The 71,642-nt window shown below is 33.7% G+C and overlaps 8 protein-coding genes and 1 pseudogene across 11 annotated transcripts in view; 3 read left to right on the top strand and 6 right to left on the bottom strand.

Annotated features, from left to right (window-relative positions):
* LOC142629543 (chitinase-like protein 1) overlaps nt 1-2,119 on the bottom strand; it is a 2,691-nt gene extending 572 nt beyond the window's left edge. Inside the window, exons 1-3 of the mRNA XM_075803551.1 lie at nt 1,660-2,119; nt 372-531; nt 1-15 (exon numbers count right to left, since the gene is read on the bottom strand). The exon at nt 1-15 is cut by the window's left edge and continues 572 nt beyond it. Of these exons, the coding sequence (XP_075659666.1) occupies nt 1-15; nt 372-531; nt 1,660-2,071 (587 nt within the window). The 5' untranslated portion in view covers nt 2,072-2,119. The remainder of the gene's footprint in view (nt 16-371; nt 532-1,659) is intronic.
* Nucleotides 2,120-8,311: 6,192 nt separating this feature from the next.
* On the bottom strand, nt 8,312-11,391 carry LOC142629537 (chitinase-like protein 1). Its single transcript, XM_075803546.1, has 3 exons — nt 10,750-11,391; nt 9,005-9,164; nt 8,312-8,720 (listed from the first exon to the last, which is right to left on the bottom strand). Exons 1-3 carry the CDS (start codon nt 11,258-11,260, stop codon nt 8,312-8,314), a joined length of 1,080 nt encoding a protein of 359 aa, XP_075659661.1. The 5' UTR covers nt 11,261-11,391.
* Nucleotides 11,392-20,794: 9,403 nt separating this feature from the next.
* Nucleotides 20,795-22,709, top strand: LOC142628587 (uncharacterized). The gene is made up of 4 exons (XM_075802653.1): nt 20,795-21,215; nt 21,582-22,173; nt 22,265-22,522; nt 22,610-22,709. Exons 1-4 carry the CDS (start codon nt 20,795-20,797, stop codon nt 22,707-22,709), a joined length of 1,371 nt encoding a protein of 456 aa, XP_075658768.1.
* Nucleotides 22,710-34,231: 11,522 nt separating this feature from the next.
* Nucleotides 34,232-37,881, bottom strand: LOC142629414 (chitinase-like protein 1). The gene is made up of 3 exons (XM_075803399.1): nt 37,269-37,881; nt 35,115-35,274; nt 34,232-34,824 (listed from the first exon to the last, which is right to left on the bottom strand). The coding sequence occupies exons 1-3, from the start codon at nt 37,735-37,737 to the stop codon at nt 34,416-34,418; spliced, it is 1,038 nt and encodes a 345-aa protein (XP_075659514.1). The 5' UTR covers nt 37,738-37,881; the 3' UTR covers nt 34,232-34,415.
* Nucleotides 37,882-44,449: 6,568 nt separating this feature from the next.
* LOC142628586 (uncharacterized) lies at nt 44,450-45,295 on the bottom strand. The gene has a single exon (XM_075802652.1). The coding sequence runs from the start codon at nt 45,293-45,295 to the stop codon at nt 44,450-44,452; it is 846 nt and encodes a 281-aa protein (XP_075658767.1).
* A 9-nt stretch (nt 45,296-45,304) lies between these two features.
* LOC142628585 (uncharacterized) lies at nt 45,305-51,627 on the bottom strand. Its single transcript, XM_075802651.1, has 7 exons — nt 51,481-51,627; nt 51,119-51,197; nt 50,042-50,251; nt 49,150-49,218; nt 48,894-48,962; nt 47,998-48,487; nt 45,305-47,138 (listed from the first exon to the last, which is right to left on the bottom strand). The coding sequence occupies exons 1-7, from the start codon at nt 51,625-51,627 to the stop codon at nt 45,305-45,307; spliced, it is 2,898 nt and encodes a 965-aa protein (XP_075658766.1).
* A 6,428-nt stretch (nt 51,628-58,055) lies between these two features.
* On the bottom strand, nt 58,056-60,214 carry LOC142628584 (chitinase-like protein 1; annotated as a pseudogene).
* Nucleotides 60,215-63,834: 3,620 nt separating this feature from the next.
* Nucleotides 63,835-71,642, top strand: part of LOC142627042 (myosin-15-like) — a 19,411-nt gene continuing 11,603 nt past the window's right edge. For 2 of the 4 annotated variants that reach the window (XM_075800823.1, XM_075800824.1), the window contains exons 1-11: nt 63,835-64,062; nt 64,267-64,468; nt 66,048-66,161; nt 66,271-66,303; nt 66,421-66,533; nt 66,629-66,720; nt 67,536-68,077; nt 68,251-68,310; nt 68,597-68,653; nt 68,735-68,813; nt 69,496-69,603. In XM_075800823.1, coding sequence (XP_075656938.1) covers nt 64,292-64,468; nt 66,048-66,161; nt 66,271-66,303; nt 66,421-66,513 — 417 coding nt within the window. In that variant the 5' untranslated portion in view covers nt 63,835-64,062; nt 64,267-64,291 and the 3' untranslated portion in view covers nt 66,514-66,533; nt 66,629-66,720; nt 67,536-68,077; ... (2 more) ...; nt 68,735-68,813; nt 69,496-69,603. Of the gene's footprint in view, nt 64,063-64,266; nt 64,469-66,047; nt 66,162-66,270; nt 66,304-66,420; nt 66,534-66,628; nt 66,721-67,272; nt 67,287-67,535; nt 68,078-68,250; nt 68,311-68,596; nt 68,654-68,734; nt 68,814-69,495; nt 69,604-71,642 lie in introns of those variants that run through there. The other 2 variants (XM_075800826.1, XM_075800825.1) reach the window with 2 other exon arrangements.
* Nucleotides 70,683-71,084, top strand: LOC142628583 (14-3-3-like protein). The gene has a single exon (XM_075802649.1). The coding sequence runs from the start codon at nt 70,683-70,685 to the stop codon at nt 71,082-71,084; it is 402 nt and encodes a 133-aa protein (XP_075658764.1).

Below are 71,642 nucleotides of genomic sequence, written 5' to 3'. Positions count from 1 at the left end.
CCGTAATTGTAGTTCCTATTGAAAGTATTAGAAAATATAATTTTTTTAGATTGCAGCATGCAACTATGAATTGATCTACAATAAATTCTTCTGGGTAGGGAACAAAAGACATATACACGTTTTACTGCAGTAGAAATTTTTTTTTCCTGAAAATTAGTTACCTAGAGTTCGATTGAAAATGCTTTAGGTGCTCTTACTTGAATTATGTTAGAAAAAGGATCTCATTTTAATGTTTTCTTTAACATATATACATTTAACTCCATCGAAGTTTCAATTTGGGATAAAATTGAACAATACTATATAAGAAAATAATTCAAATGCAAATTTGTAAAGGATGTATGATATGCCAAAGTGATTGAAAAAGTAGATACCAATAGATTGGTAGAGCACCCCGACTGTAATATGCAATTCCAGAAGTGCATGGATAAGTATTTTTGTACTGCTCATCACAATAATATGAGTTGGAATTCGTTTTCTTGTAATGGCATAAACTTGAAGCTGATGGTTCCTTAGTGGTCACGTTATATACACCTGAAATATATCATCCACTTTTACTTTGCATAGAGATTGAGTGAGTATAGGATCATTGTCTGTAGCTCAGATACAAATTTAATTACACACAACTCATGGATATATAGTGCTCCAGATTAAATCATATAGTTCCAACTTACAACCCAGTCGATTTTTAAAAGAAAAGGATCTACGTAAATCACTTTGTAAATTCAAATACAACCCGAAGCTTCATTCATTTGCTCGAAAAATGTAGGTTTCAAAAAATAAATTAAGGTTTTATTCATAAATATCATCCCAAAAAGACCCTAAACAATATAAAATGCGAAAATTTTCATTTGTTAATGTGTAAAATTTGTTTTCAGTTGAAATCATTTTAATCAAATACATGTTAAGAAAAGCCCAAATTATGCCCTGCAATATCAATTCTCTTAACGCATTAATCAACTAAACTCAAGAAAAGAAATTTTAAAATTAAAATTATGATTCTATATATTGATGATATTTCAGTTGATTAAAAATCATAGTCTTTATTACATATCCTATCTTTTGCTAACCAAATATTATATTGGGATAAAATAAAATTAGTAAAAATTGATTATTAATTAAACAAATCTAATCATATTTTAAGATTTTTTTTCACCTTGGAAAAGGAACCAAATCAAATAGACAACAATTAAGGAGGTGTTTCATAAAGTAATTTGAGATGAAATTTTTGTAGTTTTTTAAAATTTATATAAGTGAAAAATTATATAAAAATACATGTAAAGTTGTTTAAAATATAAAAATGTGAATTTAAAATTGTTTACCAAACAAACGGTAAGTATTCAAAGTTCAAATACAATAAGTTCATCAAAAAAAGAGTTCAAATACAATACAATACACATGGGTCCCACACAATATGTTCGGAGGGACCCATGTGGGTCCCACTCAGCATGTTGTAAGAGAGTTTAGTGTACACAACCGAAATATAATATTATTTTTCATATTGATCTAGTTTACTTAAACCCAAATTTGTACCCTCAAATCCATTTAGAACCTATGAAATCAAAGCCAGACAGAAAGAAGTCCTCAAACACATATATTCAACCAAACCAACAACATAAAATTCCAAATTAAAATTTAACAAAAGCGAAACTTTGAACTCACAGGAGGTTTTGGTGGCAACATGGGCAAGAAAAGCTGCAACTTCTTTGGTTCCCGTGAACTTCCGGTTGATGTACGTAGTACCAAAGCCATAGGGCTGGAAGTAAGCAGAGGCAGTAATAAAAGACTGGTAGTCCCAGAATGCCATATTTGCATGGCTCTCAACCTCAAGGGAGTCATGGTTTGAGAACATCTTCTCAAACTGGTTGATCTGGAAGCAGTCAGTAATGGCCCCCTCGACACAGCATCTTTTTGCTTTAAGCACGTGGCACTTGGGACATTCTATTGATACCCTCGGCACAGCATCCCCCTCGGCACAGCATGTTGAACCCCTTGCACATTGTAAGGCGTTACAATTCACAAGCATCACTAATATCAATGCCGTTGTCAAGAGTGCACAGCACTTATACTCCATTTTTTTAATGTAAAAATTAACAAGGGTGGAGTTGGAATAGAGGTCTGTACCTTCCCTGTATTATATATATACTGGGGATGGACTTGGGTGATGTAAGGTTTAGGAAAGAAAAGATGGTCAATTGCAAGTCATCAAAATTTCGAAGACTTGGGCGGGTCTTCGGTCAGAAAGTCTGCAGAATCTTTCGCTTTTTTAGCTGCCTCTTTACCATATTTTATTTTTTTCGCTAAAGAGGTTTTTGATTCCTTTACTTCAAAAGAAATAAAGGTAAGTGGGGATGGCAGTTGTTACATAAAGTGTGTTACACACTCCTTTTCTTCTTCTTTCTTAATATATATTTTTTATCCAAAAAAAGAAAAAAGAAAAAAAGAAAAAAAAAACTGAAAATGTGACACACAGTGTGTAACTCTGCATTCTAAACTTTTTTTAAAATTTCTATTTAAAAAGAATAAGTTAACTAATTAATTTTCAGAGAGTTTTTTGAAAAAAGATTTATAAAATCATTCACATGTATTAAATTGCACAATTTATTAAATTATTTAAATAAATTATGTTACCATTAAGTATCACATTACCAAAAATAAACATGAATAATTTTTTAAGTTACTAGTTTGTAGCAAAATTCTATGGTAATTATGACAAAAGGGAAAAATCCTCAAAAGATCTAAGGTATATATTTGGTATGATGGACAAAAAAAAAAGAGGGAAGTGCATCTATTTGTGGGCCTAGAAAATAATGAAGAGGGCCTAAGTCTTTAAGATCAAATTTGGAGCTCAATTGGATAATCAGATGAGTTATAAAAGAGGGATGGTTTCCTCTAATGATAATATCATCAGCATACAGGAACAAGTATAGCAGATTGGAAGAATGGTTGTAGATAAAGAGTTTATCATTTTCACTTGAAGCTACAAAGCCAAGATGTGGTAATTGAAAGTTGAACCTTTCAATCTAGGAGGCTCTAGGAGCATGCTTAAGTCCATAAATGGTCTTTGTGCAAAAGATAAACATAATTAGAAAAATAAGGATGTAAATAGACTCGAGGTTGTGGGCCAAAATGATAAATTAGCAATAATTTATAAACAATATAATTAGTAGGCACTGTTACTAAACTATATTTTTTACTAACATCTCGAGTCTTTTAGACTTGATTTTGGGCCTAAAAATCGAGTCTTTGAGGGTCAATTTTTATGGTCTGATCACGTCTAATGTGGCATTTTTTCCACGTGGCGTCCACCTGGAAATCGAGTCTCTTAGACTCGATTTATAAGCCAAAAAAATTTTAAGTCTAAGTCAGTAGAATCCATTCCCAGAAATACCAAAAAATATTTTAACAAAATCCCAGAAACACAACCACCAAAACCCACATTTTGCCTATCCCACCTCAAAATCCACCCATGGTAGAAGATCATGACTGAGCAAAACCCACCACAAAAAAAAAAAAAAAAAAAAAAACCCAAGGCGAGCAACCATCAAAATCCACCCAGCCACCCAGCCACCAAAACCACCGATCAGCAACCCCACCGATTAGCAACCATCAAAACCCACACAGCCACCGTCGACACCACAGCCCAAACCCACCGCCGCGGCCGATCTGAGCACGCCACTGAACTTCACAGTCGACCCACAACCCGATTTTGTCCTCTGAACTTCATCGTCAACCCTCCATTTCCCCACCTCTCCATATCACCCACTCCCTCTCTCTTCCATCGTCGACCCACAACCCGATTTTGTCCTCTGAACTTCATCATCAACCCTCCATTTCCCCACCTCTCCATATCACCCACTCCCTCTCTCCTCCATCGTCGACCCATCTCGCCGTCGACCCTTTGCCTCCCAAACCCAACTGTCTCTTCGCCTCCCAAACCCATGTCGACCCTTTGCCTCCCTTCCCCTCACTGATCAGCAACCACTATTGCCTAGATCCATCACCACCACCACCTACATGTAGTCCGCAAACCCAGATTTAAAAAAAAAAAAAGGGATTGCAGATCAAGTGAGAGTGGACCTGATTTGTAAAAGATTTTACTTGATATGTAAAGAGTGTAAATCAAGTCTCTAAGACTCGATTTCCAAGTGGTCGCCACGTGGAAAAAATGCCACATCAGATGTGATCAGACCATGAAAATCGAGTCTCAAAGACTCGATTTATAGGCCCAAAATTGAGTCTTTCAAACTCGAGATATTAATAAAAAATATAGTTTGAAAACAGTGCCTACTAATTATATTGTTTAAAAAATGGTGTTAATTTCCCGTTTTGGCCGAGATTGTGTCATGTAGACTTCTTCCTTCAAGACCCCGTGAAGGAAAGGATTACTAACATCATGCGCTCCAAAGACCAACTGCAAGAGCAGGAATCAATCTCATCGTTATTGGTTTAGCAACTGGACTGAATATTTTATCATAATCAAGTCCATGTTGCTGTAAATTATCCCTTGCAACTAGTCTGGCCTTGTAACGGGCAATGGAGCGATCATCGTACTATTTGAGCTTATATACCCATTTTTAAGTGAAAATATTCTTATCTAAAGGAATTGGAATGAGAGACCAAGTCTACTACTTATGTAAAGACTGGAATTCGGAGTCCATTGCAGCTGACCATTGGGGATATTAGCAGGCAATGGCATAAGAGGGAGGTTTCTTATACGTATAGTCAGTGATGGCTTTATAAATTTTCGATTTATAAATGCCAAGTTAGTAACGATTAAACATTGGTTGAGAATTAATACGAGTTGCAAGAGGAATAGTAGAAGGGGAATATTGAGATGACAATGAGTCAAGAGGAATGGAAGAACTGGTCAGAGAATTTCAAAAAGTAATGACTTAGCTATTGCAAAAGACAGGAGAATTAGATTAAGTTGTTGGAGTGTCAAGAGAAGGAAATGAATGAGAAGCTGTACTAGGTAATGAAAGTAGTAGCCAGTGATCAAAATCATATGTATGGCTTGAATGAGAAGACGCTAGCGATAATTAACCAAAATTTAGGACAGGACAGTCCAATTGAATAAAGCATATACGTATATGTAACATAAACTTTGTTGGTAGAGGGATCGAGACACAAATAACATTTGGACAAAGTAGGGTAGCCTAGAAAGATAAACTCAAAGGATCTTGGCTGAAATTTATGTTTATTATAATGCATGATTGAACAAAGGATAACAGGCACAACCAAAGGTCGTAAGGGCGTTGAGAGGTGGAGGATATGAGTGCAATTGTTCCCATGGAAATTTGAAGCCAAAAAGAGATGAGGTTAACATGTTTATGAGATAAAGGGGAGTGATGATAGACCAATAATTGAGAGGTAATTGGACTAACGGAGTATATCTACGCTTTCTCAATAATATGCCTATGTTTTCTTCAAAAATTATACTTTGTCGAGGAACATAAAGATAAGATAAAGGATGTAAAATAGCATGAGTGGAGCAAATTATTGAATTTCTGATTTTTATATTCTCCTCTACCATCAATCCCAATTGTACGAAGAGATTTTAGGAAAGGCGAAAAATTGAGAAGAGAAAGCATTTTTAGTGGGTTTTTGGTTGGGAGAGGAAAAAAAAGTGGTAAGACCTAGTGTTTTTTCCTCGGGTCTATCAAAAAATTTTCTCCCAAATTGTGGGTGTGTTTTGGACACAATTGCCCCCTCACAAACGTTACTTTTTTACTACACCTTCTTTGCTTTTTGGTTTTTCTCTGCTTATCCCTTCTTCGTTTTATTTTATTTTTTCCTTCTTATTTGCTTTTTCTTTTGCGTTGACCCTTTATTTGTTTTCTTTCTTCTCTTTTTTTTTGGGGCATGCTAAGTGCTTTTTTTTTTTTGGGTTTGGTTGGTCATTTTCCTATCTCTCTTTTTTTTTTTTTAATAACTTTTTTCTTTTGTATCGGGCATGACTTTTTTTGTTAATGCATTTTTTTTTAATTGGAAATCATTTTTTTTAATAAGGTCATATAAGTACATATATACCAAATCTATTTTCTATCATTCTATTTTTCTTCTTAACCAAAAATAATAATTTTTACCCCTCTATTTTTCCACCCTTCCAACCAAACATAAGCGAGGGAGACTAAAATTTCCTATATCTTCCAACTTTTTCACATTTTCTTCATTTTCTATTATCTTATTTTTCTATCCTTCCAACCACATGGAGCCTAGGATGATGAAAGAGTGAGAGGATAGAAAATAGAGAAGTAATGAAAATGTAAGAGGATAGAAGATATTTTATTTTCTCTATTTTGTATTTGGTTGGAGGTGGAAAAGTGAAGGGATGAGAAAAAATGAGTTTGTATAAATTTACTCATATGCCTTTATAAAAAATGATGCACACTTAAAACATAAAGTGGCAAATAACCGAAAAGAAGAAGTGGCAATCACCCAAATTTATTAAAGAAAAATCATGCTTAGAAAAAAAAAAAAAAAACAAATTTCCCATCTAGTTAAACCCTAAAGCTAAAAGAAAAAGAGCATAACAAAGGAAAGCACCCACAACACCTTTCACGCCAAAAAAAAAAAAAAAAAAAAAAAAACAGACATTCTAGCATGTAAGAGGAGAGGGGTAGTTCAGTCATTGACTACAACTATTCCTCTCCCTTTTATTTTCTCACCAAATTGGAGAGATAAAATATTGGTGGGCCAAAGAAAAAAACACTTGGGCTTCACCAATTTTTCATTCTCTCTTTCTGTCCACTTTATTTTCCTTTATTTTCTATCCTCCTTATTTTTCCCCCAACCAAACGGACTCTAAGAGTTTGAATTTTGGTAGAATAATGAGTTTCAGCTAGAGTTTTAAAGTAGTTAGAAATTGACAGAACTTCACATTTCTTTTTTTGAAGTAAACAAACCCATGTATTCTTGCAGAATCATTTACAAAAATGACATGGAATCTGAAACCAAGAATTGATATAAGGGGGGCAGGCCCCTAGACATCATTATGTACAAGCTAGAAAGGAACTTAGAAGACATATCATGTTTACTCAATTAAAAACTACGCATTTTAGCAATAATGCAGTATGTACAAGCTGAACAATATCATCCATGTGACTAATATAAATAATACACATTAATGGTTTTATGAGTCGTTATATAACAGGGTTGAGGAGATTCTTCAAAAATTAGTTTGTAGGAATGCTTTGTCCAGTCAGCTACTACCATGGAACTACTGCTTCATCTTGGCTTGACGTAATGCCCTTGTTATGAAAGATCCGATTGGACTAATTGTGCGGCCCAATCCAAAAATTCAAAAGGATGGGCTTTACTTAGCTCAGATCAATTACACCACATAAAGTGGACTCTCCTATTTCCAATGAAAGGATGACCTTAGAACAGGATTTAGGCCCAAATCTAGTAAAAAATTCACCATGGAAGAGGCGTCTGAGAACTTTTCTGACTTACAATTGCTTCCACAGAAGAAAATTTTCAAAATTAAAATTAATATAATCCGTCCAACAATTGATTATGTAACAAGAAAGACTAAATCAGTTAATCATATTATCAACAGAAAATGATGTTACCGTAATTTGGATAAATAATTTTATTATTAATTTTGCACTTCAAAAGGTGAGAAAAATATATTTCAAATAAAACATTATATCTCAAATTGTATCAAGTTGATCTAGGAATCTGAGAAGGTTCAATTAACAACATATTTCTTTCATTTTTGTTAATCTTAGTCAAGAATAAATGCACATTTTTTATGTACGTAATGCTTGCTAAAAAAAAAATGGAAGCGCAAAAATGAGATATTCCAAGATTTCACACAACTAAAATGCGTACTATACAAGCCTAGAAACTTTCATATACAATCCACAATAAATAGTTACAAAATATCAAGAACTTGAAAACAAAAATTATATCTCAATAGCCGCACATGCAACAGTACTAGCAAAAGGCAGTTACAAATCACTAAATAAAAACTCTTGACCTCCAAGCAAGTATAGCATCACACGGAGACACACACATAGTTTATACATACAACCTATGGTGTCCGCTCTTGATAATAGCTTTTTATTATCAGACCAAGACACCAATCAGTTTTTGGTTTAGACGGAGATTGAACTTCAAATCTCTTATACAACCATTAGAGATTTTACCAGCTGAGCTAACTGAAACCCACTACAATTACTCTTTCTTAATGTTTGATCATTTTCTTTTTGTTACTTGATAGGTTCGGAGAACCTTATAAATGCACCTCCTTAAAAAAATGATTAGTTCAACAAAGGGCAAACTATCGGTCAAAACCAAACAAAGCTCAAGGAGATGAGGAAAAAGATGGATTGAAAGCAACTTGCTTAGCACAACTAAGCACTTCTTGAGGCACAGCTTCTTCTTTGCCAACACCCATAAGATCAAGGTAATATAGGTAATGGGAGATAATGTTGCTCATGGACTCATTATCACCATGACCACAAACAAGATCTCCGTAAAGCACATTCATGGTAGTACCAAATCCAGAAACTCGCTTGGCCAGAGTGTCATTTTTGGTGGATGTCCAGGTGCCAAGAAAGACATCATGTGCTGAAGGCTGATGTTTTTTAATTGGCATCATCCACCTCCAAATCGCAACTTGGAAGGCCAAGGTAGCATTTTGCTCAATGTATTCTGGATGGTTTAATAAATCCACCTTCAAATCTTTACCTGCTTTTCCATAATTGTAGTTCCTGTTGAAAGCATAAGTAAAAAAAAAAAAAAAATTTGAATTGATGCATGCAAAATGAATTGATCTACACTAAATTCGTTTGAAGAATGCATCACTTAGATACTCATATTTGAATTATGCTAGAAAATAATCTCATTTTGGTGTATTTCTTAATAGATAAGCATAAATCTTTGAACGAAATTTCAACTTTGGATAAAATTAATCGACATAAGATGATAAAATAATTCAGATGCAAAGATATACATGATGTATGATCAATGTTAGTGTAAATGATAAAGTAGATACCAATAGATAGGTAGAACACCACAACCAAAGTATGCAACTTCAGGAGCACATGGATAAGCTTTTTGGTAATGCTCATCACAATAATTCGAATTGGAATTCATTTCTTTGTTATAGCATGAACCCCATGCTAATTGATCCATGGTGGCCAATTTATTTCCACCTGAAAAACAACAAAAAAAAAAACATCCACTTTTACTTTGCATGGATATGTTGTGCTCCAAATTAGTTTAGTTCCAACTTAAATTGTTCTTTGGAGAATATGAATTTAGTTAAATCACTATATGATTAGACTCACTTACAAGCTGCAACACTTTTCATTCATTTGGTGAAATTACAATATAAATTTTTAGGTTAAATTACGAAGCTAATCCTCCAATTATTGAATAAAGTTCAATTTGATCCTTATACTATTAATTCTATCAATTTAGTCACTCAACTGTAATATTAAGTCAACTTCATACTTTGGTCTAATGTATGTATAAATATTAACATAATTAAGAGTTGAAATTGATTTGATTTTAAAAAAAAATTACATTTTCTATAATAATCATCTAATATGTGTTCTATTATCCTCATTAAATTTTAAACGAAGAGAATATTCAAGGATGAAGTAAATTCGATTTTGAATTTTTGTAAAAGATTTTGAAAGTTGAGGAATTAAATTGGCACAATTAATTTTTGAAAAAATAAATTAATACAATTGAGGGAACAAATCGAATTTTACCCTATAGTTGAAAAACCAAATTAGTGATTAAGCATTTTTTTTATAAGATTTATTTTCAGTTAAACCATTTTAATCAAATAGAGTTATACAAAGCCCAAATTATAAACAATAACATCAATTCATAAGAGATTAAATAACTAAATGATATAAAAGAATTAAAACATTAAAATCCATTTCCAACTTCATCAAATTAAAACTTGCTTTTTGATATATATATATATATATATATATATATATATATATATATATATATATATATATATATATATTAAGAGGATTTAGAAAGTTAGTTATGCATTAGAAAATGTCAAAAATACCCCTAATCTAATTAGATAATCTTTATTCTTAAAAAATTAAAAATAGGGTTAAAATTGTTATTCAACAAAATTGAAAAAAAAAAAAAACCTAGTAGAAAAACTTTTTCCCTAAAATTAGCACTCTCTTTATTTAAATATATCTCACACACATTTGATGCATTTTTTCCTAAAAATTAGCATACACTAAACCTGGCAGCTTACTCCATTTCAAATCCTAAATTTTAGTTTCTTAAAAATTCCTTATTGTGTAATTTCACTAACAATAAATAAATAAAAAAAATAAAAAATTACATTAAACTCAAAATAAAAAAGAGTATCATCGCACGTGTATAACGCATGTGATGAGGTTAGTATATATATATATAAACTCGATAATTAGGGGAAAGTTTTGAACCCTAGGTCTTCAAAATAATAAAATTAAGTTTCAAATAAGTATAAACACAGGACACACTATGATATATTTTATACTTAAATCCCTACAAAATTTGAATCCTCAAATTTATATTAAACCCAAAAAAAAAAAAAAAAAAAAAAAAAAACCAAACCAAACCAAAAGGTATGGTTTAAAAATCGGATTCTAATTTGGTTCTAAAAATATTTAAAATATGGGACTTTTTTCTTTATTTGTTTCGATTTTTAAAACCATACCAATAAGACAAAAACCCAAATTGAAGTTCACAAAACAGAAAGTCTGCAGTACTCACAGGAGACTTTGGTGGAAACATGGGCGAGAAAAGCTGCAACTTCCTTGGTCCCAAAGAGCGTCCAATTCATGTAGGTAGTACCAAAGCCATAGGGCTGGTAGAGAGCAGAGGCAGTGATAAAAGACTGGTAGTCCAAAAATCCCTTATTTGCATGGTCCTCAACCTCAAGGGAGTTGCGGTTCGAGAAGATGTTCTCAAACAGGTCCGTCTTGAAGTAGTTCCGAACGGCACCGCGACAGCATCTTGCTGGATTGTTTGGGTTAACGTATACACTTCGCCCACCCTGTCCCACTAATTCGACACTTTCAACTCCTTTAGATGAATTATCACAGCATGATTGGGTTCCCGGCGTGCCCCGTTTCGGTGGCGAAAGCGTGTTGCAATAAGGACAGGTCTTCGGACCTTGTCTATTGTATGCCCCATTCGATTTCGACGAAGAGTACTCATCACAATTCACAAGCACTACTATAAAAGCCAATATTGTAAAGAGGACAGACCGTTTATACTCCATTTTTGCATGTAACACCAATTAAACAATTAATGGTGATGACTGGAAAAAGGTCTGTAACTTCACCATATATTTAAGAGGCTATCAGAAGTTGCTGCCTATAAACTCACAACTGTACTGGCTGATGAAAGAAGGAAAAGGAAAGATAGTGAAAGTCATAAATTATTTATTTATTTTTGTCACTATACTAACCTAATTATAATCTCTTTATCCTTTTGGCACTTTTATCTGATCAATAAAGACGATACCTTACTACAAAAAACACGCTTTTGGGCCGCGTTTTTTAGCCGCGTTTTTGTAAAACGCAGCTGCAGACAAGGGTTTTGAACCGCGTTTATGAAAAACGCAGCTCCAGGAAACACGTATAGCCGTGTTTACTAAACGCGGCTATAGACCCGCACTGAAGCCGCGTTCTTCGGTGTTGAGGCTGCGTTTGGCTGGTAGGATTTCAGCCTCGTTTTTAGAAACGTGGCTCCAGGGATTTTTTTTTAATTTTTTCTGGAGCGGCGTTTAAAAAATGCAGCTCCAAACATGTTGAAGCTACGTTTCATTAAACGCAGCTCCTAAATGTTGAAGCCGCGTTTGATTAAACGCAGCTCCAGACATGTTGAAGCTGCGTTTAATCAAACGCAGCTTCAACATGTCTGGAGCTGCATTTAATCAAACGCGGCTTCGACATTTAGTATAAATAATAATAATAATAATAAAAAAACCCTAAATCAGATTGCAAAAAAACCCTAAATCATCTGCACCCACTCCTCCATTGACTCCTTCCTGCTCTCTCTCACTCACCTGCCCAAACCCAAACTCTCTCTCATTTCGAACCTCTTCTTTGTTATAGTATGAATGCTTTGACTTAAACTCTCTCTCTCTCTCTCTCTCTCTCTCTCTCTCAATAGTTGATATAATGGAATATAATTACACCTCTAAGGACAAGTTAAGACATAAATTAATGACAAGTTATGCTAATATTAATCATTATTATAGATGTTAATGATTACTTGAATAGATGTTACATGATTTTCTTTCTTTAATTGAACATTTAGTTCTCTCTATATATATGGTACATATATCTAATTCTGGAGTTACGGTTTGTCCCCGGCAATTAATATCAAATTATTTGAAAGGATTTAACTGATTATAAATGGTTTGACAAGAGTACAATTATTGGCCCAATTGAGTAGAACTTTAATAAGAAAACGTCCATGAAATTTTCCCTAAATTGCATATTTAGAAATGACATTTTACTATCACACGTTTCTCTTTAAAGACACTAATTAGGAAGTAATGTGTTTTACTTGCAAATTTTAATATGGACAAAGTGTTTCTTTAGATGTCTATGTCAACTCACAATGTATTTGTTCACATACTATTCATGTATACTTTTTAACAACATAATCATTATTTGTCCTATTTTTTTACATTGTCAGAATATTGTTTAAAATATGTTGGGTAATTAAAAATACATGTAAATAATTATTTCAATTACAAGTAGTGGATTTGAGAGGAAGTGTCCTTCAAACCACTTTAACAATGCGTTTGGAGGTTTGGAGAGTGGGGAGAGTAGCCAAGAGTCTTGTGGTCAATTAATAAACACTACTTGGTGTTTCCAAAACAAACATCCGTTATTTTAATCCCTCTTCCTTAATTATCGAATTTTCAAAAAATAGAATACAAGGGGATGGGGGAAGGAGAGGAGAGAGATGGTTATCCTTTCCTCTCATTTGAATGTTTGAAAAAATTAAGTAGTGGAGGGTGGGGGATATATATCCATTTCATTTATTTAAATGTTTTTTAAAAAATTATTATTGGAAGGAGATGAAATTAAGACATCATCTAAATTGAAAATTATATAATTATTTTTTACAATATAAAACATTAAGAAGTAGATTAAAATTTTGATATATAAGATTAAGAATAAAATTGATAATTAAGATATTAATATGAAGCAACCTGGCCTCTCTCCCTCCAAATTCTTCTAGTTTGGAAGAATTAAAAATGAGGGGTTTGAAAGAATATCTCACCCCTTTAAATCCCCTCAAACCTTTCATGTAATTTAAAAGACATCACATATGATGAAATAACCCCCCACCCCCCCCCCCCACCCCCAACCTCTCTTTCCTTCTACTCTTCTCTCCCTACAAATCCCACAAAATCTTCCCCTTTTCCTTTACAAAAAATCAAACTGGATAACTTTCCCATCCCCATTCCTTTATCTAATTATTTAGCTAATGACATAATGTTGTCAAATATCTTTATAAGCAATTGTTATAAAACATCTATTTAAATTTATTATCGTTTTCAAAAAATAAAAAAAAAATTATTAATTTTCTAAAAAATAGGATATAGTATACTGATTCACAATATGTTGTTAGATAATGGGGGAAGGGTGAGGGACTATCACTCAAACCCACAATTATTTGTTATAGTTGTTACTTATTACTTACCACTAGGTCAATCTATATTTGAGCTTTCCTATTAAAAAAAAAGTATTTGGCTTTCCATGTCATTATTAGTTGTGAAATACCTTTATTGCTAATTGGAATCCTATTCCTATATTGGTATCTTTAGCAAGTATAGATTAGGGCAATGACATTTTACTCTTAAGTTTGTATTTATCTTTTAAAAGCTGTGCGATTATGACTACTTCATTGTTTTGGAATGATGCTTCATTACCACTTCTTGATGATGCCTCTATATAGCGTTATTAGCTATTTACTAGTACAAGTGATTCAATGATCGTAGAAAGTCAAGCACTTAGCATCATAACTCACATAGGTACCTATTGAAGCAATTTCCAACGAAAATGACTTTAGATCAAATTTTCCATTACTTCCGTGTTATACTTATCTGTTATTTTTAATTTTTGTTATCATGGAGTTCTTTTTTTTTTTCAACGTGTTTAGTTTCCCTTCAAACTTCACTTCTTTCCACTTGATAATTTGGACTAAATTTAAAAATTTAAAAGTGTGTTAACCATAATGTTGTTTGAAGTTTTAAATGACATGACAATCTTTATACGATTAGATTTAAAAGATAAAATATTAACTGTAAAATAAATAAAATGAAAATAATCTTGTTCCTCTTTTACTTGTATATTGATAATTTGATCATAATTCTTTTAATTTTTTATTTTCTTTCAAAAGAACTAGTTGAGGAATTTTTGTCATAGATAATAGGATTTGACCTTGGCAACATTTTCATAATTATTATTATTATCACTAGGTAAACCCCCCCCCCCCCCCCCCCCGGCGGCTATTATTTGTCTAGAGTATAGACAAGATTTAATGCAAGGGTGGAGTACATGAGTTCTGTCCCCCCACCCACCCCAACTTTTTTTCTTCTTCTATAGATTAAGCATCTTAAAGGTTTTGCCTAAAAATTGGCCCTCCCAAAAATTTGAGTTAACTCAATAGTCCTCTTAAAAAATAAGAATTGCCTAATTTGGTCTAGTGGTTATAGAAATAAGGAACTCTATTTTTCTTGATTTCATTTTTTTATAGTGAAACTTGTTCTTGTATGAGTTGATGTTTTAGATCACCCATGGTTTAGAAGACTTTTCTTAGAATTTTTTTGTTCACTTTTGTAGACAACATGGTATTTTATATTATAAATGAATCTTTTAAGAACTAAATAGATGATAACATATGAATTTTATTTTATGCAAGATCGTGAGTGAACATAATTTTGATTTGAGACACTAAGTTATTTATTTGTTTATTTTATATGTCTAATATCAAACTAGACAATACTTATTACTCGTTAGAGTTTTAAGGACATTTTTACCAAGTCATTATTGATAATGTTTTAGTTTTTTTTGTTATTATTATTTTTTTTTTTGGGTAGATTTTTTACTTTAGTTAGTTAGTCTGAATATTCATTACCATTCATATTATTTCACATCTTGGCAACTTAGTATAATTGTAATTATAGCAACTGATAGGGATACAATTTTTTTTCACAACTTTTTTTTTTACTATTATTGCCTTAATTTATTGTGATCAAAGCAACATAATTTTTACATAGGTCAAACAATGACAATACTTTTTTGTATGAAGCAATCATAATGGATCACGTCAGCAGTTATATCAAATGTTATGTTTACAGACTCTTATAATGACTCATAGACAATCAAATGAAATAATGTGATAGGAAAAGCGGTAATAGTGGTGTTAAAAAGGGTCAATGGAATGACAATTATAATGGCACTAAGAAAACTAATGGCTAGGAGGGCTGTGATAGGGGTAGTTGGCAAAGTGGTAGTGATGTTACAACAATTAACAATAAGGGTGGGGTAAGTAATGCTGGTTGGGGGGACTGTATATATTTGGTACTTCTACAAATGTTGGTTGGGGAGCTAGTGGTGCCATTTTTGGCAAAAAGGGTGTAGGGAATGAAAATTGGGGCAATAAGAAAACAATTGGCTGGGAGGGCTGTACTAGGCAAAGTGGTAGTGATGCTGGTGTGGTTGGGGTAAGTAATGCTGGATGGGGTGCTAATTCTAGATGGAAGTAAAATAGTTTTGGGGTGGTGAAATCATGTGCACAGAGAGTTAACAATACTGAGATCCTCTTTAATTGTTTTTACCATCGTGACCAAATATCATTTGTTGATTTGTTTAATTTTTGTTTTCCATTTTCAAGATTGTAATATTTGTTTGTCTTAGTTGTATAATTCTTGGTTCAATTACAAATTCTATTAACGGAGTGCATTCGTATTGCATGTCATATTGAACACTTAAGATTAACGTCATTCGTATAGAAATAGTAGAAAGAATAATTGATGAATCATGAATGCACCAAAGACAGAACTTTTGATTTTAGTTGAAAATGTAATTATTGAAGGGAACAATGTCTTCAACTTTGGAGTCAGCTAATGATGCTTATTAAATTTCATTCATTGAAGTCTTTCATAGAAATTTGTTGCTAAACCCCTGAAGTCATCCTTGGATTAGATCCTCCCTCCACTGGTGGTTTCATCCCTACACACACACACACACACGCAACTATAGCTGTTACAACAACAGTTCTAATTATTGTACAAAACCCTTGTAAATAGATCATTGTAATTTGTAACTGGCTTTTCTATAATGAAGTTTTCTATGGGACTGGTTGTGTCCCCATTGTGATTTTCACATTAAAAGGTTCTTCTTTGGTTTTTCACTTGCTCACCAAATTTTGTGTCGTGCTTTTCTACTTTCTTGTATTACTTATAGATTTGGTAATTGCTTAGCTGTGGTGAAATATAATTATCTGTGTGGACACATGTGGGTCTAAACAAAATTTTTCAAAGTCAAAACTAGTTAGGGAGGAGGCGAGGAACTTCACCTCTTATTCACAGTTGTGAATATATAGTGGTATTATATGGATAACAAGAAACAGGCTTCTAAAGTGACAATATGGGGAAGTGCTAGATCATTTGACCTTAATTTCACAAGTTAAACCATTTATTTTCTTGGGAATTCGTAGATGAAACTAAAGCTAAACAGTGGATGGGAAGTGCTAATCTCCTCCTTTTGTGAAGTTCAACTTTGATGTTGTGGTCAAAGAGGACAAAATGTGCATAATTGTTGTATAAAGAAACCAGAAAAGTGATTATTTTTGTACATAAATTAGCCATTATGAGTGGATGTCAAATGTAGATAAATTTTGATTCTTTTTGTGAGTTTCTGTCTGAGCTCTAAATCATATATGAAATTTATCTTCAACCAATAGCATACGATAAGTGCAGCTTTAGTGTTGTAATAGAAAAACATATGGATGATCAGAACAAGTTAATGCCAATTATTTTTTGAATAAGCATTTGCATTTGCATTTGTGTCTCATTTTGTGCATGAAAATTAAGCAGTACCTCTTGAAGAGAATCTGTAGTATTATATTTTTGTTATGATTGTTGCGTTGATTGATGTTGGTGATTGGGCTTCATGTGGACAGGTTTTTGGGCTGGAAAATAGGCAGAAGAGGCTAGGAGTCACCGTGAGGGCAGAGTGCTACTAAAGATACAAAGTGCCTAGGTTAAAGAAGGGCAGCCATATTAGTATTACGTTGTTTTTATTTTTTATTTTTTAAAAGAAAGTAAAAGCTTTTTTATTATTCATAAATTGTGCAATACCAACGTTGCCCCTTTTTGAGCTTTTTCTCTACCTATTTGGCTGCTTCATGCCCCTTTTTGCAAGATGGAGATTGTATTTAATAATTTGTTTTTACTTATAAAAAAGAATAGAAAAAGAACTTTTTTTTCTTGGACTGTTAAATTGGCTTTGTGACTTTTCTAATAGCTAGCTAAATCTTCTGTGCATAAGAAAATTTGGTTTGACAAGCTACTTTTGAAGATGTTAACACAGAATTCTCTATGCAGCCATTGATCAACTCCACTATCAGGCTACGGGACTCATTGCTTCGAAAAGGACGAACCAAAGCTGGATGTTCCTCTTTTGTTACTTATTGCTCAACATCGTTCTTTGTAAGGTGTAGAACTGTAATTGTTATATATATATATATATATATATATATATATATATATATATATATATATATATATATCTTTTTCCTAGGGATACATTGTTGATTACAACGTGTTTTGTTGTGTTTAATATCTTGCTTCATTTGATGCTTTTGATGCATCGTTGTAAGTCTTTATGTACATTCAGATTTGTATGATAGGGTCATATCTGAGACATATGTAGGCCCTATCAAACAAATTTTCAACAAAAAAAAATTGTAAAACAAACACAGTTGGGACATGCATGCGTGCAGTACCCTATTGGAAAGGGAAGTGGAATTATATTTGAATGGGTGAATTTCTCACCCTGTAAAGAGAAGTGGTACTATATTTGAATGGGTGAATTTCTCGCCCTTGAAATTGCATGAAGAGACGCTTGAGAGTGTGTGCATGTGTATACACACATACCCACACACACACACACATATATATATATATGCAACCTGAACTTCCTCTGATCCTTATTCCAAACTATATGTCTTCTCTTTTGGCTAACTTATTTCATAAATGAAATCAAGCTTCATAAATTAAATTAATTTTAACCTTTCGTACAAATTTATATTGCCTAACGTTTTTCATAAATTAAATCAACTTTAATCTCCATAAGAAAATGTGACAATCGACTCTCAACAAGTAATTAGTTATTAATTACATGGATGCATTAGGCTCTTTCTCACTAATAGGATCAACAAATCTTATCGTTTTTTTGAGGCAACTTAGACCAACTCTTGGAACCTCAAAGAAGTGGGCAAAGCCCCATGCCTATATTTCTTGAAATAACTAACTTGTTATTTTTCTTGTAAATAGAATTTAAAAGCCAAAGCACAAGCTCTCATTCTATTTGGTGCGGGCAATAGATTTTGGCCTGCAAGTGACCTGCCTAAGCTTCTGATAACTATTTTCTTACATCATTTTCTCCTTAACTACAAGTGAGTTCCCTCAAACCTTTTACTATGTGGGCAACAATTTTATTTATAGCCGAAATGAAATATTACCATAGCTTTGTATTAGTATATGTGCTCTATTACAATTCTATAGAAAATCAATTGAGTAAGCAAGATAATCCTTTTTCTATTCTATTTTGTCATTAACCAAAAATTAGTTCCAGTGAAATAACAATTAATGATTCTTTTCGAGGTCAACGGTGACGTAAGTCACAAACTGTAAATTTTTATTACAAACTAAAATGAAATTTCTCATAGTTCGTGTGTAATATAATATTTAGCTTTCTTATACATCTTACATGTGTGCATGATTGTTACTACATTGTGTACATGTGGTCCAATCTTCTACATCTTACCGTACTTCTTATTTATTTTTGTTTCTTAATGGGAGTTTCAGGTAGGAAAACACTGAGCCACCTGTGATTCTTCATCTTTCACTGCTTGCTGAATATAAGGTAGTTTTATTTTAATTACTCGCCTTGTGGGACATGCACCTGGGTCTAATATATATATACAAAAAAAAAAAAGAGTATTCCCTAATCTAGCTATAGTTGCTCTATAGCCGCGTTTGTTATAAATGCTACTAAAACCCACCACCTATACCAGTGTTTTTAACAACGTAGCTATAGGTCCCCTATGTAATAAGTAATAACTGTCACATGATCATAGCTGCATTTAGTTTGACTGTCTTAGTTGTTTGAAAATACAACTATAGTCACAATAAGTGAGACTTTAAAAAACTTTACATCCTTTGTTGGTGAAATTCAATTTACATTATAATCTTCAACAAATTTGTTTAAATGCCACCTTAGCTTATAAGGTTCATGGTTAGGGGTCTACTATTTTGTAGCTAGAAAATGTTATTGTCAAACAAAACATCCTCGATCTTTCTTACCCACGTGAAAATCATCTTCATATGAATTCTATATTTATTGCAAACCCATCATCCAAAGACACATTCTATATTTCTATACAACAATTTGACAATAACCTAAATGCACTAGCATGCTTTTGGTGAAAGATAAGATTGTTTGACTAAAATTTGTCCTCTATTTGAAGAACATTTGGTTCAACAAGTTTCAACGGTCACTCATATAATTTCATCTTAACTCATTTGAAGGGTTACTGGCTATGCATTACCAAATGTTGTGTAGGTCAGAATTTTGAAATCTTGTATAGCAATAGATAAAAGTTGGATGAAGAAGCAGAGGGGTTCAATGGAATATATTGAAGGTGTACTTAATTTTGTGGAATTTGCATCTGAACATGCAAGCGATGGGAAAATCTTTTGTCCTTGTACCAAATGTGTGAATTTGTGTTTGGTCTTGCCAGGGGTGGCACGTGAACATCTGTGGAGAAAAGGGATGCTTCAAAGTTACACACATTGGAAATGGCATGGGGAATTGGCCGATGTGCCAACGGCCACCAAATGTGGGAGTAGTCATGTGCAAGACTCCCTCGAACAATATGGTGACTTTCGTGGGATGTTGCATGATTTGTGCCCCACACATGAAATGCCACCCGAACCAATGGAAGAAGGTGAAAGAGTGCAACAACCGGCTGAAGGCCAACCGACTGATGGTGCACAAAAGTTTTACAACATGATAGATGATGTGGACAAATCCTTATATGCTGGTTGTACAAAATTTAGCATATTCTCAGCCATCGTTGTGTTGTTCCAGTTGAAGACTCTTTGTGGTTGGTCGAACAAGTCATTTACTATGTTGCTTCAAGTCCTGATGGATATGCTTCCTTCAGATGCTAAGTTGCCAAAGGACCATTATGAGGCTAAGAAGATTGTCTGAGATTTGGGTTTGGGTTATGAGAATATCCATGCTTGTCCCAATGATTGTATGCTATTTTGGAAGGAGAATGTTAACCCCGAGGCATGTCCTTGTTGCAAAGTTTCAAGGTGGAAAACGAATGAGGCATTCGTTACAGGTAATAATGCATCATCTAGTAAGGGAAAGAAGAAGCTGCAAAGATCTTACGGTGGTTCCCCTTAAAGCCAAGATTGCAGCGACTATTTCTGTCACTCGACCTGGCTAGTTCTATGAAATGACATGTTAATGGTCATACAGATGACGGGGTAATGCGGCATCTTGCTGACTCGGATGCATGGAAAATGTTTGACAGTACGCATTTACAGTTCTCGTCTGACCCTCGTAATGTCAGACTTGGTCTAGTTGCGGATGGGTTCAACCCCTTCGGAATTCTGAGTACTACTCACAGCACTTGGCCTGTCATGCTAGTCCCTTACAATCTCCCGCCTTGGCTGTGCATGAAGTGGTCATCTTTGATTCTATCACTAGTTATTCCTGGTCCTAAATCGCCAGGGATTGCGATAGATGTGTACTTACAACCCTTAGTAGAAGAACTGAGGGAATTATGGGATGTTGGAGTAGAAGCGTATGATGCATTTTCAAAAAATGTATTCCAATTGCATGCAGCATTGATGTGGACCGTACATGATTTTCCTGCCTACGCAGATGTGTCGGGTTGGAGTACGAAGGGTAAGTAGGCGTGTCCTTCTTGTGCATTAGAGACTGACTCTCGATATTTAAAAAATGGTCACAAATTCTGTTACATGGGACATAGGAGATGGTTGGATAGGGACCATGAATTTCAGGAAAAAGATACATTATTTGATGGATCTACTGATATGGGAGTGGCTCCTATGCCACAAGTTGCCGCAAGCATAATTGTGGACACTGAAAGTTTAGTTGGACGTTGTCTGGGAAAGAAATGTTAAGAAAAATACAAGAAAAGAAAGAAAGGTGAGGCAAACCAGTGTGTTTGGAAGAAGAGAAGTATTTTTTTCAACTTGCCTTATTGAGAGGATCATAAGTTGTGACACAATCTTGATGTGATGCATATAGAGAAGAATGTGATGGACAATATACTTGGCACGGTGTTGAACTTGAAGGATTGGACAAAGGACAATTACAAGGCACGTCTTGACTTGGCGGACATGGGAATAAGGAGTGAGCTCCACCTACGGCGAAAAGGTGATGATAAGTACACAATACCACCCGCGTGTTTTGATATGTCTACATTGGAGAAAGATGGTTTCTTGCAAGTTTTGCGGGACGTCAGAGTGCCTGATGGATATGCTTCCAACATCTCACGCCGTGTCAATCTGAAAGAACGCAAGATTTCTGGTTTAAAGAGTCACGATAATGACATCCTGATGCAACAATTCCTTCCAATTGCTTTACGAGGATCTTTGCCATCGCACGTTACTAGGCCTTTGATAAAGTTAGCATGTTTCTTCAGGAAAATTTGTTCGAAAACCCTTACGGTTTCAGATATAGCGAGTGCTGAGGCAGACATTGTAGTCACGTTGTGTGAATTGGAACAGATATTTCCTCCATGTTTCTTCACTGCGATGGTACATTTGGTCATGCACTTGGCTACTGAAGCCAAGATTGGTGGTCCAGTTCAGTACCGTTGGATGTACCCCATTGAGAGGTAAGTCGTATGTGATACATGTACAATATAAAAGTAATGTGCGCTTTGTAAAAACTAGTGTCAATTGCTAACCTTCTCATGCGCATTATAGGTACCTCTCACATCTTAAGTCTTATGTAAGAAATAGGGCTGCCCCAAAAGGGTGTATTGCCGAAAGATACATAGTGGAGGAATGTTTAACGTTTTGTTCACGGTATATGGAAGGAGTTGAAACTATATTTAATCGACCCACGAGGAAGATGGAGGAGTCAACAAGGGCGGTTTCAAGTGTGGCATTAGGCAATAGGGAGTTGACCCAAGCTCATCGCTACGTTCTATTCAATTCCGACAACATTTACCAATTTCGTGAGTAAGTACTACGAACACCAATATAATTGTATGAAAATCCAATGTTCGCTATGTGTGTTAACACTAATACAATTGCCATCGCATGCAGGATGCACAAAAGTTTAATGGAGGATGAACTTCGAAGGGGCCACAGTCGTATATCCAATGCTATTATTCATAAGCACCACATGGAGAAGTTTTGTGGCTAGTTTAGGTCTCACGTAGGTGTCACTTCTTAAGCTTGCAACTTTCCCATAAGTAGAATGACTGTACTAATGATACAAAGTTTGTTGGTTATATTAGGTGATGTCTATGACTGATGCTGATAGGGAAAGTACTGCACTTACTGATGCACTTGTCACACTTTCCAAAGGGTCATATACTTCAGTTAATCGGCTGAAACATTATGTCATAAATGGGTTAAAATTTAGGAGTTCGGATGTCGAGGCAAATAGAACAACGCAAAATAGTGGAGTTAGTGTTGCCACTGAAGGTGGCATTACGTACTATGGTGTGTTGAGAGATATTATTGAGTTGAATTATTCTGGCAGTATCAAACATGTGTTATTCAAGTGTACATGGGTTGATGATCAAAATAGGAGGGGATATAAGACTGATGAGTTTGGGTTTCCTATGGTGAATTTTACTCACTCCATACATGGTGGGAAGGAAATGGTGCATGAACCATATGTCTTGGCGTCTCAAGCTATACAAGTATTTTATGTTGAAGATAAAAGGGACAAAGATTGGTATGTCGTTGTTAAAACGAAAGCCAGAGATGTCTTTAATGCCGGTATTGGCCCCAATTGTAACGAGGATGACACAGATGGGTTTCATGAGAACATTCCGTATAGTATAAGTGGTAATGATGTTCGTAGGGATGACCTTCGTTGGGGTCGAGATGATGTGGAGGGAATCACAATTGATGCCTCTGTCATTGGCGAAAGAGATCTTCATGAAATGGACGACTTGGATGATTGTGAGTTCATTGATGATGAGTCCAACGATGAAGATAACAACGCAGTCGAGTACAGCGATGATGAGAAGTGTAATAGGATACTGCTGTTGTATGTGTAATTATGTTATAGTTATTATTGAAATTGTAAGTAGAATTTGTAAAGGTCTATTGTGTGCAACGTTTGACAATGTTGCATATATATGTGGAAATTGTTATTTCTTCACGTTGTTAAGAAATAACAGTTTTAACATTTATAATTATCTTTACAACTGACATTTCTTCATGTTCTTATTTCTTCATGTGATTTCTTGTTGGCTATAATTATCTTTATGTTTGTGTTGTAAAGGGGTTGGACGCAAGAATGGTGAGGAAACTTCAATTAGGGATGGTTTACGTTGGGCAAGAATCATCAAATTCTCGACAAAGGGTGGAGGCAGTAGATCAAGAAGCACATCATTCTGAGGAGGCAAGACCGATGGGAAGTGAGGATGAGACACAGCCCCTAGGTAGTTAACATGTCACATTATCTAAAGTTTGATGTTTATTGCTAGATGCATAATTCAGTTCTAATAATCTATATGTTGAATGAACATTAGCGTAGCATTTCGGTCCACTTTGGTCCATTCAGTATATGCGGTCCACTTTGGTCTGTTTGGTCCATTCATTTCCCTTGGGTCCAATTTGGTCTGCTCTATCCATTGCAGTACCCTTCAGTCCATTTCGGTCCAATATGGTCCATTTGATCACTCCGGTCCAATTTGATCAACTCCGGTACATTCCGTCCTCTTTGGTCCATTTTAGTTCACTTTGGTCTATTTAGTGCACTTAAGAATGATGAAAGATAAGTTTGGGTTGGAATTATACATTCTAAATCTGAATTTATTAAGGAAAAATGAAGGCAACCCAAACGAAGTGAGGTTGCTCATCTTTTCAAAGTAATTGATCCCACAAAATCTTGTCATAGTAAGAGGTCATAATTTGATTTTCTTTTTAAATTTATAAGTGCCAACACATAGTTTTGGTAAAGTGCTCTCCTTTATAGTTGAAGTTACAACCTTTCTATGGGACTTATAAGTTACAATTAAGGAGAACTGGTTGGAATGTTATGAACTAGTAGTCATTCTAATTATAATGCAAGCTAGTAAGCAAATGTTATCAACAATTAACTTGGTCTAGTAGGGGAGGTATTGGTTGTTTGCGACCTCATTAAATCCAAAGTGAACTGAATATGTTGCTGTAATACATGATTGAAAGTTACACTTGTACAACCAATGGGTTACATGAATGCGTGGGAGAAAGGCCTAAATTTACCCAAGTTTTGTTTAAATGAATTCATAAACCTTTTATTATTTATGTTAGTAGGTAGATGCATAATTTTTGCGTGGTGTGATATTTTTCAGTACTTGTGAGCTTTGATAAATCAGTCCTAATATTGGTGGTTTTGTATATACAGATGATTACGTTCAAACCCCAGCACCGGCACAAAATCCAACACCAGAAAATAGGCGTACAAGACATGGCAAAACAAAGTTGGTTGACATATGGGCAATGACTGGTGACGAGTACAAAATCCCATTGCCATTAAATGCTGAAGGCCAACCGATTGACCGAGCCGGGTCTTTGTTCAAACGGTGGTTGGGCTCGTTTTGCGAGAATGGCCTATTATGCCCGCTTACGCCTGCTGGGTGGCCAAGCGTTGCTGAAAAGTATAAACGGGATTGTTGGGTGGAAATTGAGGTACTATGAAAATAAAGTATAAGTTATTACATTTATAGCTGCTGTCCAATTGTAAATATCATATTCAGCCGCTGTTCTAATTAAGTTACTACATTTTGGTAACTCCACTTTTGCATTTCAGAAACGATATATAATTGATCCCACCATTGTCACACCACCCAATCAAAAGGCATGGGCAATGCATCAGCTAGGGGAAATTCGGAGAAATCGGAGGACGAAGTTAAAGAAGAAAATCAAAAAAAGAGGCATGACACGTGAACAGGTATTGGCTGCAATACCGGATGACGTTATGGGGGTCCAATGGAGGGAGATGGTTGAGTATTGGTTCAATGACAAAACAGAGTTACTGACTTTCTTCGTCAATCTCATCTTTGTGGTAATTTAGTCAAGAGATGTTTTGTTTTGTTTTTTTAGTATTGATGGTAATGTGGTTGCAGACATTAAGTGGAAAAAACGCGGCTAGTCGAGGTAAACAGGAGGAAATAGCCAGGTCTGGGGCCAAAAGTTTTGCACAAATTTCTGATGAAATGGTAAGAAATAAACTTAGAATTCGTGAACGCCTATTTATGAGTTTTAACCTCATTTCATATGCTTTAGGAATAAGGATAAGTTAGTTAACTTATCTTATTAATTACATGGATAGTCTCATCATTTCGTAGCTATTATTCATAACTTAATAACTAATAATAGACATCTGTAGAGGCCTGCTTAATCCACCAAATGATGTAATATAATGGTTGTGAGAATCCTCTAACTTATTGGTCAATATAAATTTATCTTTATCAAAATATACATTATGAATTTATCCTTTGATTCCTTTCATTTATTTTCATTTATATGTTTATTTTTTGGCTGAGGATTGCATCATTTTTACGTTGGGCAACCAACTTTTCCACCATTTCCTCAATTCTAGTAGGGTTGACGAGTACTAGCTAGGTTGTATTAATGACCTATTTCCAATGAAGAGAATCATTTTTCCACCAACGTAATGAAGAGGATTTCACGAAATAAACCCACAAACTCAAGAAAAATAAAAGCCGCGTTATGTTTTTATTAGACAAAGTTCACCCACCCGAAAAGCTTTGTGTTCGAACTACTTCAAAAAGTTTCCTTTTTGATTGTGTAGCCAAGCTTTGGAGAGCTAGTTTCTAAGGAAGCTTTGAAAAAAAATTTCCTATCGTAGAAGCAAGTTTTTTATCAATTCACTATGTTTCATTTGTCTCTTAAACAAAAATAAACCCTCTAGTTGGGGATATGGAGAAGTTGCTTTTATAATGAAAATTGGAATTGTTGGCCGTGTGTACTAGGTATGTGCAGCAAGCTTTTTTGATTATACTGGACATACTTGTTAGAAATATAATTGCTTTAGTGTTTAGTGTATGAATTTTGTTCGTCATGTAGGCGAAAGCTAAAGGGGCGCCCGTTGAGCACGCAAATGTGTATCAACAAGTATACCGCACCAAAGATGGGGTTGCTATTAGTAGCCGTGTACAAGAGAACATGGTAAGCACAACTTGATCTCACGGAATTGTAGTGTATGTTGTGTTTGTATTGTTTATGGTGTGTAATATGATGTTGTTTGGTTCTTGTGGGAAAACAGGGTAGGATGGCAGCACTGTTGAATGAACAGGGCATGCGACTAGAAGGAGAGATTGGTAGTGGAATCCTCTGGTCGAGAGACGATGCGTATGCTCAGGTGATGGATCGTCCAGAGCGCCCCGGACGTGTACGCGGGGTAGGTTTTGGAATCACCCCATCAGGAAGAAGTGCCACCAACAATTCATTGTTTACCTCGAGTCCATCGTCGTCAACCAGGACAACGCAAAGGATTTCAGGGTTGGAGACGAGTCATGAAGAGCTTAGGGAGCAACTAACTCAATCAGAGGCGAGGCATAGGGAGGACCTGGCTCAATCTGACGTGAGGCATAGGGAGAACCTAGCTCAATCTGAGGCGAGGCATAGGGAAGAACTAGCTCAATCTGAGGCAAGGCACAAACAACAACTGGACGAACTGAGGAATTTGATGAGAGAGATGTTCGACAAATTTAACTCACTTGGCCCAGTTATCCATGAATTATATCCTTCTCAGGTAGCAAACAAATGTTATTTAACGAAACTCTACTTTTTACAATGCATTGTTATGTGATATTAATACAATGCCTTTAATATATATGTAGAGTGGCAATGCTTGATGGGAATGATGGGAATGCAACTGTGTATTCGAAGGTAAAACAAAATTTCTTTAAAAATTTCTCTAAAAACAGTATATATATACATATGTACATACCATGCTATGATGGATAAAGTAGGAACCTCAGCACTCAGTATAGTAGGAAAGAAAACTTTATGCTGGTGAATATGTTATAAAATATTATAAGTTGATTCAGGATGCATTTCGAAGGTTTTGGGTTTTGATATAGTGACTACTCTAAAGTATCGCATTCTTATTTGGCACTTGAAACATGAAAAACACACTTGCTTGGCATATGCACATCTCCATGACTAGACACATGAAAAATAGGTAATGTAAAGGGAAAAAACAATAGCTCTCATTATCAATCTGAACCATGTATTGCTGAACTTGATTGAATTGAAAGTTTTGACTAGATTTTTTTATTCTCTCTATGTTTTAACGAAGGGTAAATTGACTACACAACTTACTACACTACTCTTGTTAACGAATAGTTGAACTACAGCTAGCCTTCCTCTCATGTTACTAAGTTGATGAAAACAACATAACTGATATGGGGCATAGATTGATTCGTAGTACTATATTTTCGTTGTATTGTATTTTTAATCGAAATGAGCTCTCCCTATTTCTAAATAATTTTTTTCCCTTCCATTTTATCATTTGAAAAGCGAAATCACTCCATAATTAGGCAAAAATAATGTCAAATTATGTCTCTCTCCGTCATAACATTGTTCTGCCAAATTACTCCATGATCATGCCTTTTGATACAAATGTTTGAATTTGAACTAATGTTTAGAGTATTATGTATTGCAAGCAAAAATTTGGCAAGTTTAACTTGACAAAGAATAATTTGTGCAGTTTTACCATGAAGTGGACAAGAAAGCGTATGTCAAAATGGAGCCAAATGCCACTGAGGAAACTCTTGATGCCTTACAACATGTTGTCATTCTGAGCATGTTGTAAACTTCTTTGTGAATAGACGCAGCTACAAACGTTTGTATATATATTTTTGTTAATAGCCGGTTTGGCTATTTGTGATGCTGGGAACTGGTTTATTTTGGCAATTTTTGTGTTGTCCACTTGTTTATGGAACTTGTGTTGGGAAGTTGTGATAGCAGGGAACTTGTGTTGTGTTGTGATAGCAGGGAACTTGTTTGTTTTGATAAGTTGTGTTGTGTTGGAAACTTGTGATAGCAGAGAACTTGTGTTGTGTTGTGATATACTGCAGGGAACTTGTGTTGTGTTGGAAACTTGTGATAAGTTGTGTTGGAATCTTGTGAAAGTAGGGAACTTGTTTATTTTGATAAGTTGTGTTGGAAACTTGTGATAAGTTTTGTTTGAAACTTGTGATAGCAGGGAACTTGTGTTGTGTTGTGATATACAGCAGGGAACTTGTTTATTTTGATAAGTTGAGTTGGAAACTTGTGATGGAAACTTATGATTGATGAACTTGTTTATTTTGATAAGTTGTGTCCATGATTTGGAAACTTGTGATAAGTTGTGTTGGAAACTTGTGATAGCAGGGATAAATCAATTCAGTTGTGATAACAGGGAAAAGAAAGAAAAAAAAATAGGGAAGAGGGAAAAAAAAAAAGAAAAAAAGAAAAGAGAAGCTATAGCCGCGTTTTTTATAAACGCGGCTATAGTTCTAGGCTTCTCAGCTAACAGAGGGCTATAGCCATGTTTTTTTATAAACGCGGCTATAGTCCGCAGCCTATAACTGCGTTAATAACCACGGCTCAATCGGGTCTATAGCCGCGTTTTTAAAAAACGCGGCTATAGGTCTATGACTATAGCCACGTTTTTTAAAAACGCGCCTATAGACCCGAAGCCTATAGCCGTGGTTCAAAAACACGGCTTCAGGCTTGAGCTTTAGCCGCGGTTATAAAAACGCGGCCATAGAAAACGCAGCTATAGGTTATAGCCGCGTTTTCAGGGTCTATAGCCGTGTTTTTGAAACGCGGCTATAGACCCCTTTTTTGTAGTGAGTATTTATGAAACCAACCACCCACCCACCAATAACCACTGTATCTTCCTCTTACAAACCCAAACCCTTACTGAGATATATCTTCCAAACCCCAAACATTGCTTTGTTTTCTTCCCCAAACTTTGTTATGCTTTCTTTATGTTGAAAACTAATGAGTTTATGGTTAATGGTTTACGTTTGAATAGTTTATGACCACTAGTTCCTAACAGTAATGAGTTTATAGTTTGAGTTGAAATAGTTTTGAAATTGTTAGATTTAATTTTGTTTTATATTAATAATTCAATGATTATAACGAGAGATGAGAGGTTTAAACGATAAACATATATATAGAAACTAGCTTATAATCCTATGCATATGCATGAAAATACTTAAAAGATACAAATTAAGATGCATAGTATAATAATCTTGCATATATAATTATATATAATTTAAATATTATTGATAGTCATTTTTACTCTTTAAAAAGTCTTGTAAGAATATTATTTGGTAGAAAATGTAAATTTTTCATTTTTAAAATATTTTTATATTAATTAATTCTAGACTTTTTGGTATTATACACAATAGTTCACTTGAATGGATATTTATGAAATGAACTCACATTTGATTACAAAATTAAGAAATAAAACTCTATAAAAATAAATAATTTAGGACACATGATGCAAAATTGGATTTCAATTGTAGAATCTAATTAGATTTTCTCTAAACTTTACCTATTAATATATATATATATATATAAAATTTTTGTGCCAAATGAAATGTTTTTAGTTATAAAAAAATGCTCATAAATATAAAATCATTCAAACTCTCTCTTCCTCTAATTTTATATATAGTGTTAGATATATGATTTTTTTTTTTATAGTTTATTTATATTGAACTCCTCATTTTTTACTCTAAATTAATTCATTTGGCACAAGAATTAAAAAACTTCGATTAGATGGAACATTTGCCATAAAATTAAACTCTAATTGAAATCCAATTTATACGCTAAACTAACTAACTTGGTTCAAAATTTTAAAAACACTTCGATTAAATGGAACATGTGCCGTGAAATTAAACTTTAATTGAAATCCAATTTTTACACTGAACTAATTAACTTGGTTCAAAATTTTAAAATTTTTTATTAGATGAGACATGTGACGCAAAATTAGACTCTAATTGAATTCTAATTTAAAATCTAATTAAATTTTCTCTGAGTTTTACTTATTAATATATATATATATATATATATATATATATATAACTTATAAAGTTGAATTGTTTTTAGTCTTACAAAAAAAAAGGCACATTAGTATAAAATCATTCAAAAATTATGTTTTTTTTTTATGATTTACTTATATTGGACTCTTCGTTTTTTTTACACTAAATTAACTCATTTGGTACAAAAATTAAAAAACTTATATTAGATGGGACATATGTCGCAAAATTAAACTCTAATTAAAATCTAATTTTGACATTGAATTAACTCATTTGGCACAAAATTTTGAAAACTTAGATTAGATGGAATACGTGGTGCAAAATTAGACTCTAATTGAATTCCAATTTGAAATCTAATTGGATTTTCTCTCAGCTTACATATATATATATATATATATATATATATATATATATATATATATATATATATATATAAAACTTATAAACTTGAATTGTTTTTAATTCTAAAAAAAAAAAGGCTCATTAGTATAAAATCATTCAAAAATTATGTTTTTTTTTATGGTTTACTTATATTGGGCTTTTCGTTTTTTTGCACTAAATTAACTCATTTTGTACAAAAATTAAAAAATTTAGATTAGATGGGACATATGTCGCAAAATTAAACTCTAATTGAAATCTAATTTTGACATTGAATTAACTCACTTGGCACAAAAATTTAAAAACTTAGATTAGATAGAATACGTGGCGCAAAATTAGACTCTAATTGAATTCCAATTTGAAATCTAATTAGATTTTCTCTCAACTTTATCTATTATTACTACTAGTATGTAACCCATGCTACCGCACGGGAATGGATATAATTTAATAAAACAATGGAAATAAATATATTGCATTTTTATTATTTAAGTGATACTATTGGTTTTTATTTATTTATTTATTAATCATGAGTTTAATCATGTTTAAAAGACTTAGTTTATTCATGTTTAATAAAACTTAGCATTATGTAATTTTTTAACAAATATTTTTATTATACAAAATTCTAATGAAAGAATACTACATAGACATATATGTTCAAGGTTGATTCATACATGGTACATACAGCTATGATTAAGTTGCTTTATCACAAATCATTTTTAGCAAAATATTTTAATCAATTAAATGTGAATCTCATAATGTGCATCTCATAACAATATATAACAATAGAATAACGTGAATCTCATAAAAAAAAATTAATCAATTAAAAATCACTAAAATTATGAGCATAAAACGTAAAGACAAACAAATAGGATAAGTGTTAATTCCTTAAAAGAAAACTTACAGTGAGTTGAGAAAACTACACAAATAATCTTTGATGTTTGAAGAATAATGGGATTACAACTTCCTTTCGAAATTGGGTAGAAACTCGTGCTGATAACATGTTATGAAAAAGAAAAGAAACATGCAACATCAATGATAGAAAAACAAAACAATTTTATAATTAAAAAATAAAAATTATTGACAAAAAGGAAAGAAAGTATAGGCAGATGAAAGAAAATAAACATGCAACATCAATCATAGGAAAAAATTACTGCTTTCTTTCATCTATCTATATTGTCATTCCTTTTTTTGTAAAAAATTTACAAAAAAAGGAATGACAGTATAGACAGATGAAAGAAAGCAGTAATCAAACCTTAGGAGTGGTTAAAATTCGTTTTGCAGAGCATAAACCAGGACCATGAAAATTGTAAAGACAAGTACAATCGGAATATCTGGAGAACCTCTTCTTATATAAGTTACAGAAATACCCAAATACATGCATCATTGATACCGAGAGATTCTTTTGAAATTTCATAGCATTGATTAAAATAGAGGGGAGCTGTATATTAAGGTGCCTAAATCGGTGTAGAAAATGGCGGTGAACCTGAAAATACATGGGTGTGGAAAAAAAAAAAAAAGCACATTGGAATTACAACAGATGGAGGGAAATTAGACTCCAATTTTATATTTACATTAACACGTGTCACAATATAGATTAGAATTCTAATTTAGAATTACAATTAGAGTTTCTCTCTGCTTCACCTATTATATATATATATATATATATAGATATATAGATTATTATTATTATTATTATAAAGAATTATTAATTGAATTACAAAATTCTTAACGATTAAATTATTTACCATGAAACTTCTAAAAGTATAGACTGAATTTGAAACAATCTCTCAACCATAGATTAAAATTAAAATTTGTTCGAAAATTAATGGCTAGAAAAAGGTTTAAAAGATAAATGAGAAATATAAAGATAAAGACAATTTTTTAGAAAAGTTTCAGCCACATTATTTCGTTCACATTGGATTGATGCTGTGGGACACATAGAGAGACCAATTTGACTTCCTTTAATATAAGGAGAATAATTAAGCTTCCTGTACAATTGACGGCTTGGTGATTGCCCTTTACACACGTATGTGACACGCTTAATTGACCGGCCATGCAAGTAAATATTTGTGGACATAATATTTGTTTACTATTTGTTTCCATAATATTTACTTATTTATTTATAATTCAACCGTTACCATGAGAGAGATAGATTTGAATATTGTAAGAGATATAAAACCAAAGGCACAAAACATTTTCATAATTTCATTTTAATATACGGAAGTTTTTTATTTATTCATTAAGTTATATTGACGTATAATGAAAGTGAAATCAATCATAAACATCCTTGTTTTCTCCATCTTCTTACACACAATTCCAAGTCCAACCATGAATACACCGTACACGCGGAGTGTGTAAGGAAATCCAATAACAACTTCCTTTCTTTTATGTTTAGCTGGACCTAAATAATTGCATCTCTTTTAGTCAAGTTCGGCTCAACTCATTGTGGGGTCTAAAGTGAATATTTTAGGTGGGTTTTTTTTTGTTATATTTAAATATTAGTTGCATAATATTTATAATTTGATTTTTTTTTATTTAAAATTTTTTTTTTCTAACTTTTCAAGATGCAAAAATGCTAAGTATGTTTGCATTACAAAAAACTGGTTTTACAATCGCTTTTTTTTTTTTTTCCCTCAGCGGCTTTGAAAGCTACCACTATAGGAGATCTAATACAAGTCTTTTAGAAACTTCCATTAAAAGTTAACCTATTAAGACAGTTTAAAGCCGGCACTTTTTAAATATCCGCTATAGATACCCTACTACAGAGCTTTAAGAAACTGCCACAATAGGTAGAGCTATTATTAAAATTCTGCTAACATTTATTTTTCAATTGGTGCTATAGTTAATCCACTTAATTGCTTTTGCGACATGGTCAATTTTAAATATGATTTTATCATTTTTCATATTCGAAAATTGATTTCTTAGACCAACTTTCTTCTCAAAAAAACAAAAAAAAAAATTATATCTCAAATTGTATTAATTTGATCTGGGCATCTGAGAAGTTTCAATTAACAACATATTTCTTTCATTTTTGTTAATCTTAGTCCAAAATACTTGCACATTTTTTATGTACGTAATGCTTGTTAAAAAAAATGGAAGGGTAAAATTGGGATATTCCAAGATTTCACAACTAAAATGCATACCATACAGGCCTAGAAACTTTCATATACAATCCACGCTAAATAGTTACAAAATATTAAGAACTTAAAACAAAAATTATATCTTAATAGCCGCACAACACTAGCAAAAGGCAGTTACAAATCACTAAATATAAACTCTTGACCTTCAAGCAAGTATAGCATCACACGGAGACACATACACACATAGTTTACACGTACAATTACTCTCCCTTAATGTTTGATCATTTCCTTTTTGTTACTTGATAGGTTTAGAGAACCTTATAAATGCACCTCCTTAACAAAATGATTAGTTCAACAAAGGGCAAACTATCCATCAAAACCAAACAAAGCTCAAGGAGATGAAGACAAAGATGGATTGAAAGCAACTTGCTTAGCACAACTAAGCATTTCTTGAGGCCCAGCTTCTTCTCTGCCAACACCCATAAGATCAAGGTAATATAGGTAATGGGAGATAATGTTGTCCATGGACTCATTATCACCATGACCACAAACAAGATCTCCATAGAGCACATTCATGGTAGTACCAAATCCAGAAACTCGCTTGGCTAGAGTGTCATTTTTGGTGGGTGTCCAGGTGCCAAGAAAGACATCATGTGCTGAAGGCTGATGTTTCTTAATGGGCATCATCCACCTCCAAATCGCAACTTGGAAGGCCAAGGTAGCATTTTGCTCAATGTATTCTGGATGGTTTAACAAATCCACCTTCAAATCTTTACCTACTTCTCCATAATCGTAGTTCCTATTGAAAGCATAAGTAAACAAAAATAAAAAATTGAATTGAGGCATGCAATATGAATTGATCTACACTAAATTTGTTTGAAGAATGTATCACTTAGATACTCATATTTGAATTATGCTAGAAAATAATCTCATTTTCATGATGTTCTTCTTAATAGATAAACACAAAACTTTGGACGAAATTTCAACTTTGGATAAGATTAATCGACATAAGATGATAAAAAAAATAATTCAGATGCAAAGATATATATGATGTATGATCAATGTTAGTGTAAATGATAAAGTAGATACCAATAGATAGGTAGAGGACCACGACCAAAGTATGCAACTCCAGGAGCGCATGGATAAGCTTTTTTGTAGTGCTCATCACAATAATTCGAGTTGGAATTCATTTTCTTGTTGTAGCATGAACCCCATGCTAATTGATCCATGGTGGCCAATTTATTTCCACCTAAAAACAACAACAACAACAAAAAAAAAAATCACTTTTACTTTGCATGGATATGTTGTGCTCCAAATTAGTTTAGTTCCAACTTAAATTGTTCTTTCGAGAAAAAGAATTTAGTTAAATCACTATATGATTAGACTCACTTACAAGCCAACACTTTTCATTCATTTGGTGAAAATACAATATAAATTTTTAGCTTAAATTACAAAGCTAATCCTCCAATTATTGAAAAAATTTCAATTTGATCCTTCAACTATTAATTCTATCAATTTAGTCATTCAACTTTAAAATTAAGTCAACTTCATACTTTGGTCTAATGTATGTTTAAATATTAACATAATTAAGAGTCGAAATTGATTTGATTTTAAAAAATTTACATTTTCTATAATAATCTTCTAATATGTGTTTTATTATCCTCGTTAAAATTTAAACGAAGAGAATATTCAAGGATGAAGTAAATTCGATTTTGAATTTTTTGTAATAAATTTTGAAAGTTGAGGAATTAAATTGGCACAATTAATTTTTGAAGGACTAAATAAATACAATTGGGGGAGCAAATTGAATTTTACCCTATAGTTGAAAAACCAAATTATTGATTAAACATTTTCTTTTATAAGATTTATTTTCAGTTAAACCATTTTAATCGAATAAAGTTATACAAAGCCCAAATTATACCCTATAACATCGAATACATAAGAGATTAAATAACTAAATGATATAAAAGAATTAAAACATTAAAATCCATTTCCAACTTCATCAATTTAAAACTTGATTTATATATATATATATATATATATATATATATATATATATATATATATATATATATATATAGGGTCCGTTTGGATAGAGCTTATTGCTGAAAACTGAAAACTGAAAACACTGTAGCAAAATAATTTTTAAATGTGTGAATAGTACCGTGGGACCCATTTTTAATAAAAAAATTCTGTAAAGTGAAGTTTGTGGGTCCCATGAACAGTACATGGGACCCACAAATATGCTGAAAGTCAGCAAAATGCAGCTACTGTTCATGCACAGTAACATGAACAGTAGCCTTGTCCCCCTGACCCGTGTTGCAGCAGCAGAAGAAGAAGAAGAAAAAAAAAAAAAAAAACAGAAAACTCAGACGCAGACGCAGAAAACGCTGTATCCAAACGCCCTCATATTCAAAGGATTGAAAAAGTTAGTTATAGCTTAAAAATGTCAAAAATATCCATAATCTAATTAGATAATCCTTATTCTTAAAAAATAAAAATGGGGTTAAAATTGTAATTCGACAAAAAAAATAACTACCAGAAAAAAATTTTCCCTAAAATTAGCACTCACTTTATTTAAATATATCTCACACACGTTTGATAAATTTTTCCCTAAAACTAGCACACTCTAAATCTTACTTCATTTCAAATCTTAAATTTTAGTTTCTTAAAAATTTCATTTTGTGTAACCACACTAGCAATAAATCAATTTAAATTGAAAAATCACATTAAACTCAAAATAAATAAAAAAAGCATCGTCACATGTGTGTAGCGTGTGTGATGAGGCTTGTGTGTCTGTATGTGTGTCTATATATATATATATATATATATATATATATATATATATATATATATATATATATATATATATATATATATATAAACTCAATAATTAGGAGAGGGGTTTTGAACCCTAAGTCCTCAATATAATAAAATTAAGTTTCAAATAAGTTTAAATACAGGACACACTATGATATATTTTATACTTAAACCCCTACAAAATTTGATTCTTCAAATTTATATTAACCCCCCCCCCCCACCACCAAAAAAAAAAAAAAAAAAAAAAAACACCAAACCAAACCAAAAGGTATGGTTTAAAAATCGGATTTTAATTTGGTTCTAAAAAAATTTTAAAGTTCAGACCATTTTTTTTTTTTTTTGACTGTTTAGATTTTTAAAACAATATCAACAAGCCAACAACCCAAATTGACGTTCACACAATAGAAAGTCTGAAGTACTCACAGGAGATTTTGGTGGCAACATGGGCGAGAAAAGCTGCAACTTCCCTGGTCCCAAAGAACGTCCAATTCATGTAGGTAGTACCAAAGCCATAGGGCTGGTAGAGAGCAGACGCAGTGATAAAAGACTGGTAGTCCAAAAATCCCTTGTTCGCATGGGTCTCAACCTCAAGGGAGTTACGGTTCGAGAAGATGTTCTCAAACTGGTCCATCTTGAAGTAGTGCCGAACGGCACCTTTGCAGCATGGGCTCCCTGATTGGTCCCGTTTATATGGACTTGTACTGCCTCCATTGCAGTTGCATCCCAAAGAAGCTCCAGCTGCACCCGGAGGCGGTTTATACGTGGGGCAGTGATAACAAGACTTTAGAGGCAAAGCTTTATTCAGCGAAGAGTACTTGTAATCACAATTCGCAAGAAGCACTAACGTAAATGCCAATAATATTGTCAAGGGTACAGACCATTTATAGTCCATTAATTTTGCGATATTAATTAACAAGCTTGGTGAAGAGTGCAGAAAGTCTGTACTTTCACTAATTAAGGAGGTTGTCAGAAGAACTTGCTCCGTATAAACTTGGAAGGTTATGTGATGGCTGCTGAGAGAAAAGATAGTCAACTGCAAGTCAATAAAGTATTATTTATCTTTCTTTTTTTTTTTTTTTGGGGTACTTTTGACTGATCAATAAAGATATTAGTAACCTTTTAAATAATAAACAAAATCTTTTTTGGATAATATTGATAAATAGATATGCTTAATAAATCATAACCAAAATACTTTTGGACCAAAGAGGCTTAACGGGTCCCGTCACTGCAGAATGTTTTGCTTTTGCAACTTCTTGTTTACTTGAAGAGGTTACAAGTAAGAAACACGTAAATTCTACATTCTAAGTGGTAGTTTGGTAATGTTATTTTAGTAATATTATTTATATATTTTAAAAATATGTGTAGGTAAAAAAAATGTGTGAAAAAATGTGTAATATTGTTTAAAAATTGAAAATATATTTAAACACAGTATTAGATAGACTCTAAACTTTTGGGATGTTAGGGATATGATATATTTTCTTTAATAATAATTGAATTTACAAATTTTTAATGGTATTTCTCTTGACCTATTAATGACATTACTTCATTATTAACAATTAAAAATCATCATTTATGAACTATTTTGTGAAAATTATTGTGACTCTAAAGTCTAAAGACTCTAAACCCTTGAAATTTTGAGACTAATTGGTTTTCTACCCAAAAAAAAGAAAAAGAAAAAAAATTAACTATTTAATATTGACAAAAATGAAAAACCCAAGAGGCCCTTCTTCTTGGCTGGGCAGAGGTTTTAATCTGGTGGTGTGTTGGGCCACAGACCTAATCTAAACTTATTTGGACCTTCAAAATTTGAACCAAGTTTGTAATTTGAGTAGTTGCACTCTACAATCTTACATAACAAATTTATTTTCAAAATCCGTAACTTTAAATTAAAATGATATCTTCTTCTTCTTTTTTATATATGCAAAAGTGGAAGCTTAGATATCAAGTTTGATTGTGAAAATATTATGAACCTTAAAAAGATATACACAACAAATAATAAGAATGAAAAAAAAAACCCAAAGAAAAGTACACACAAATCACATAGAAGAGAAGAAAATGTCTTTAATTATTTGGTGAGTGTTTGGAAAGACATTTGCGTTTTGAGTTTGCGTTTCTTTTTTCTTTTTCTTTTTTTGCACGACAAGTTTCACTGTTGTGGCTATTATTCATGAACAGTAAACTGATATTGTTTATGCACGTGATTACACTGTGCGGGAGACAAAGTTACTATTCAGCACTGTTCACGTACTGTTCATGGAACCCACAAGCACTTTATTCAGAAAAAATATTAAAAACAAGCACTTTATTCAGAAAAAATATTAAAAATGGGTCACGCAGCCCTATTCACACATTTAAAAATTATTTTGCTACGGTATTTTCAGTTTTCAGCAATAAGTTCTATCCAAACGAACCCTTGATATATAAAAAATAGGGGTAATTACAATAAACCCACCTGTGGTATGGCCTATTTTACTTTACCTACCCGTGGTTTAATCATTTACACTTTGTCCACCTGAAGTTAGTCCCGTTAGCCTTCCGTAACCCACCTCTCAATTTTCCGTTAGAAAAATATATTTTTAGACAAAAATAAATATAACAAAAATAAAAAAGTTAGAGTTTTTGATTATTGAAGAACTTCTACAAGAATAAATTGGAGGAATATAAATCAAATATAAATAAAAAAATTCAATAGCTTCCAGACTTTTCCCTCTTCATCTTCTTCCGTTAGAGTTCTCCCTCTTAGAAGTCCTGTTAGAGTTCTCCCTCTTCATCTCTATCTCTCTGACTTCTCCCTCTCTTCAAACCCAACCCACTCACGGCGTCACCCACAAAAGACGTGGAGCGACTTCGATCCAGCCGTGGAGCGACGCCATGTGGAGCGGCGTGCGGTTGTCGTAGTCCCTAGCATGCACCATCGTCGAATCTTCCTCCAGAAGCTTCTGGACAGCTCCAACGTTGTTTTGGTGCACATGCCAGAGAATCGAAGAGGTTTGGCTCACTCTCGCTTTCTCTTTCTCCTTTTGCTTCTCATTCGACTGGGACGACGCTGACGCGAAGCCTCAGCCTCCGCCTCCATTGAAGAGCTTCGTGCTCAAAGAGAAGCACAGAGAATGAAGGAAAGAGAGAGGGTGACTGGGAGAGAGATGGGTCAGCGAGAAGGAACAAAGATGGCTGACCGATTTGTGTTTGTGGGTGTAGTGGGTCTGTGTTTGTGTTGCTAGGTGTGGTGGGTCTGGGTTTTGAAGAAGGTTTGCTTTGGTTTTGGTTTGAGATTTGAGAGAGAAGAAGGTCGGTGGGTCAAACTCCAACTCCAAGACCCATGTTTTTGTCCACGATTTTGATAGAGGGGTTGAGAGGATTTGCAGCGATAAGCTCTTGTGCGAAGAGAATTTGGTTGAGACTATGGATTGGTTGGCGCATTTTGTGTTGGATAGAATGGTTAAGACTCTAGATTTGTTGGCACATTTTGTCTTCATCATTGCCAACATCAAATTCAGTTTCTTTATCATCATGATGATTGAGGTGGGGTTTTGTGATTAATGGCAATATTATTACTACAACTTTGGGGGGTTTGTTTTTTTGAATAGAAAGTGTAATATTTTATAGGTGTAAACTGTTTCAAGTGTTCCCAAAACAATGATGAAGGATTCAAAAAAAAAAAGTCCTGGGTATCTGAAAAGTTTGTTAATATTAGTGTTTTTTGTTTTTGTTGGTGAGAAACGGTGAGAAATGAATAGAATTTGAATCTTCAACAGGAACCGTTTTTGACTTGGCAATTGGCAGGTGAGTTTGACCAGAAAACAAGATTTAAAGTTTGAATTAAAGAGAAGGAAATAACCGCAGTAGCAAACCCACCCCCAATTCCAACTTCAAACCCACTTTGAATCCCTCCACTCTCGTTGAAGTTCATGAGCAATGAAAAACCTTAGCTTTTTTATTCTTGTTATGTTTGTTTTTGTCTAAAAATGTGTTTTTCTAACGGCAAACGGAGAGGAGGTGGGTTATGGAAGGCTAACAGATTGAAGTTCAGGTAGGCAAGGTATAAATGATTAAACCATGGGTAGGCAAAGTGAAAACGGGTCATACCATAGGTGGGTTTATTGTAATTATCCCTAAAAAATATTAAAAAAATTCTTACTTAAAGTCATGTTAGAGTTCAAATTGTTTGAAGCTGCTCCTTGCATGATGCATCTGAGAATTTCGAATGACAATATATTTCTTTCATTTATGTCAAACTTAGACAAAATAAATTTACATTTTCTTTTGTACCAAACCAAGCGCAAAAAATGGAATACCTTCCAAGCGCAAAAGTTTTGCATCAGCGGTTCTATTTCCTTGCATAGATTCACAAGGAGCTTGACACAACTCATTTTAAACGAGGGATTCCTTCCACTCTTATAACTTTGACCAAATGCGCTTTTTAATATAGTTGAAGCCTTCCTTCTTTGACCTTCCTACCATAGAAACAACTAAGATATTTCTCATACTGTCTTATGATTAGGACCCAGAGGCATCTTTTGATTCTTCTTGAAAGATGGGCATTATTTCAATCCAATCCTAAATTCTAATGGCATATGCCTAACACTGGTGAACATTATTTCAATCCAATCCAGGTGGCGTCATTTTGTTTAAGCCTTTTCCATTAAGTGTATATATAATGTGTAATGAGTTTATGGTTTAAACTTAATGTGGCGTTTGGTACGGAGAATCCACATTACTCCTGGCATCTAGATTCTCAAGAATGTGATTCCTAGGAATGTAGCTATTCCTATGTTTGGTTTCATTGGGAGATTCCCAGGAATGTGAGATGATAATGTTTGGTGTATTTCCAGGAATCTTAAATGAATTATTTGTTTTTCCAATTTTGTTCTTAGATTTGAATGTAAAGTACCAAGCCCATTAAAAAAAAATCTTCCTTTAAATAAATAATGAAAAAATATATATAAACTATTAATTAGTCCTTTGAAAAAATATCTTACTCTAAATAGATAGATAAAAAACATTATATAAACTATCAATTAGCAACACATTCATTAAAACTGTGATCTAACATTTCAAAATGACAAGAATAATACAAAAATAACTATTAGCAGAGTTATTTATCCTGTTTATGTTGTTTTGGCGAGAAAAGATAAAGACAAGAGAGAAGATATTGATAATTTGTTTTATAGTTTATCTTAATTGCTTAAATGATAAGGAAAAATGGTTAAAATTGTTAATTTATAAAAAATACATTTTCTTTTAAGTTTGAGAATCTGAATTCCCACCTGTTTTAAAGGGAATCCACATTCCTATTGAGAGGGGTTTAAGGATTCTCCTGGCATCTGATTCCCTAACGTAATTTGCAACCAAACATGGGAATCTTTAAACATTCTTGGGAATCCTAAAACATTACCCTGTACCAAACGCCACCTAAGTGTTGTTAAACTATACGATTTAATACGATTTAATTTGAAACTTTTAAGATTGTAGTATTTATTTTGGAACAATCTTTAAGCTATTGATTGAAATTATAATTTATTCAAAAATTATTTAGTAAAAAAAAAACGTAAAAAGAAAAGTGATAGAGACAAAAAGAAAAAGATCAATTTCCCTTTTGCTGATGGAATACTTGGGGATTGATGGTCTATGTCTGCCAGTGTATATCACTCACATTGGATTGAGCTTCGGGACAGAACAAAGAAAACCAATTTGAGCTTTCGCGTCATACCCCTCATATTTGATTGGCATAAAATTTGATATATGTGTTAAAAATATAAAGAATATACAATTCAACTATTATATTTTCAAAATATGTAATTATGTTTATTTTTTTTGTAAGAGTTTTAGCATATCTTTGTCCTTTTTTATAACTTTGCAGACACCAATATATATAAGAGTTAGATAGTTGAGGAAATGGTATTTGAACTATGATTTTCTTAATAAAAGACAGCAATCTATGTTATTGATTTACAAAGCTCTTGACTTAAATATAAAAAATAATAATAATAATAATAATAAAAAAATAAATTCACAATTATTGAAATGACATGTTTTGATTAGTTTATAATAAAAACAATGTAAATAATGAGCTCATATAAAAGTGTTATAATCATAATTTACTTTTATTAAAAAAAAAAAGGAAGTTGTGGAAATTTTGTGGAATTGAGCCTGTCACCAATTCTATGTACCTGTCATTAAATTTTTTTTTTTTTTTGCCTAATAATTTTTCTCTTAGGAGAATGATATTTATTCATGTGCTAAGTGCTAACTGCCAATGCCCAAGTATAACCACTTTTTTATAATAATAATAAAATAAAATAAAATAAAAAAACCAAAAAGAAGGCAACTTTTAAGATAAGTTTAGTCAGTTTAACTTTTGAAAAAAGAAATGAACAAAGAAACTATTTAAATTTCAGAAATATTTATCTCATCTCATCAAGAAATTTTAGGGAAGATACGTCCTAAAAGAAATTCGATAAGCTTTCTTCAATAAACGTCTTTGTTTTTGCCCCCATATTTTTATAGGATTCCAAGTTCCCAATAAATTCTAATAAGACACCTTTTTTTTTTTTTTTGGCCAATGGAGCATAGCTCCAACCTCGACTCATAAGACTCATAACATATTTATTTTATTTATGTTAAGATTAGACCTAAATAAATGCATATTTTTTGTATGTCTCCTTGATATATAAACAAAGGAAGGGCAAAAGTGGGATATACTCCAAGATTTCACAACTATAATGTATACTAGCCTCTGAGCACGCGCTCACGTGCGTGCTTAGAGGCTCTTCTATTTTTTGGGTAAGGATTAATTTAGAACATTTATTATAATTTGGGAGTACTATATTTTCCAATAACAAAAAAAAAAAAAAAAACTAAGGATGTGATGAATATTATGCGTTAGCAGGTGAAATAATTTTTCATCACACCCCTAAGTTTTTTTTGTGATTGAAAATTGTAGTACTCCCAAATTATAATAAATGTTCTAAATTAATCCTTACCCAAAAAATAGAAGAGCCTCTGAGCACGCGCTCACGTATTCTATAAATATCATCCAATTTTTTTGCATTGCTTCTAATGTGATTGTTAATAGATTAATTTTTGAAACATTACTATAATTAGAATTAGAATTTGTAGAAGATTGTTCATTAAAAAAAGCAACAAAAAATTACATCCACTCATATATATGACAGGGTATGAAAAAACATGTTTATGATTCAACGTCTTTTATTGAGCCTTCCAATTGTTTCACAGCAACATTTGCAACAAACCTGTTGTGTAATTGTAAGAGGCAAATGAAGCCATGTTAGCATAACACCATTTTCACATTAATTTAAATTGTTAAATACACATATTCCACATAAACATATAATGTAATACAATGTGTGGTAAACAAAGAAGTTAGGATGTTTTTTTTGAAATACCTTGTTCTCCAGATATACACTATCTTGAAGTGAGTTTTATCCCATCCTAGCTTTTAAGCATGATATAATGTTGGATTGTGTTTCCTTCATATTGACAATACACATCTTTTATCAATTAAACAAATTCATAATATTAAATTAGAAACCAAAAAGAAAAAATTCAACTTATTTGGTAGGCGTTAAAATCACGAAATATACCTAGGATGAATGCAACAAAATCTCTTTGTACACAATATTCTTCGTGTGAACTCCTTCCTCCCCAGGTATTGTTCCTTTTTGAACTAATAGTTTCGTGGTAGATTGAGATACCCCTCTTGACAAGGCCACATACAATTGGTCGTGGCTAAAAACATGATCAGGAAGATATATGCCAACGTTGGGAATTGTTTGACCTTGTGCTTTGTTAATTGTAAGTGCAAAACTCAAGCGTATTGGAAATTGACGCCTTATCATCACAAACGAGAGATGCACATTTTCTGTAGTTTTCAAAGGGATTCTTGGTAGAAACACACGTGTTCTAGCATATTGTCCAGTCAAAATTTTTGCATCAATTACATTATTAAAACACCCACGGCAGAGTAATCTTGTACCGTTACATAACCCCACTTTTGGATCTATATTTCGCAATAGCATTATTGGAGCACCTTTTTTCAGCCTTAGGATATGTGGTGGTAAACCTCCTGGAGATATAAAATTTAAGAAATCTTGTTGATATAAATGTTGTGTATCATCTTCAACTTCATCAAACGAATATAACTTTTGTTCTTCTCCTGGAAATTGTGTGATTATCTTCTCATTAAGTTTATCCACATCCTTATTAATTGGTATTAACAATGCCCTATCAACCATGTATCTTGCATTGTAGGCATGATTTTGCAAATCTGGAAAAACTTGTTGAATTAGTTGAGAAATTGAATGATCACCCTCCCATGGTATTGCCATAGAAGACGGAACTTTAATCAGATCATCTATTGCAAATGGTTCGATTCCATCACCAATGCGCCTTATGTACTCTGAAAATTGTTGATCATTAATAGATCTCATGTTTTGAGTTTAATGTAAGATCTTAATATATCTCCACAATGGGGAGTTGACTATACATGCATCTAACAACTCTGCCTTTGTGCCTTTGGGAATAACAGGAAGTACTTGACAAAAATCTCCTCCCAGTATTAGCACCTTTCCACCAAAAGGTGAATTAATTTCCATAAGATTCTGCAATGTTCTATCTAATGCTTCAAGTGCACGTTGATTCACCATAGGAGCTTCATCCCAAATAAGCACTACTGCACGTCTAATAAGTTCAGCCAAATCAGATTGTTTACTTATAGAGCAAGTTGATGATGCTTCAAGAATTAAAGGTATTTTAAATCTTGAATGTGCTGTTCTTCCACCAGGTAGTAATGTTGCTGCAATACCAAATGTTGCTGTGGCAATTGCGATATGACTATCACTTCTTAAAGATGCTAGTAATGCGCAATACAAAAATGTTTTTCCAGTTCCTCCTAGACCATCCACAAAGAATGCCATTGTTTGTTTACGTTGAATGACTTCCATTATTGCGTTATAAGCAAATTTTTGATCGTTATTCAACTTGTCCACTAATGTCAATTCTTCATCATCCATAGGAATGGTAAGCTCATCTTGTATGATTCTAGGCATTGATGAACTTTCATCAAATGTTGTAGTTATTGTCGGCAAATCAAATTCTGTGATACGTCTGCCATGTTGTGATAGTAATAGTTTTAAATCATTTAGAAGCCTATTTGTACGAACTACATCTGTTGTGATAGATGATGATGGATAATCTTCAACCATATGTAGGTAGAACTCATTCCACAAATCTCGTACTTCAGTTGGTTCACAGAATACCAATATAGTTGCAAACAATCTTCTCAAAGCTGATGGCATTCTAATGTTTACCGCCTCAAGCATACATTGTTGTATGCTATTATCATTCTCTAATAAACCCCTCTGTTCAACTGCTTGCTTAAAAGTTGGATAGGTTATCCCATTTACAGTCAACAAATCTTGAAATTTTGTTGGTCCTTTCACATGGTTCAAAATGACACGCAAATAAAATCTTTCTCCCTCTGATGGTGAAATAGTATATATCCTACCAATTACCTTTTTATGAGATATTCTCCGTCTCCAACTTTTACTATTCCTATTCCAACAATAATGTTCAGGGAATTCTCTATATAAGTATTGCCTTGCATTTGCATCAATGGCATTCATAGTAAAAAATTCAGTGAGCATTGTTTTTTTGTTTTGTTCCAAAATATTTTCAATAGGTTGTTGCCTTCGAAACCTCACTTGATGTTGGTTTTGTAAATGAATTTGTAACCGTTCCACAGAAGGGTACATTCGATACATTGAAAAACTGAATATCTTCCAAAATGCTTCTAGAGCACATATCCATCTTGCATCGACATATTGTTGTACCTCATCATAATTTGGCTCTGGCCTCACTTCAACAGATACGCAATCAGGACCCTTATACACATCTTTGTATAAGTACTTCACACTTTTTATGCTAGAACATATCTCAAAATTAATGTGACAATTATAGTTTAGAAGCAACCAAGGATTATACGGAACAACCCAACTATTGTCAACCATCACATTTCGTTGATTGTTCAAAGGCACTGGGTTATTTGTGTCACGTCTTCTGTAGACAGGATATGAGTCATTACCTTGGTAAGTCTCCCAAGAAAAAGGCTTTGGGTAGGATTTTTTACACTTCCCATTTTTCATGCAAGGTGATCTTTGATTTTGTGTTCCACAGGGACCATGTATCATATGTCTGAGTACTGCACTATGCAATTGAGGCTCATCATCCTTAGAAGGTATTTCAGCTTGTACAATGCGATCATAATCATCTAGGCTATGTAATTTATCATTGTCATCTAAAATTAGAAGCATGTGGACATGTGGTAAACCCCTTTTTTGAAATTCAAAGACATGCACATGAGCAACAACTCTTCCAAGAACCCTTTTGCTAACGATATCATCCTTAAACTCTTCAAATTTTGCTTTAAAAATCCTTGCCAATAAATCTGGTCGATCTTGCAAAGTTTATCCTGGTAAAAGCTCATTTCTTATTTCCTCCCACCCTGAATTGCACGTCATTGTGATGAATAAATCTGACTTTCCAAACTTTTGAACCAAATTCATAGCATCTTGAAAGCGTTGAATCATATCGCGTGGACTTCTCATAAATGATGATGGTAGAATGGTCCTATGCCCCTCATTTCCTATTATTAGATGTGCTGTTAACATCAGTTCTATTAGGATGAAATCTGCATTCATTGGTAAATAAATTGGCATAAAATTAAATGGCACAATATAAATGTACATTACCAGCATAATTTTCTCCTGCTTGGAAAGCATCTTGGAGGCCTTGGTATTGTTCTACCCAAAGAGCTTCTTGATTTTGTCATATCCACCTAAGCTTATGCGATTCTATCTTCACATGCATATCAACACCATATTGTTGCAAAAGACGCCCTACATGTAAGAGCGTTGATATAGGTCTTGGGCGAATCTTTTACAATAGAAATTGAAGAGAAACAAAATATTTTTTATTTTTTATTTAATTAAGACAATACATATTGTAGTTAGATACATGTTAAGTAATTAGAGCAAAAGAGTTAAAAGTATAAACCTGAAATCTATATGCATAAAATTCACGACATGTGACCGTATTATTGTTTGCACAGGTGGTATTAATATCCCATCCATACGTTCCAAACGGAAATAGCAATGGATACTGTAGTGGATCATAATATCCTGCTACATCTGGAATAGTAATAGGCTGTCCAGATATCGTTTCTACTAATATATTTCTTCCATATAACTGTCCGGCTTCATCACCTCCTACAACAACAGCTGCCACTTGAGAAGCTGTGGGAAGGCAATATTGAGGCTGATTTGGATGTTGTTCTTTGATTATGAGTTTACATTGATGTAAATCTTCCCTCTGAGCTAGTTGACAAAACTCCTTAACAAATGGATTTTCTCGGTCTAAAATAGTTTTTACATGTTGGATAATATGTGCACGAAGGTCTCGTGATTCACTCAGTCTATGCTCAATTTCATTGTCTGTGTCATAGATGTATAATTGTAAATAACGCGGCCTATCATTTGTTGGCAAAAGACTACCAATTTTGTGATATATGGAACCCTGGGCTCGAAAATTATAAATTCCGCGACTTGTTGATGCCATACTGTCATCTACATGAACGCCCATTGAGGTAAATGCAAAATTGTGATTGTAAGACTGTATAAATTGCCTAAAATGTCGACCTTGTTCAGATTGTTCACAAAATAAATCCATCAATGGTTCTGAGATTGGTAAGTTGGGAAAAGATATTTTTCCTTTCATACAACACATCATGGAAGACTCATTGTAGAAAAATCGTGCGTTACAAAATGGACATATCTTTGGCGCTCGTAGGTTGAATCTTATCTCTTCCCTACATTCATAAAAGTCTCTTGCTCAATTGTATCTACCTTGCATGTTTGCTTGAACATGCACGTTAATCTGATATGTGTTGGCACCTAAAAAAGTTGTACAAATAAAATGTTTAAATACATGACATGACGTGTAAACTCTATTAATAGACAGTAATGAGCTTACCATAATTAATGTCGAGATTCAAGTCACTTGGTCCGGCCTCAATGTCATTTGGCATTATATTTGGATCTTCTGGAATGAAGCATATATTTAAATTCATCAATAAGTTAATAATATTGTTGATCTTGACATTAAAAATATTGTAACATTATGTGCAAAATTATGGTTAAAAATGGTTGGGTACTGAAGAAAATTGAAGAAAATATTTAAATACATGAGATTAAATACATGAGATGAAGTTAGACTGTAATGAACATACCATCATTAATGTCAGGATTCATATTACTTGGTCTAGCCTCAAAGTCATTTCGCATTATATTTGGATAATCTGGAATGAAAGTAAATATACCATGAGCAGTGAGTTAGTAATATTGTTGATCTTGACATTAAAATTATTGTAATGATATATGTGAGATAAAGATTGGGAATGGTTGGATACATTAACATTACCATGAGAGTGGTGTATGAAATTAGTAGGGTTTGAAATAGTTCGAGCCATTCGTCGTATGGTAGTTAATCGATTTGTCCGAGACATTTGAAAATGTGTTCGCTCAGTTGGTTCATCTGTAACAATATTATTATTATTATATATATATAAAGGTTAGAATAACTCTAACTCTAATAGAGTGGGACCAATGAGATTACAAAAAGGCCTTCCTCAAATAAAAAAAGAAAAAAGATTACAAAAAGGCGAAAAAAAAGGAAATCTGATTAGATGTATTCTCACCACTACTAAGTTGGGCTTCATTTTGCGCAATTGATATATTGCGAGCCAAACGACGAATATGTGTAAGCCAATTTACGCCTACCACTTGCACAGGGCCTTCATTTAAATTTATTTGATTTGTATCAAAATCAGTTTGACCGTGCTCAATGCCTATTGTTCCATGTTGTCTATTATTTATAGGATGCGCTTGTGTATTTCCGGAACTCATATCTAGTTAATACAAATTTGATTAAAAATTAAAATCAATGCTTCCCATTAGTGAATTAATAGACAACCAAAGTGACATATTTTGTAGTACTTTATAAAAATCTCATGGTACATAACAAAAATATCATATGGATTTCTAACAAAAAATAAATAAAAAATAAAAAGATTACAAAAAGGGAAAAAAAGAAAAGGTTAATCTAATTAGCTGTATTCTCACCACTACTAAGTTGGGCTTCATTTTGCGCAATTGATATATTGCGAGCCAAACGACGAATATGTGTAAGCCAATTTGCACCTACCACTTGCACAGGGCCTTCATTTAAATTTATTTGATTTGTCTCTAAACCAGTTTGACCGTGCTCAATGCCTGTTGTTCCATGTTCTCTATTATTTATAGGATGCGCTTGTGTATTTCCGGAACTCATATCTAGTTAATACAAATTTGATTAAAAATTAAAATCAATGCTTCCCATTAGTGAATTTAGAGACAACAAAAGTGACCTATTAGATTTGCAACAATTTGAAAAAAAAAAAAAAAAGGGTAATAGATGGACTTTAAATATTCTATGAATAAATAGCAAACACTAATTTTTTTTTTATAGATTAAGATAAACATGAAATTTAGTTTTTTTTTTTTTTAATTTTGCACATAGGAAAGACATCCATTAACTATTTAAAATTTAAAATACTCAACTTCTATACAAATACAAATTTCCACCACCACACACACGTTCTCCCATTTGAATTGGGCAATTCAAGCTGTACTCTTAGTCTTAACTTCTAATCCTTATCTTTTCTTTTATTTTTTTTTAGTTTTTTAATAAAATAAAACTTTTAAAATTATTTAGAAATTTCTCTTTCTCGGTTACTCCTTAACTAAATTTTACAATTTAAGATAAGTAACAACTTAAAAATCTTTAGTTTTAGCTTATCTAAAATTTTTTTATCAAAAAAAAAAAAATCCTTACACCTACACGTTGAAGACTTGATAAAAATTGGTTAGGGGGTAATCAATTATCACTTTTTTAAAGAAATAAAATGAAAAAGTCACCCGGAATACATGGTTCTTATTTGGTTACTCCTTTTAAAATTTTAGATAAGTAAAAACTTAAAAATCTTAGATTTTAACTTATCTAAAATTTCTTTCTAAAAAAAAAAACTTATCTAAAATTTAAGATTTTTAACTGTTCATAAACACATATGCTAGTATTAGCAAAAAAGAAAAAAAAAATTCTTTACACCTACACGTTTAGGGCTTAATATAATGATGATACCTTGAAGAAAAGTTACATACCTTTTAATGAAATTAGAAGTTGTGTCACCGATTCTAGTTCCCAATAAACAATCACCAAAGCTTTACTATTGTCATAACACTGATACAATCAAAAAAAAAAAAAAAAACTATATCATGCAAAATTTTAGATGTCTTATAATTTGCTTGTTAACGTGTGCATAGTATTGTGGGCTTGACCCAACTAGATTACTTACTTGTATAGCACACATTGTACTACACTCTTACTTGTACTGTACTCATATTTATTTGTACTGCACTCATATGCCTCATATATAAAGACACTCATGTATATTGTTTCTGTGAGAAATACAATTCTATTGAATTCAGTATTTCTATCATGGTATCAGAGCCACTACTCTGACCTTTTTTTTAGCAGTCTTGTCTTTTATTGGTGTTACTCCATTCTCAACATCACTTCCGCCGTCACAACAACTGCTGCAGCATTTTCGCCGTTGAACCTTGGACGTCTTCCAAACATCATCCTTGGGTTCCGGACCTATAGCAGTCATCGTTGAGGAGTTTTACACTGCAAAGACCACTGCCTCTTTCTGCACCGCCACGACACTTGCTCCGATCAGTTTTCTGAAGGTACCACTGAGATCGTCTTTCACCGATCTACAACTTGGTGGAAGCCATGAAGCCATCGGAGCCTGCATGCGCCCTCACGCGCAGCTCGAAGATCTTGCGTTGCATCCCACGTGCCTCACGCATCGTCTTCAGTTCCAGCTGACGTCAGCCCGTGACATCATCAATGCCACGTCAGCCCTAGCTTACGTTAGCATCCAGCCACCTGCTGACGTCAGCGACACGTCATCTTGCTAACGTCATCATCTCTGACCGTTGACCGTTGACTTTTTCAGAGTTGACTTTTTGCAGTCCAGGTTTTCCTTACTCAGTTTTTCGCATAGATTTCATTTTTGCAATCTGTTTTTGCATATTGTGTCTCTAAATGGATAAAAATGATGTTTTTCTTCCTCGCCCCATCAATACTGTATTGGAGGGGACTAGGAATTACTTATCTTGGTCTCAGGCTATGCGTAGTTTTCTTAAGGGTCGCATGCTTTGGCATTATTGTACTGGTGCAATCACTATTCCTGTGAAGGAGGCAAGTGAAGAAGATACTGCCTTCCTCAGTTGCATGATTGAATGGGATAGTCACAATCACATGATCCTCACATGGATTCGAAACACTTCCATTCCCTCCATCTCCAATCTGATGGGCAGCTTTGATGATGCGAAATCAGCATGGGATATATTGGCCAAAAGATACTCTACTACTCACGGATCCATGAAATATCAGTTAGTGGTTGAATTGCATCAACTCAGGCAAGAACCGGGGCAGTCCATCAATGACTACTATGATCAGCTTCGCTTCATTTGGGACCAAATTGACCATTCTGATCCAACTTGGGCATGCTCAGAAGATGCTCAACAATATGTTGCTGTTAGAGATGAATTTCGTCTCTATGAGTTCTTGATGTCACTCCACAAGGACTATGAGCCCATTCGAGGTCAGCTTCTTAATCGTAGTCCTCTTCCCTCTCTTGATACTGCTGTGAACGAGTTAGTAAGAGAAGAAGCTCGCCTTGCAACTCTTCAAGCCCAGGATAAGTTTAATGTTCTGGCCCTTACTTCTTCTGCTCCACCTATAGAGCAACCTCAGCACTCTGGTGATCCCTCTGGCTCCAGCAATCGTCGCAGACAGACCAACAAAAAGTTTTGCAACTATTGTAAGCGTCCTGGCCACACTATTGAGACTTGTTACCGTCGCAAAAAATCTACTACTACAGTTGCTAATACTGAGTCTACTCCACCAATGCCTCCCATTTCAGCTGAGTCCCAGTCTTCTGGATTCACTATCAACCTCTCACCCACTGAACTACAGGAAATCATAGCTCAGGTTGTTCGTATGGCTGGTAATGCATCTCTTTCCATTGCTCTCTCAGTTTTATCCTGTAAGTCTCAAACTTGGCTTTTTGATTCTGCCTGTTGCAATCACATGATACCTCACTTGTCCTTATTCTCCAAACTTGACCATGCACCACATCCCCTAAATATTCACATAGCTGATGGTTCCACCATGCATAGGAATAGTCTAGGTTTTGTTTTGACCTCCAACCTCTCTGTTCCTAGGGTCTTCCATGTCCCTGACCTATCATATAATTTGTGTTCTGTGGGACAATTAGCTGAACTTGGTTATCACCTTATTTTTTACTATTCTAAGTGTATTGTGCAGGATCCGAGGACGGAACAAGAGTTTGGGACCGGCCCTAGAGTTGGGCGTATGTTTCCCATGGACAATGTTCATCTTCCACCTATTGCTCCGATGTCTATTGCTGCTACTGCCGCTGCGGTGTCTTCCTTACCCTTTCTCTCACTTTGGCACTCTCGTCTTGGTCATGCACCCTCTTCTCGGGTACAACAGTTAGCTTCTAAGGGTCTGTTAGCTTCTGTGTCCAAAGACAATTTTGATTGTACTTTATGTCAGTTAGAAAAACAGCCAGCTTTACCTTTCAATAATAGTGATTCTATTTCTAATAGTGTTTTTGAGTTAATTCATTTTGATATTTGGGGACCTCCTCCTGTTGCTAATATTGGTGGATCTCGATATTTTGTTGTTTTTATCAATGATTATTCTCGTTACAGTTGGATCTTTCCTATGAATTCTCGTTTTGAAATTTTGCCAATATACAGTAACTTTGCAAAAATGGTTGAAACCCAATTCTCCAAACGAATCAAACTTTTTCATTCTGATAATGCTCTTGAATATACTCAATATGCTTTTCAAGCTCTGTTACACTCTTATGGCACTGTACATCATCTAACCTCTCCAGGTACCTCTAAGCAAAATGGTCGAGCTGAACGAAAACTTCGTCATATTCTTGACACTGTTTGTGATCTTCTTCTTTCTGCCAAAGTTTCTCCCTCATTTTGGGGTGAAGCTGCTCTTCATGCTGTTCACACTATTAACCGCATTTCAAGCCCTGTCATCCATAATCAAACTCCGTATGAGCGCCTCTTTGGGTCACCCCTTGACTATCATCACCTTCGCTCATTTGGATCTGCTTGTTTCGTTCTTCTTCAGCCTTATGAGCACAACAAACTTGAGCCTCGATCTAGACTTTGTTGTTTCCTTAGTTATGGCGAAACACAAAAGGGGTATCGATGTTATAATCCTGTCTCTCATCGTCTTCGTGTTTCTTGTAATGTTGTCTTTAGGGAACACCGTTTGTTTTTTGAACTCTCTCATTTTCGTTCTTCCCTAACTACTTCATCTGTACTCGAAGTCTTTCCAGAGGAGTCTCATGTTCCTTTTCCAAATCCTCTTGATCCTCCTTTGGACTTCTCTATTCAACCTTCAGATCTTTTTTATGCTTATTTTGGACAGGTTGAAGATGAACAGGTTGATGACGAGCTACCCCAACTTGAGCCTGGGTCTCCTGCTCCTGCTCCGCCTGAAGATCCTCCACAAGACCTTCCATCTCCACAAGACATTCCACCTCGTCACTCAACCCTAGTAAGATTCATTCCTACATATTTACTTGATTATCATTGTTACACTGCCCTTTCTACACTCCACGAGCCTCAAACCTATCGTGAGGCCTCCACTGACCTTTTATGGCAGATTGCAATGAAAGAAGAACATGATGCATTAACCAAAAACCATACTTGGGACCTGGTTACTTTCCCTCCTAGAAAGTCTATGGTTGGTTGTAAGTGGATCTATAAGATTAAGACTCACTTTAATGGGTCCATTGAGCACTATAAGGCTCGTTTTGTTGCAAAAGGTTTTACACAGGAGTATGGGATTGATTATGAAGAAACCTTTGCTCCAGTTGCTCGCATCTTATCTGTTCGTGCCCTCCTGGCTGTTACCGCTGCTAGAAAATGGGATATTTTTCAAATGGATGTTAAAAATGCATTCCTTAATGGGGATTTGAGTGAAGAAGTTTACATGCAACCTCCTCCAAGTCTCTTTATTGAATCAAACAAGGTTTTCCGCCTTCGACGTGCATTGTATGGTCTTAAACAAGCTCCACGAGCTTGGTTTGCAAAATTTAGCTCTATCATCTTTCGCTTGGGTTACACTGCCAGTTCTTATGATGTTGCCTTATTTCTTCGTCGCACTGATAAAGGCACCATTTTACTTCTCCTCTATATAGATGACATGATCATAACTGGTGATGACCTTAGTGGCATACAAGAACTCAATGATTTTCTCAGTCAACAGTTTGAGACGAAAGATCTTGGACACCTTAGCTATTTCTTGGGTCTTGAAATCACTCATTCCTCAGATGGTCTTTATATTACTCAAGTCAAGTATGCCTCTGACCTTTTGTCTTGTGCTGGACTCACTAACAACAAGACTGTTGACACCCCAGTTGAGCTTAATGCGCATCTGACTCACTCGGGGGGGAAACCATTGTCTAATCCTTCTCTTTACAGAAGATTGGTTGGCAGCCTAGTCTATCTCATAGTTACTCGTCCAGACATTTCCTATGCTGTTCATCAGGTCAGCTAGTATTTGTTTGCTCCACGGTCGACTCACTATGTTGCTGTTCTGCGCGTTCTTTGATACTTGAAAGGCACCTCTTCCATGGCCTTTTCTACTCAGCTCAGTCTCCTCTTGTACTCCGTGCATTCTCTGATGCTGATTGGGCAGGAAATCCTACTGATCGTAGGTCCACCACTGGCTATTGTTTTCTCCTTGGCTCTTCCTTGATTTCCTGGCGAAGTAAGAAACAAACCTTTGTGGCCCGCTCCAGTACTGAAGCAGAATATCGTACTCTTGCTGATACTACATCTAAACTCCTTTGGCTACGATGGCTTCTTAAGGATTTAGGTGTGTCTACGTCCTCTGCTACTCCTCTTTATTGTGATAATCAGAGTGCAATTCACATTGCTCACAATGATGTCTTCCATGAACTATAGACTAAACATATTGAGATTGATTGTCATTTTATCCGTTATCATCTTGTTCATAGTGCTCTCAAGCTCTTCTCTGTCTCCTCCAAAGATCAACTTACAGACATTTTCACCAAGTCCCATCCTAAGGGACGCCTTCGTGATTTAGTTGACAACCTCAAGCTGATCTCACATCTACCTTGAGGTTGAGGGAGGCTGTTAACGTGTGTATAGTATTGTGGGCTTGGCCCAACTAGATTACTTACTTGTATAGCACACATTGTACTACGCTCTTATTTATACTGCACTCATATTTACTTGTACTGCACTTATATGCCTTCTATATAAAGGCATTCATGTATATTATTTCTGTGAGAAATACAATACTGTTGAATTCAGTATTTCTATCACTAAACCTCAATACTACAATTCTTTCTACTCAGACATGTAAAGGCACCAATGTTAATTTAGAAACGGTTTTGTAATTTTACGTTGGATGTAACAGTTAGTGAATCTATATAAATCAGTAGAGAATTGCAATAAGTATTTAACGAAAGGATTACCTAAATCTTGTAGAGAAGCATGAAAGTTCAATTTCAGAACAGAGCGAATTACAAAACTAAGCAAAGAAAAATAAATTAATTGATTAATTATACAAAAGAAAAATCTTACAATTTGTAAAATCTTCTTCTTCGTTCTCGTCGAAGGACAGAATTTTTGAAAGTTCCTCGGCACTAATAAAAAGTCACATGATCCATGTGTTTTTCTCTTTTATATGCAATTAAACCACACCCAGGCTCCTTTTATACAAAGATGTAGCCACCTGATAGAAACTGTATTTGAATTAGGAATAGGAATAGTAATGATTGAGAAGAGTTTTTGTTGATGTGCAACTGTCAAAAATTCTATTTCAATTAGGTAATACGAGTAGACGTGCGGAAGAAGAGTTTTTTTTTTTTTTCTATTTCAACTGAGAAGTTTTTTTTTTATTTAATGAGAAGTTCAATTCAGATAGAATACGTGGGGAAGGTAATACATGGGGACTACGTGGGGAAATTTTTAACGTAAAAGTAGGAATGGAGAGTTTTTACTGAGAAGTTCTTTTTTTATTTATGAGAAGTTCAATTCAGATGGAATACGTGGGGAAGGTCATACATGGGACCATGTGGGGAGTTTTTTAACATAAAAGTAGGAATTGAGAGTTTTTTAAGCTATTGAGTAGAAGTAGGAATTTATATCAACGTGGATGTAGGAATTTATTTATTTTTTATCAATTTACTATTTTAACCCAATTTTTAAGTTTTAGGTAGGGGTATTTTTGACAATAAAAAAACAATAACTAACTTTCTTTTGCCAATTTACTATTTGAACCTTATTTTTCAATTCTTGATTAATTAATTTAGGGGTATTTTTGACAGTAAAAAAAGCAATAACTAATCACGTGGGGAGTTTTTTAACATAAAAGTAGGAATTGAGAGGTTTTTTAGCTATTGAATAGAAGTAGGAATTTATATCAACATAGATGTAAGAATTTATTTTTTATCAATTTACTATTTTAACCCCATTTTTAAGTTTTAGGTAGGGGTATTTTTGACAATAAAAAAAACAATAACTAACTTTCTTTTGTTAATTTACTATTTGAACCTCATTTTTAAATTCTTGATTAATTAATTTAGGGGTATTTTTGACAATAAAAAAAGCAATAACTAACTTTCTGAATTATCTTAATATATACAGATTATACAAACATAGAAAAGGCTCTTTTATACAATCTACAGTGTATAATTAAACAATAGGATATCAAAAAAATAAAAATAAAAAACTCAAAAGTTACACCCCACTAGCAAAAGGCATATATGCATATCAAGACAAGCTCTTATTGTCCAAGCGACTTTTCTCTTCACAGAGAGACAAATATACAGTTTATTAAAAAAAAAACTCTTACTATCCTTCATGTTTCAATTTTTCCTTCAGTTGCTTACTAGGTTCTTAGAACCATATTAATGCACTGCCTTAGAAAATGAGGATTAATTCAAGAAAGCTCAAGGAGATAAGTAAAAGATGGATTAAAAGCAACCTGCTCAGTACAACTAAGGACTGCTCTCGACTGACACCCATAAGGTCAAGGTAATACAAGTAATGGGAGATGATGTTGTTCATGGACTCATTATTACCTTTCCACAAACAAGATTTCCATAGAGCACATTCATAGTAGCATTTTGTTCAATATATTCTGGATAGTTCAACAAATTTACCTTCAAATTTTTACCAACTTCTCCGTAATTGTAGTTCCTATTCAAAGCATCAGTAAAGAGAATCCTTTAGAATGTGACATGCAACTATGAATTGATCTACAATAAATTCTTCTAGGGCAAGAAAAAATAGATACCAATAAATTGGCAGAGCACCCCGACCATAGTATGCAACTCTAGGAGCACATTGATAAGTGTTTTTTTAGTGTTCATCACAATAATATGAATTAGAATTCATTTCCTTGTTATAGCATAAATCCCAAGATAATGGTTCCTCGGTGATCACGTTATATCCATTTGAAAAATATCATCCACCTTTTACTTTGCATAAGTGAGTAAAAATCTTTGAATATACATCATATACAACTTTAATTACACAATATCAATTCATGAACATATAGTGCTCCAAATTCATTAGTTCCAACTTACAATCCAATCAGTTTTTTTAAAAAGGATCTACTTAAATCACTCTTTGCATGTAGATTCACTTACAACCCTATGCTTCATTCATTTGCTCAAAAAATTTACGTTTTAAAAAGTAAATTAAGCCTTTAATCACAAATCTCATTCCAGCTGAGCCTAAACAATATATATTTTTAACTTTTTCATGAGTTGATCAGTAAAAATTTTAACTTTTTCATTAATTAATTATTCAAATAGACGTTTAACAAAGCTCAAATTATACCCTTCAATAAGAATTCTTAACAGATTAATCAACTAAACTCCAGAAAAGAATTTTAACATTAAAATTCATTTGCAACTTTACCAATTAAAACTCACTTCGTTTGGAAATTGCCAATCAAAAGTGATTTTTTTCTTTTCCAAATAATCAATTATATACATCTTGTGTAATTATGATTTTATTGATGATATTTCAGTTGATAAAACAAATCCGTAGCCTTAATTATCCATCATTTGGTAACCAAATATTATGTTTTAATAAAAAAAATAGCAAAAATTGATAAAAAAGTAAACAGATGTAACAATATTTTAAGATTTGTTCAACTTGGAAAAAGAACCAAACCAAACAGGCAACAGTCCACTAGGCCTACAACAAAATTAACTATTCAAAATTCAAACACTGTGTACTGATCAAGTTTACTTAAAACCCCAACAAAATTTGAACCTTCAAAAGGCAGATAGAGAAACAGGGAAAAACCAAACCAACAACACAAAAACCCAAATTAAAATTTCACAAAACAGAGAAACTTTGAGCTATTCACATGAAGTTTTGGAGCCAACATGGGCAAGAAAAGCTGCGACTTCCTTGGTTCCAAAGAAGTTCCCATTGATGTAGGTTGTACCAAAGCCATAGGGCTGGTAGTGAGTAGAGGCAGTGATAAAAGAGTGGTAGTCCCAAAAGCCCTTTGCATAGGACATAGGGTCCATTTGGATAGAATTTATTGTTGAAAACTGAAAACACTGTAGTAAAATAATTTTTAAATATGTGAATAGTATTGCGAGACCCATTTTTAATGAAAAAGTTACTGAAAAATGAAATTTATAGGACCCATAAACAGTACGCAGGTATACTGTTCATAGAAGAATAGTCAAAAGTTGCGGCTCAACGGTGCTTAACAGTGCTCAACAGTGAATTTTGTCCCTCTAAAACGCATGTAGCAGGAAAAAAAAAAAAAGAGGAAAACTTGAAAACGCAAAACGCAGCAAACGTAAATGTAAAAAAGCTGTATCCAAACGGACAAATAATAGAGTTACGTTTTGAGAAGATGTCAAACTGATCGATCTGAAAGTAGTCAGAAACAGCCCCATCAACACACCATCGTCCTATTATCTAGTTGAACCCAAGACAGGACCTCCCCCTACCTCTTTCATATCCTCCCTGGATCGCCGCCAACGATCGCTTCACAGAAGAATGGTCACAATTCACAACCACTAGTATCAATGCTCTTGTCAAGAGTACACTCCTTTTATACTCCATTTTTGAGTTTAAAGAGAGGTCTGTACTGTCCCGTACAGACCCTATATACTGGGTGGGAGCAGGAAATTTAGGAAAGGAAAGATTGCCAAGTGCAAAAGTCATCAAAATTATGGAGACTTGGGGGGTCCTTCGGTCCCAAAGTCTGCAGAATCTTTCGCTTTTCTAGCTTCTTTTTTACTTATCTTATTTGATTTTTCCGTCAAGTGTTTTTCCTTTACTTGGAGAGAAATAAAGTTATAGACACGTGATTGTGAATACTGCATTCTAAAACTTCCAATAAAGCTTTTATTTATTATTATTTTTTGTTTAGAAACACACACATGTTTATAGAAGAAGGAGGACGAGATAAAGGAATACACTCACACGTCAACACTAAAACTGCATGCCGACAGTTAGTGCCATAAAGTAAGTGATAAATTTTTTCTCAATATCACATCTTATTGATGTGGGACATTTCAACAACACCTTCAATAAAGCTTAGATCAAAATAAATGCATGTGTTCTGTACTTAATGCTTGATATGAACAAACTAAGCGCAAAAGCGGATACATTCCAAGAATTCACAGCTAAAATTAATGAGTACCACATAACATATAATGGTCCATATACGATCCACTTTAATAATTACACAATAACCAGAAATTGAAAGCAAAAATATATCTCAAGAGTTACACAACACTAGCAAAAGATAGTCACAAATCAATAAATACAAACTCTTATTGTTCAAGCAAGTTTAGCTTCACAAGGAGACATACAAATAGTTTATACAAATATTTAGGATTTTAATTATAAAGCTCATCCCAACTTAACCTTAAACAATATATATATATATATAGTTAAGATTTTAATCTGTTAATCAATAACATTTGTTTTCAGTTAAGTCCTTTTCATTAAATACACGTGTAACAAAGCCCAAAATATATCCAGTAACATCAATTGTTAATTAACAACTTAAATAACTAAAAGACAGTAAATAATTAAAACATTAAAATCTATTTCAAATTTCATCAAATTAAAACTTGCTTGGTTTGGATATTTCAAATTAAAGTTGATGTCTTTAACTTATCAAATAATTAATAATATTTATCTATACGTACGTAACCAAATGTTTCTATTGAGGTCAAAAAAGATTTCAAAATAATCAGCTAAAACAGATTTTTTTTTAAAAAATCTGATTGAATCATATTTTAAGATTTCTTCAACTTGAAAAAGATAAACCAGACACTCCTCTGGGCTGGGCCCTACAATAATATAAATTTTAAGTATTCAAACACAGCAGACATCCATTGAGTTTAATCCCAAAATATTATTACACATAAGTTAATCCATACAATTTCATACACACGTCCCAAAATAACAGAGTGATTTGAAGTCACAATTTCAAGTCATGAGTTCTGTTTTGTGCATTACTAAAGATAGACGGAAAAGATCTTCTTAAACACATTTATATTAAACCAAACCAACAACGTAAAATCCCAAATTGAAGTTCAAGTTCACAAAACAGAAATTGATCTGAAGTACTCACAGGAGGTTTTGGTGCCAACATGTGCAAGAAAAGCTGCGACTTCCTTGGTTCCGAAGAACTTCTTGTTCATGTAGGTAATACCAAAGCCATAAGGCTGGTAGTGAGCGGATGCAGTGATAAAAGATTGGTAGTCCCAAAAGCCCTTTGCATGGGCCTCAAGGGAATTACGTTTTGAGAATATATATGTTCTCAAACTGGTCGGTCTTGAAATAGTCAGGAACGGCCCCGTGACAGCATTTTCCGACTCCTATTACTACATCTTTAATTTGGTGGCGCGGAATAAACCACGACATTTGGTCGGAGAGTTCGTGTCCCGCTCACCAAATCACCACCTTTTGATGAATGGCTTACCATTGAATGCGGTGGCGTTCGAATCTTCTGGCAACAGGGCTGTGGAGGCGGACCTCCTACACGGTATGTCACATTCAACCAAGACTCGTCACAATTGACAAGCACTAATATAAATGCCAATATTGTCAACTGTAACAGTACAGACCATTTATACTCCATTTTTGCATGTAACAACTAATAACGGCAGTGGAGACCAGAGAGAGGGGAAAATGGAGGACAGGAGAGTTAATTTGATATACCCTCTTTTTATAAAATATTGAAATTCATCGTCTGTATGTATATCTATATATAATATTTAACAATTGAACCCTATTTATTGTGGTTACCTTTTTGTTAAGCCACATAATAGATCATGTCATCATTCTTGTTATTCTACTTTTGGTTTCAAAGAATATAGGTGACTCTTTACTTGAAAATAGTAACTTCAAGTCACAATTTTAATTATTTTTTCATGTGTGTAAATGTGTGTACATTAAGGTGTATTACTTTGTGCAACAATTGTTTTTGGCAAAAATGCAATTTACAAGCGTGCTAACTTTGCTTAAGAATTTTTTTAGTTCTTTACATTTGAATTTGGTCATTTTAGTCCAGAAGTTTACTCCAAAATCATTTAAGTTTTTTAAGTTTAAAAATGGTCATTTTAACCCAATAAATTTACCCAAAAATTATTTTAATCCTATAAGCTGGTAGTTTTGAGTTATTTTTAACAAATTTACACGACTAAGTGAGTCCTTAAAGCATTAAATTGATTTTTGAGCAGAATTATAATCAGACTAAAATGGACTTCAAACTTAAAGGACTAAAATGATTTTCATGCAAAGTTATTGAACAAAAATGACCAACTTCAAATTTAAAAATTCAAAATAACTCTTGGATAAAGTTAGTAGGTGCAAATTGTATTTTTATCAATTTTTTAACCTTTATGCAATACTGAGTCTGAATTTGCCACATTAGCTTTTTACTTATAACTTAATACATCCTACCACACCTAATAACACCACATCAACATTTTACGTAAAACTTGAAATATGATATTTATTGAGATATTATCATATGTAGTCATATATATTTATATTTTAGTAATATGATGATGTGGTATGCTCTAATTGAGCAGTATAAAGCAAGGGTTTATATGAATTCTTTATAGAATTTAATCTCTTAACCTTTATGTCATTGTCCCAGTACTCCACTCCACCCTTCTCCTCAGTTTCTTTAATGGCCCATCCTCACTAAACGACTGCTCTCACTTCTTCTTCCCTCCTCCTGCGTATACAGTCCTACTAGGTCTCACTTACTAGTCTGGTCCAAACCTAGACTCACTATACTTACTATACATTACGTTATATGGGATAAGGTACTCACTACAACAAATATGTACTTTTTTAACATATTTTTATCTACAGTCACTAAAAGATGTTGATAAAAGTCTTTAGTTTCTACATTTGTACTCAATTGTTAAAAATTTCACATATATATTTTTACGGTTGACGTAACTGTTGAAATAAATTGTGAAAAATTCATATATATATTTTCACAGTTGGCATAACTGTTGAAATAAGTACTAAATAAGCGGTGAGAAATTCATCCAACAGTGCTAATTTATATCAACAGTTGGATGAATGTTGAAAAAAAAAAATTTATCAACGGGCTATAAATGTTGAAAATAAAAACACGAAGCTTTTAATTTATAGCTATTTTACGATTACCGTACAATCACTCCCTCTCTTTCACTCTATATCTCACTCTCACTCTCACTCTCTATCGCGCTCTCTCTCTCTCTCTCTCATAGGTCTTGGCTGTCATTTTTCTTGTTATTTTCTAGGCAACCAAACAGAATTCAATTGCTCCCTCTCTCTTGCTCTATATCTCGCTCTCCCTCTCTCATAGGTCTTGGCGGTTGATTTTTCTATTATTTTCAAGGCAACCAAACAGATTCTCGACTCAATTTTTCTATTATTCTCCCTCCGATTAGGTATTTATTCTATTTCTCTCGACTTCGCTGTTCTAAAAACTTATTTATGATCAGTTTGTTTTTTCTTAGACTCGAATTTTGTCCATACTCTGTTATTCACTTGAAAGATTTTGAACTTTTGTGGTTTTTGTTCTTGAATTTGAAATGCTATGTCAAAATTGAATTTGTGGTTTTGTGTATTAAGTGCATTCAATGTGATTGCAGGTTCATTGGGAGTTCAGCTCAATGAATGGTCAAGGAGAGTTCAAATTTCACTATTTTTGGAGCGGAGATCAATGGAGGACTGGCCTCAATGGACTCCACGGAGTCACATTGGGTGTTCCAGGACGAAGACGATTCCGAGATCGAGGACGACTATGACGAAGACGACAACCCTTCGCAGCGGATTGCGAACACAGCAAAAGAAGTAAGTTTATGCAATGTTATCTACTAGATCCATTTATCTGCTTTGAATAATTAATAGCAGATTTGAGTTTAAGATTTATTTTGTAGGCTTCATAAGTTCATCAATAGTGCTAACCATAAGTACTGTATGAGTGGTTTGGTTAATACTTTGAACTCTACTCCTGTCTGCTTTAATCATAAAACATCTTATGAGTTCAAGTTTCCATTTATGGAATTTAAAAAAAAAAGAAAAGAAAAAGGAAATCTTGATATAAGAGTAAAAATCTTGTTTTCTTCAAATTTGTTCCATTATCTAACCAAAAAAAAACTACTTAGTTCTTCTTTTTAAGAAGAATAGTTTTAATAAGGAACAGCATATTGGAAGGTTGAACTTATGCCCTGCAATTGAGGATTCATTATAAGAAAGATGGTTCGAAGCAGAATAATCAAGTTTGAGTTTGAGCAGTATAAAAAGTTTATTAGTATTTTTTTTTTTTTTTAATGTTCTCATAACTTCATGCTGCTAGAGAATTAAAATTTAAAACCTGATGCCTAATTTAATAATCAATTTCGATTGTTGACAAAAGGTAACATTGTTGAAATTCTAAAAGTAACTAATATAAGAAATCAAAATTCATCTTATTTCTTTTTGCCCACACTTAGAATTGCGCTTGGTCCAGTACTAGATTATGTATTATCTATATTGAGGATCAAGTGTGAAGAGTAATTGACGTCAGACAAAACAGGGGTCTTAGTTGCTAACTTGATGTATTTTTTCAGCTTCCTTGTGTTCTATCACACGTGAGGTAGCTTTTCTGCAATAAATTACATTACTTATCAGGAAAAAAAAGAAAAAAAGAAAAAGAAAAAAGAAGAAGACGGAAGGACCAGGTCTAATGCACTAGAAAGGTACAAACTAATGACAATAGATAATGGAACAAAGTAATTTTCATGATGGTTTACCAAATTGAAAATATTGCTCATGAAAGCTGATTCAATCGAGTGTAATTTAAACATCCAGAACAATGTCTGGTTTTGGCAAGAAGGTGATAATTTAAGTCTTCATACAATTTATTGTCAAATTTTACACAAACGACCATGTTGCTTGTAAGTTATTTGCCCATGAGATTCTTTAATTTTGTTATCTGAATTCTCTGTAAAAGTATTTTTTGAGACTCATATTACCTTGTAGAAACAACTGGTTATGTTAAAATCCATGATGTTTGTGGATCTTGAGGACCACTGTTGAGTGCTTTTTTTCCAGCTAGTGTCTGTCGTCAATGTACCCATAAAAAGTGATTTTTGAACGACTCTGAGGAAGGTGTACTGTAATAAATGTAGTGGTGTCATTGAGCTTTTCAGTAATTTGGAGCTCCAAGCATCAGGAAGTCTTAGTTCTTCAAATATTCATAGGTTAGGCATGGGTATCTCTTGAGCCTTGTTGTAAACATGAATCAATTCTTTGCTTACAAACATCAATTATATTTACTCTTTTTTGCTAAAAGACATCAATTAGATTTACACTATAACATAAGTGAGTAATATTTTCTAGTTATTTCCTTACACTCGATTAACTTATCTACTCTTTTTTCCTGTCTCAGAACTGCTGTAGCAGTTTAAACTCTGTGCTCCGGAGGTGTGATAACAGGATGTTTTTTGCAAGGCAGGGATCTGTTTCTCAAGCTAATTTCATGAGGCAAGCTACCATTGAAGAGGTGTTTGTAGTTTTCTTAAATCCCATTTTGTGTAGGAAGAGCAGTTTCTTTGTTTTCCCAATCTTTGGTTATACTCACTTTATTTATCCACTCTTCTTTCTTGTCTCAGAACTGCAGTAGTGAGCAGGCTACCATTGAAGAGGTTTTTACAATTTTCTTAAATTCCATTTAGTGTATTAACTATTAAGAACAGTTTCTTTGATTTTCCCAATTTTTGGTTACACTTGCTTAATTTGTCCACTCTACTTTCTTGGTTCAGAACTGCAATAGCAATTTAAACTCTGTGATCCAAAGGTGTGATAATAGGATTTTTTTGCAAGGCAAGGATCTGTTTCTCAAGCTAATTTTATGAGGCAGGCTACTACAGAAGAGGTGGTTAGAATTTTCTTAGACTCCATTTTGTTCTTTTATGAATCTACAAGTACCTGATCCTGTTATTATTCTGTGTTTTAAAAAAATTTTGCCAGATCAATCCAGCTGAGTCTGATTTGCCTCTCAAACCCTCTGGTTATAAGGGATCTTATAATGATTCTGAAGCACCATTATTCTGATGAGATAAGTAAGGTTTGATTTTACTTTATTAGAACTTAGTGCGTTGAACTCAATTTAAATGGAGTTTGGTATGTCTTAGCGATTTGCAAACGTGATTCTGTGATTTGTATGAATCTATCTTAGCGTTATATGCACTTTGAGGTGGGACTGATATTTGGATTATAAGATTTGTCTAAATTATTACTCTATGGAAGAATAATGAGAAATAGCTAAGGAATTGGTACCAGCTTAGTTTCAATTCTTCATTTTTTTTGTTGAAGATCATTATATGGGACTTGGATTGGGGCTTTTTGGTAACAGTTCAGAGGAATAAAATAATCCCATTATCATTGTGTTATTAGAATCCTGAGCAATGAGTGGGGATTAGTCTGTTCTGGGACTTGGTCCAAAAAAAAAAAAACCTCTTAGAGTGAATTGTGAGTGACTCGGCTTTCATGTACTGAGTTGACCACTTTGTCTCATTTTATCTCATTCACCAATGGGGTGAGACCAAGTGGCAATTGCCGCTGAAGAAACAAAGTGTGTAGACTATCTAATTTGTGTGGTGTACATGTTACAGGTTGAAGAGAGAGTTCGGAAGAAGGGTCGAGACTTACACATTGTGTTCCATTTCTTTTCTATAAATTTTAATTCTTGTCAAATTATAAATTTCTAGTAAAATCGGAAGCTTCAAGTATTAAAAGGGAAGTAAATAATTGGAAATGTCCAGTTGGGACACATCTGTAGATCCCTATAAGTTGTTTACATTTCCACCATCTAGACATTAAGTGATATTTTATCTTCTTTGCATGTATGCTTCATATCTGCAATTTTTCAGTACAGGAGGCAGGCATGGGCATTTCTTTCTTGCGTATGTTAACTAGTAAGTAATGATCCAAATCAGTACCAGGCTTGGTGTTGTAGATGACTATATGATCTTATCTTGCTGAATGCTTCAATACCCATGTTAATATTGTTTCACGTTTTCATTGGTTTTTTGTTTGTCAACAATACTATCTTGAAAATTTTGGATGACTTAAATTTATCTGTTCTTCTTGAGCATATTCTACTTTCTTTTAAGAGTTATCGTGACCAGGGAACCATTCCTTAGACAATCAAGACCTGCGTTGTTACAGGAATATCATTCAGTGAACCGATAGGCATATATGATATTTTATACTTCATTACTTTCCCTGCATCATTGTTGGGTATAGAAAACAAATGATGTTTGTGTGGTACCTTATATAATTTGTTTTTCCCCATTAGTACTTTCTTTGTTTCTAACCTTCTTTTTGTTTATTGACAGCTTCAATCCTCTTGATTCTTACGTTTGGTTTGAATTGTATGGAGCACCATCTGATTGGGATGTTGACCTTATTGGTGGTGTAAGTATATCATGTGATAACATCTCACTGAGTTCCTTCCATTGCCACTAGTTTTTATACAAATTATGTCAAAAATCTGGATGGTAAAAAGATGACATCATCTGTTTGTTTCTTCATCTTCATAGCAACACTTTTACAAAGTTTGCAATTAATTTATTAAGGAATTTATGCAGGTAATTCAGTCATGGTATGTTATGGGGCGCTTGGGAGCTTTTAATTCTGCTAATCTACAGGTTCAACCATAGTTCTTTGCATGTCATTTCCTTTTACTTTAACTTACTATTTTCTCACTATGTAATTTTTATCTTTAGTGTGCTTGTGTGGTCTGATAATCAGATGCTGCCAAGTTTTTATTCTTAATGACGTTTTTATTTCTATAATATATTGAGTAACAGATGAAACATGTACTCTCCATGCCTCTCTTTTGGTAGACTGAATTTAGTACCTTATTTCTATAATATATTAAGGTATCTATTATTAAATGTGTCTTTTCCTTTTCATTTTTTCCTGCAATATCAGGTCATACATCAGAAGCCCAAAAAGACCTTGAAAGAAATAACAAATGATCTATGTCCAGTGAGTCTTTAACCCTTCTTCTCCTCTCTCCATCCCTCCTCCTGTCTTTCTAATTTTTTTTTTTTTCTCATCCTCTTTCAGGTGCTTAGCATACAGCAATTATACAGGATCAGTACAATGTATTGGGATGACAAATATGGTACTCAGTGTATCTACTGATGTAAGTCACTATGTTTTTAAAATTTCCCCTGAATTGGTCTTGAAGGTTAAAGGTTATAAGAATCTTCTATTTTGAAAGGTAGATGAACAATGTAAATTTAAGAGTGTAAAGGGCAGTAGGCAGAGTAGTTGAGTTGTATTGATTTTTACAGTTTGTTTCAGATTATTAAATTTTGATTAATGTGAAAGAGTGCATCCAAATTTATTTATTTTTTTTAACAAGAAAATACTTATTTCAACGGTTGGGTGCCTGTGGATAAAAGTAATAAGTATACTTTAATGTATATATTTTGATTGTTGCTAACTATTGATAAATGTGTAATACTTTTTTCAACGGATGCATAGGCCGTAGAAAAATGTTCTCGACACCGTTTTTAACAACGGTTCTCTACAGTCATTCCAACCGTTGAAAATATTTTTTTCGACGGTTTTTAATACTTTTTTTGACGGTTTCAACCGTTGAAAATAGCAAAGTTTCTTGTAGTGACTTTACGTTATACTTTCTTGTGTGCTAATAGTTTTAGACTCTAATTAGCATCTATATACATTGGATTGGGAATCAATATTAATATATATATATATATATATATTTTTTTTTTCAGTTTCAACAAGGTTTGAAAAAAAGTAAAAACAATGAAGAGAGATGAAAAGTTGATTAGTATGTGATGCTTCATTATTGTTAGGTGGAACATGGAAGTCGTTGTTCAGTTTTGGTGTGTCGTGAACGGGCCCTTTGTATGCAGAAGAAACCGAAGGCAGAAAAGCATGCAACTATAAAGTTGTAGTTGACTGTATGTGACCCATCTCATAATTTTCATTTTATTTTATTTTATCCTCATTATTAGGTATACATTTGTGAGCGAAGTTCTATATTAAATAATAATAATGAAATTAAGCGAATAATATATCATAATTGGGCCTTAAACTCATAATTTTAAGCTTTTAGGTCAAATATTATCATTATATATTATATTAACTACTCAATTAGAGTTTTTCTAATATATTATTGGTGAAAATGCACTTTTAGTCCCTACATTTTGGACCAATTCTCAATTTGGTCCTTAAATTGATTTCACTCCTAGGTCAGTTCCTGATTTCAGAAAATTATTTTTATTTTGGTCTCTGCCGTCAACCCAATAACAGAAAATGCATACGTGGCAAATAAAATGCATTGTTTGCTGATGTGACTAATAAAATAAACTAAAATAAACGACCTCAGCATGCCATGTCATTGTCTAATGTAAAAAAAAAAAATTAATTTATCAATTTGAAAAAAATTAAAAATAAAAACAAAATTAAAAGCATAAAAATACATAGTTTTAGATTTGACTGTAAATACACAAGAACTCAAGATCATGAACCCAGATCACAAGAACACAAAATTCCTGGGTATTCAACATCTTTCCCAGAAAATCTCACCAAACACTGAAAAAATTCACATCTAAAAAGTCAATGCCTAAGATTTTCATCACAACATTTTCTTTCCACCCAAAACCATAAATTTTCTTATGAAACAAACACCACAAACTCAGCCAATTTAGCTCACAATAACAACAAACCCAACCAACCTCATAAATTTTCTCTAGAAAAACAAAATTTTCTTTCAAACCAAACACTAAAATAACTCACATTTAATGAACCAATGCTTAAAATACATACAAAATCCGTATCCTCCACCGAAACCTCCAACAAATCAAACCCATAAACCCAGAAAAATCATCAAATCCACATGAAAAAAGATAAACCCAGAAATTTAAAATAAACACATTAACAAGTGAACAGATCAAAAACCCACCGATCAAGCCACATCAAGCCACCGATCCTGCAATCCGAAACCCACATGAATAGATCAGACCACCAATCAAAAACAATGGCGGTGACACCCTCAGCTCGCGAAGAGAATGTGTACATGGTGAAGCTCGCCGAGCAAGCCCAGCAGTACGAGGAGATGGTGGAGTTCATGGCAAAGGTCTTGGCGGCAGTGGAGAGCGAGGAGCTCATCGTCGCGGAGCGAAACCTTCTCTCCATGGCGTACAAGAACGTGATCGATGCAAGGCTAGCCTTGTGGCGCATCATCTCCTCAATCGAGCAGAAGGAGGAGAGCCGCGGCAACGAGGACCACGTGTCCATGATCCGGGACTACAAATCCAAGATCGAGTCGGAGCTCTCCAACATCTGCAATGGAATCCTCAAGCTTCTTAACACCAAACTCATCCCCTCTGTCGCCACCGGCGACTCCAAGGTCTTCTACCTTAAGATGAAGGGCGAGTGAGCTCCGGCCATGGACAGTGGAGAGTGAGAGATTCTATCCACTAAGCGTGAAGAGAGTGAGAGAATTTGAGATTAGTCTTTTAGTGTAGGGATTTTTTTTAAAGCTGATAAGGTTAAAGAAAAATAAAAGCAAAATCAAAAAGAATTAAAAAGATAATTGTGAGGTGTCGAAGATCCGAAGACCCGAGGATCCAAAGAGCCAAAGACTCGAAGACATACTGAAAGGTCTAATAAGCAGAGGAGAATAAAGAAATAGGCCCGAGGATGAAGTGGAATGGGTGGGTAAAGGAAGAAAAAGAGATTGATGATGTAGGAGACATATTGCAAATATCTGGGTGTGGTTGGATTACTATGAGCGTCGCATTAAATGTCCTGTACCAACCGTTCTGGCCGCATTGAATAGGGAGTACCAGCTTTGTCCGCTGCATTAATGTAGAAATGACCTGAATAGTACAAAACACAGAGCTAAAGCTTCTCTCCACCACCGACTACAAAGGAATAGACAAATGTCAATAGAAATGGGTAGAGTAGATGGAGAGGTGTAGGGCTGGGATGATAA

The sequence above is a fragment of the Castanea sativa genome, chromosome 3 (genome assembly GCF_040712315.1).
Source record: "Castanea sativa cultivar Marrone di Chiusa Pesio chromosome 3, ASM4071231v1".
NCBI classification, from domain to species: Eukaryota; Viridiplantae; Streptophyta; class Magnoliopsida; order Fagales; family Fagaceae; genus Castanea; species Castanea sativa.
This window is presented reverse-complemented; position numbering and strand designations above follow the sequence as displayed.

Excerpts from the sequence above, each read along its gene's own strand:
- LOC142629537 (XM_075803546.1), bottom strand. The coding sequence starts at position 11,260 with ATGGAGTATAAACGGTCTGTCCTCTTTACAATATTGGCTTTTATAGTA. Across the intron at positions 9,165-10,749 it reads TGTTTCCACCAAAGTCTCCT|GTGGAAATAAATTGGCCACC; the intron begins GTGAGTACTGCA and ends GTTGTTTTTCAG. Across the intron at positions 8,721-9,004 it reads GGTGTTCTACCTATCTATTG|GAACTACAATTATGGAAAAG; the intron begins GTATCTACTTTA and ends TGCTTTCAACAG.
- LOC142628587 (XM_075802653.1), top strand. The coding sequence starts at position 20,795 with ATGCGGCATCTTGCTGACTCGGATGCATGGAAAATGTTTGACAGTACG. Across the intron at positions 21,216-21,581 it reads GTCGGGTTGGAGTACGAAGG|AGAAGAATGTGATGGACAAT; the intron begins GTAAGTAGGCGT and ends TGATGCATATAG. Across the intron at positions 22,523-22,609 it reads AACATTTACCAATTTCGTGA|GATGCACAAAAGTTTAATGG; the intron begins GTAAGTACTACG and ends CATCGCATGCAG.
- LOC142629414 (XM_075803399.1), bottom strand. The coding sequence starts at position 37,737 with ATGGACTATAAATGGTCTGTACCCTTGACAATATTATTGGCATTTACG. Across the intron at positions 35,275-37,268 it reads TGTTGCCACCAAAATCTCCT|GTGGAAATAAATTGGCCACC; the intron begins GTGAGTACTTCA and ends TGTTGTTTTTAG. Across the intron at positions 34,825-35,114 it reads GGTCCTCTACCTATCTATTG|GAACTACGATTATGGAGAAG; the intron begins GTATCTACTTTA and ends TGCTTTCAATAG.
- LOC142628586 (XM_075802652.1), bottom strand. The coding sequence starts at position 45,295 with ATGAGATCTATTAATGATCAACAATTTTCAGAGTACATAAGGCGCATT.
- LOC142628585 (XM_075802651.1), bottom strand. The coding sequence starts at position 51,627 with ATGACTGCTATAGGTCCGGAACCCAAGGATGATGTTTGGAAGACGTCC. Across the intron at positions 48,963-49,149 it reads GAATCCTGACATTAATGATG|AAGATCCAAATATAATGCCA; the intron begins GTATGTTCATTA and ends GCTTCATTCCAG. Across the intron at positions 47,139-47,997 it reads TTGCTATTTCCGTTTGGAAC|CCTAGATGATTATGATCGCA; the intron begins GTATGGATGGGA and ends TAAATTACATAG.
- LOC142628583 (XM_075802649.1), top strand. The coding sequence starts at position 70,683 with ATGGCGGTGACACCCTCAGCTCGCGAAGAGAATGTGTACATGGTGAAG.